This window comes from Mus caroli, unplaced genomic scaffold, assembly GCF_978045245.1.
Source record: "Mus caroli unplaced genomic scaffold, Mus_caroli_1 scaffold_8, whole genome shotgun sequence".
Classification (NCBI taxonomy): domain Eukaryota; kingdom Metazoa; phylum Chordata; class Mammalia; order Rodentia; family Muridae; genus Mus; species Mus caroli.
Window position 1 is genome coordinate 119,501,217 of NW_028227263.1, and position 72,089 is coordinate 119,573,305.

General features: G+C 42.7%; 1 protein-coding gene and 1 pseudogene across 1 annotated transcript; one reads left to right on the forward strand and one right to left on the reverse strand.

The window, feature by feature from the left end:
• The first annotated feature begins 5,067 nt into the window (after positions 1 to 5,067).
• On the forward strand, positions 5,068 to 5,164 carry LOC115031706 (U6 spliceosomal RNA; annotated as a pseudogene).
• Positions 5,165 to 9,496: 4,332 nt separating this feature from the next.
• Positions 9,497 to 56,816, reverse strand: LOC110298448 (cytochrome P450 2B9-like). The gene is made up of 9 exons (XM_021167702.2): positions 56,602 to 56,816; positions 28,243 to 28,405; positions 27,958 to 28,107; positions 27,179 to 27,339; positions 22,896 to 23,072; positions 22,300 to 22,441; positions 18,977 to 19,164; positions 18,680 to 18,821; positions 9,497 to 10,041 (listed from the first exon to the last, which is right to left on the reverse strand). Exons 1-9 carry the CDS (start codon positions 56,770 to 56,772, stop codon positions 9,860 to 9,862), a joined length of 1,476 nt encoding a protein of 491 aa, XP_021023361.2. The 5' UTR covers positions 56,773 to 56,816; the 3' UTR covers positions 9,497 to 9,859.
• Between the last annotated feature and the right edge of the window lie 15,273 nt (positions 56,817 to 72,089).

The following is a 72,089-nucleotide window of genomic DNA, read 5'->3' on the forward strand; positions in this document are numbered from 1 at the left end:
ACCATCAGAAACCAATCCTCTGACCAGAGCAAGTCCTGGATAAACCATCACATTGGAAAAGCAAGATTCAGATCTAAAATCACTTCTCATGACTATGATAGAGGACTATAAGAAAGACATAATTAACTCCCTTGAAATACAGAACACAGGTAAAAAGGTCCCATAAAGAGTCATACAAATATGGAGGCAGATACTCACAGCCAACCATTGGACTAAACATAGGGTGCCCAATAGAGGAATTAGAGAAAGGACTGAAGGAGTTGAAGGGATTTGCAACCCCATAGGAAGAACAACAATATCAATCAACCAGACACCACACATGCACATGCAGCTCCCAGAGACTAAGCCATCAACCACAGAGTACACATGGCTCCAACTGCATATGTAGCAGAGGATGGCTTTGTCAGGCATCATTGAGAGGAGAGGTTTTTGGTCCTATGAAGGCTTGATAGACGCCCCAGTATAGGAGAATTGGGGGTGGGGAGGTGGGAGTGGGTGGGTGGGTAGAGGAACACCCTCATAGTTGCAGAGGGGGAGGAAGGGATAGGGGGTCTCTGAGAGGGGAAAACGGGGAAAGGGGATAACATTTGACATGTAAATAAGGAAAATATCAATTTTTTAAAAGAAACAAAGTATAGAGCAATCTGTTGAGGATGTGGAGCAAAAGGAACATTTCTCCATTACTCGTGGGAGTACAAACTTGTACAACTACTTTGGAAATCAATCTGGCAGTTTCTCAGAATATTGGAAATAAGCCGATAATTGCTATAGGGTTCCTAGGTATATACTACAAATGAAGTTTCACCATACCTCAAGTACATGGACTCTGCAAAGTTCAAAACAGCTTTATGTGTAACAGCCAGGAACTGGAAATAACCAAGATGCCTCTCAATCAAAGAATGGACAAAGAAAACATGGTTCATTTATATAATGAGATACTATTCAACTATAAAAACAAGGACATCATAAATTCTGCAAGCAAATAGATGGAACTAGAAAATATCATTCTAAGTAAGGTAACCCAGACCCAAAAGGACATGCACTTAACACTTAAAAGTAGATATTAGAAACACAGTACAGGATACCCATGCTATACTCTATGGAACCAAAGAAGCTAAACAAGAAGGAAAGCCCAAGTAAGGATGGCCCAATCACACTTACACAGGAGAACAAAATAGTCACAGGAGGTAAATCAAGGGAGGGATCTGGGTGTAGGAGTGCATGGGGGAGTTATGAGGGTTATTCATTATTGGATGTGTGGAGAGATAGGAGAGAGGGAAGAGGACTAGGAGTATAAATGGAAGTCTGAACACAGCAGAGAAGGGAATGGGGGTATCTTGAGAACATGACAGAGACCTAGGATAGGGGAGGTACCCAAAAATCAATGGTATGACCATACTCACAGCAATAAGGATATGGAAATTGAAGAATCTACCTCCTAGCTGAGACAGAAGGAAGAACCATCCGGAGACTGCCCCACCCAGAGATCCATCCCATAAACAGCCACCAACCCCAGACACTATTGCATATGCCAGCAAGATTTTGCTGACAAGACCCTGATATAGCTGTCTCTTGTGAGGCTATGCCAATGCCTGGCAAATACAGAAGTGGTTGCTCACAGTCATGTATTGGATGGAACATAGGGTACCCAATGGAGGAGCTAGAGAAAATCCCCAAGGAGCTGAACGGGTCTGCAACCCTATAGGAGAAACAACAATATGAACTAACCAGTACCCCCAGAGCTCATGCCTCTAGCTGCATATGTAGCAGAAGATGGGCTAGTCGGCCATCATTGGGAGGAAAAGCCTTTGGTCTTGTGAAGATTATATGCCCCAGTACAGGGGAATGCCAGGACCAGGAAGCAGGAGTGGATGGGTTGGGGAGCAGAGCAGGGGGAGTATATAGGGGACTTTCGGGATACCATTTGAAATGTAAATGAAGGAAATATCTAATAAAAAAAAAGAATCTATCTCCTATAGTCAGGCCTAACCCACTACAAAGTGGAGAGATAAGGACACCAGCCCAACCACAAAACTTTTGACCCAAAACTTGTCCTGTCTACAAGAAATGCAGGGACAAAATAGAACAAAGGCTGAGGGAATTGCTAACCAATAACTGGACCAACTTGAGATCTATCCCAAGGGCAAGCATCAATCCCTGAAACTACTAATGATACTCTATTATGCTTGCAGTCAGGATCTTAACATGACTGTCTTCTGAGAGGCTTCACCCAGCAACTGCCTGAAACAGATGCAGAGACCCAAGGACAAACATTGGATGGAGCTCCGGGACACTAATAAAGGAGTTGGTGAAACAGCTGAGGACCCCAAAGTGATAAAGAACTCCACAGGAAGACCAACAGAGTCAACTAACCTGGACCCTGTGAGCTCTCAGAGATTGAACCACCAACCAAAGAGTATACACTGGCTTGACCTAGCCCCACCCCATGCACATATGTAACAGATCTACCTTGGTCTTCATGTAGGTCCTCTAATAAGTGAAGTTAGGGCTGTTTCAGTCTCTATTTCCTGACATTGGATCCTCATCCCCTACCTGGACTGCCTGGGTAGGCCTCAGTAAGAAAGGATGTACCTAGTCCTGCTGGGAACAGATGTCCCATGGTTAGGTGGTACCAGGCGGGGGTCGGGGGTCAATGGTGGCAGGGATTTGTAAGGGTGGGACTAGGAAGAAAGGAGGAAGAGGAGTTGTGACTGGGATATAAACGGATTTTAAAAAAAAGAAATTCTTTATCAACCAAAACTAATGAACAAGAATAGATGGGGTTACTGGGAAAATTGATGCTGGCTAGCTGGCTGGAGCTAAGGAATTCTAGGTGATTGAGAAGAGATGAGCATCACTGAGGTGAAATTTTTCTTGGAAGTGTTTTCTGAGACCACAAAAATGTTTTATTCTAGTTATAGACTTCATGTTGACAGCTGGACTGGGTAATGTGTAAGAATCTCCCAAGTGGTACTGGTTTTGAAGGCATGGTTTCACAGCATGCTTGCTATGAAATTTAACTTGCTTTGGAAACCCCAAGATGTTACAGAAAGCAGAGCTATGGTACACCTGCTAAGGAAAATTGCTAACAAGGAGTGGAACCAGCCAAAGAAGTTTGTTTCAGTCAACAAAGATGAAAGGAGTTGGATATCTGAAGAGGACCTTGACATCAGACATGGAGATGCAGAGTTTGGAGTTTGTCCAGCTGGTTTTCTGTCTTGCATTGGTTCAGTATTTCCTCGATATAATATTCTGGAAAGGTAATATATTTCCTGTAATATTGTATTTTATAGGGGATCACAGTTAAGTGATTGAATGAATCTCATACCACACTTTGAACTTTTATGATGGATGAGTCTGTGATAGACAAGGGGGACTTTTGAAGTTGGACTAAATGTATTTTTGCATTAGGCTGTGGCTACGTTTGGCCCCTATGCTGGTTTAAATATGCTTGGTCCAGAGAGTGGTACTATTAGGAGGTGTGGCCTTGTTGCAGGAAGTGTGTCAGTGTGGGGATGGGATTTGAGACCCTCCTCTTAGCCACCTAGAAGCCAGTCTCTCCTGGCTGCGGTTGGATCAAAATGCAGAAGTCTCAGCTCCTCCTACATCACCATATCAGTAGATCCTACCATCTTACTGACATGATGTTAATGAACTGAACTTTTGAACCTGTAAGCCAGCCCCAATAAACTATTGTCTTTTATAAGAGGTTCTATGGTCATGGTGTCTCTTCACAGCAATGAAACCCAAACTAAGACAGTCCCATAGACTTATGTGCATGAACAAGCCTATGGGAGCCAGGGAGTGGAATGTGATGGTGTGAATATGCTGGGACCATGGGAACTGGCACTACTAGGAGGTGTGGCCTTGTTGGATTAAGTGTGTCACTATGTACACAGACTTTGAAGGTATCCAATGCTTAAACTCTATCCAATATTGAGGAGAGCCTCCTCCTGGCTGCATTTGGAACACTAGGCTCTTCTGACATTATGTCTGCATATACACTGCCAGACTTCCTGCCATGATGATAATAGACTGAACTTCTGAACCTATAAACCAGCTCCAATTAAATGTTGTCCTTTATAAGAGTTGCCTTGGTCATGGTGTCTCTTCACAGCAATAGAAATCCTAAAACAAAGACATATATTAAGATATCAGGAAGTTCGGATGTCTAGGTATTGTGGTGGCTGCTCTTGTGGTGTGTGTTTTAACTTGACTGCACCTGGTATCAACTAAAACCCAAGCTGCTGGGCACTCTTGAGAGGGAGTCCTTGATCAGATTATATAAAGTAAGAAGACCCTCACTAAACCTGGGTCACACTTCCTGCTGACAGACACAGGAAAAAAGAAAATTGTGCTTTTTTTCTGCCTGTCCTCACTCTCCCTGGCAAGTTCATCTAATCTGTTGCTATGGCTGGTAATAAATCCAACTTCATCTGGATTGCACCAGAGATGGAAATACCAGCAACTCTCCAGACACCTTCCAGGACTGCAGCACTGCATGGGACAGAGGAAACTTAACAACCTCATGGTTCGATAACTATCCAATCCTTAGTCTTTCCATTATGGGACAATCATTGTTGTACTACTCAGACATAGACTGTTAGCAAATCTAATAAGTCCCATAGAGAGATGGATGATAGATAGATAGATAGATAGATAGATAGATAGATAGATAGATAGATAGATACATACATACATACATACATACATACATCATAGATACTTAATAGATGATACATACACATATACATAAATACACAGTGAATATATACATAATCAATAGATATATATAAACATATACACATATATGAGAGAGATATAAGAGAGAGGGCAGATCTATAGACAGACTGATTGATTGAGTGATTGATTGACTGATTGATTGCTTCTGTCAGTTCTGTTCCTTTACAGAACCCTTACTAATGAAGGCATTGGTGTGGTTCTTAGGAGATTTCAGGAGAAACATACAGGAATCTGAGGTCAGAAGCATTCAGCTCAGGGGCCATGGGCTGAACAGGCCTTGCGTAGACTGAAGATACAAGAAGAGTATGCTAAGAAAGAGCATGAATGTTCACTTCAGCAGCACATATACTAAAATTGGAACGATAGAGAGAAGATTAGCATGGTCCCTGCGAAAAGATGACGGCAACCATTCCATATTTTTTTCAACTCAAAGTTATCAAAAAAGACAAAGAGGGACACTTCATACTCATCAAAGGTAAAATCTACCAAAATGAACTCTCAATTCTGAATATCTATGTTCCAAATGCAAGAGCAGCCACATTCATTAAAGAAACATTACTAAGTTCAAAGCACACATTGCACCTCACACAATAATAGTGGGAGATTTCAGCAACCCACTCTTAACAATTGACAGATCCTGGAAACAGAAACTAAACACAGACATATGGACACTAACAGAAGTTATTAAACAAATGGATTTAATTGATATCTAAAGAAAATTTTATCCTAAAACAAAAGGATATACATTCTTCTCAGCACCACATGGTACCTCCTCTAAAATTGACCATATAATCCGCCACAAAACAGGTCTCAACAGATACAAAAGTATTGAAATTATGACATGCATCCTATCAGATCACCATGAACTAAGACTGATCTTCAATAACAGCATAAATAATAGAAAGTCAACATTCACATGGAAACTGAACATCACTCTACTCAATGATACCTTGGTCAAGGAAGAAATAAAAAAAAAAATTAAAGGCATTTTAGAGTTTAATGAAAATGAGCCCACAACATATCCAAATTAATGGGACACAATGAAGGCAGTCCTAAGAGGAAAACTTATAGCCCTGAGTGCCTCCAAAAAGAAACTAGAGAGAGCATACACTAGTAGCCTGACAGCACACCTAGAAGCTCTAGAACTAAAGGAAGCAAATTCAACCAAGAGGAATAGATGGCAGGAAATGATCAAACTCAGGGTTGAAATCAACCAAGTGGAAACAAAAAGAACTATTCTAAGAATCAACCAAACGAGGAGCTGGTTCTTTGAGAAAATCAACAAGATAGATAAACCCTTAGCCAGACTCAATAGAGGGCCAGGGACAGTATTCTTATTAACAAAATCAGAAATGAAAAGGGAGACATAACAACAGATCCTGAGAAAATCCAAAGAATCATCATACCCTACTACAAAAGGCTCAACAAAACTGGAAAACCTGGATGAAATGGACAACTTCATAGACAGATACCAAGTACCAAAGTTAAATCAGGATCAGATTAATGATATAAACAGTCCCATTTCCCCTAAAGAAATAGAAGCAGTCATCAATGGTCTCCCAACCAAAAAAAGGCAAGGACCAGATTTTTTTAGTGCAGAGTTCTAGCAGACCTGCAAAGAAGATGTAATTCCAACTCTCCTCAAACTATTCCACTAAATTGAAACAGAAGGTACTCTACCCAATTCATTCTATGAAGCCACAATTACTCTGATACCTAAACCAAACAAAAGTCCATCAAAGAAAAAATACTTCAGACCAATTTCTCTTATGAATATCAATGCAAAATTACTCAATAAAACCCTCGAAAACTGAATCAAAGGACACATCAAAACGAACATCCATCATGACCAAGTAGACGTCATCCCAGGGATGCAAGGATGGTTTAATATACAGAAATCCATTAACATAATTCACTATATAAACAAACTCAAAGACAAAAACCACATGATCACCTCGTTAGATGCGGAGAAAGCACTTGACAAAATCCAACACCCCTTCATGAAAAAGCCTTGGAATTATCAAAAATTCAAGGCCCATACCTAAACATAATAAAAGCAATCTACAGCAAACAACTAGCCAACATCAAACTAAATGGAAAGAAACTCAAAGCAATCCCACTAAAATCAGGGACTAGATGAGGCTGCCCACTTTCTCCCTACCTATTCAATATAGTACTTGAAGCCCTAGCCAGAGCAATTCGACAACAAAAGGAGATCAAGGGGATAAAAATTGGAAAGGAAGAAGTCAAAATATCACTTTTTGCAGATGATATGATAGTATATATGTGACCCTAAAAATTCCACCAGAGAACTCTTAAACCTGATAAACAGGTACAGTGCAGTAGCTGAATATAAAATTAATTCAAACAAGTCAATGGTCGTTCTCTACAGAAAGGATAAATAGGCTGAGAAAGAAATTAGGGAAACAACACCCTTCACAATAGTCACAAATAATATAAAATACCTTGGTGTGACTCTAAGGAAGTGAAAGATCTGTATGATAAGAACTTCAAGTCTCTGAAGAAAGAAATTAAAGAAGATCTTAGAAGATGGAAAGATCTTCCATGCTCATGGATTGGCAGGATTTATATAGTCAAAATGGTTATTCTTCTGAAAGCAATCTACAGATTCAATGCAATTCCCATCAAAATTCCAACTAAATACTTCACTGAGTTCAAAAGGGCAATTTGCAAATTCATCTGGAATAATAAAAAACCTAGGATAGCAAAAACTTTTCTCAAAAATAAAAGAAACACTGGTGGAATCACCATACCTGACCTAAAGCTGTACTACAGAGCAATTGAGATTAAAAAAAAAAAAAACTGCATGGTACTAGTACAGTGACAGACAGGTAGATCAATGGAATAGAATTGAAGACACAGAAATGAACCCACACACCTATGGTCACTTGATCTTTGACAAGGGAGCTAAAACCATCCCTTGTGGAAAAAAGACAGCATTTTCAACAAATGGTGCTGGCACAACTGGTGGTTATCATGTAGAAGACTGCAAATTGATCCATTCTTATCTCCTTGTACAAAGCTCAAGTCTCAGTGGATCAAAGAACTCCACATAAAACTAGAGACACTGAAATTTATGGAGGAGAAAGTGGGGGAAAGCCTCAAAGATATGGGCACGGGGGAAAAAATCCTAAACAGAACAGCAATGCCTTGTGCTGTAAGATCAAGAATTGACAAATGGGACCTCATAAAATTGTAAAGCTTCTGTAAGGCAAAATACACTGTCAATAAGACAAAAAGGCACCAACAAATTGGGAAAGGGTTTTTACCAATCCGAAAACTGATAGGGGACTAATATCCAATATATACAAAAAGCTCAAGAAGCTGGTCCCCAGAAATTCAAATAAACACGTTAAAAAATAGGGTACAGAGCTAAACAAATAATTCTCACCTGAGGAATACCGAATGGCTGAGAAGCACCTGAAAAAATGTTCAGCATCCTTAATCATCAGGGAAATGCAAATTAAAACAACCTTGAGATTCTATCTCACTCCAGTCAAAATGGCTAAGATCAAAAATTCAGGTGACAGCAGATGCTGGCGAGGATGTGGAGAAAGAGGAACACTCCTCCATTGCTGGTGGGATTGCAAGCTGGTACAACCACTCTGGAAATCAGATTGGTGGTTCCTTAGAAAATTGGACATAGTACTACTGGAATATCCAGCAATACCTCTCCTGAGCATATACCCAGAAGATGTTCCAACTTGTAATAAGGACACATGCTCCACTATGTTCATAGCAGCCTTATTTATAATAGCCAGAAGCTGGAAAGAACCCAGATGTCCCTCAACAGAGGATTGGATACAGAAAATGTGGTACATTTACACAATGGAGTACTATTCAGCTATTAAAAACAATGAATTTATGAAACTCTTGGGCAAATGAATGGATCTGGAGAATATCATCCTTAGTGAGGTAACCCAATCACAAAATAAGTCACTTCATATGCACTCACTGATAAGTGGATATTAGCCCAGAAACTTATAATACCCAAGATACAATTTGCAAAACACATGAAACTCAAGAAGAATGAAGACCAAAGTGTGGATACTATATTCCTCCTTAGAATAGGAAACAAAACCGCCATGGAAGGAGTTACAGAAAAAAAGTTTTTAGCTGAGATGAAAGGATGGACCACCCTGACACTACCCCACCCAGAGATCCATCCCATAATCAGATACCAAACCCAGACACTATTGCATATGCCAGCAAGATTTTGCCGAAAGGCCCCTGATATAGCAGTCTCTTGTGAGGCTATGCCAGTTCCTGGCAAATACTGAAGTGGAGGATCACAGTCATCTATAGGATGGAATACAGGGCCCCGAATGGAGGAGCTAGAGAAAGTACCCAAGGAGCTGAAAGGGTCTGCAACTCTATAGGTGGAAAAACAATATGAACTAACCAGTACCCCCAGAGCTCGTATCTCTAGCTGCATATGTAGCAGAAGACAGCTTAGTCGACCATCATTGGGAAGAGAGGCCCCTTGGTCTTGCAAACTTTATATACCCCAGCACAGAGGAATTCCAGGGCCAAGAAGTGGGAGTAGTGGGTAGGGGAGCAGGGCATTGGGGAGGTTATAGGGAACATTCAGGATACCATTTGAATTGTAAATAAAGAAAATATCTAATAAAAAAAGAGCATGAAAAAAACCCATGATGGTGTGTGGCTGTGGCCTGTAGAATATAGAATCCTAGATAATATTATGTGAAGTAAAGGCACGAGACACCAAACATCACACACTATATGATTCTGTTTACCTAAACCATACATACTAGGCAAGTCTGTAGACATATAATTCAGATGTTTCACAGGGTCCATTAGCACAAATCACAGAGTGTGCAGAGCTCATAAGTTGGGAGGAAGAGGGAAGTGAGATGTGGACTCCAGAAATCTCTGTTCACAAATCAAGAAAGATAGTTGATTGTTTTCTCCAGTGCCATTCACAGGGAAGAACAAACCTTCCAGCTGTGGAGAACCACAATAGGAGGAAAGATGTGAGCAGCAACCTGCATTCTGTTTTCTAGCAGCTCTCTCAGAGGCACAAAAATAGAGCCATTCTCAAAAGAAGTGGGGCCACCTGTGTGCCTCAGCCCAATCAGCGGGCCAAGAAGCAGATCTGGTACGTTGGAGGTATTTTTCCAATACCACTCTCCTTGGGAGTGAGGTCAATGTCCTTAGGAGCAACATGGCTTGCCACCGAGAAGTTCTGGAGGATGGACGTGAAGAAAAGGAACAACTCGTTGCGGGCAATGCTTTCACCAAGACAAATGCGCTTTCCTGTAGGAACAGAAAATGATCCATGTGAGCACCCATCCATTATATAGATTTTGGATTGTCACATCCCTAAACCCATTTAGACATCCGTGTCCAATGCACTAAACAACAAGGGCTTTGACCATCACCCTACAATTCAAATAGGAAAAATGTTAAAAGAATTTTGCAGGCAAATGGAACTAAAAAGTACCATCTGTGTGAGGTAATTCAAACCCAAAAACACATGCACAGTCTGTACTCAGTAATTAGTGGATATTAGCCAAAAAGTACAGTATACCAGTGATATACCACAAAGACTCAAAGAAGCTAAACAATTAGAAAGGCCCAAGTGAGGATGCTTGAAGCTCACTTAGAAGGGGGAATAAAATAGATAGGAGGCAGAAAGAGGGAGGGAACTGTGGGAGAGGGCATGTGGAGGGTAATGGGGGGACAGGATCAGGTGTGAAAAGAGACAGGAGAGAGGAACAGGAGAATGAATGGATTTTTTCAGTTGCCATGGCAGGGTGGGGGCTGGTCCAGATGGGGGAATCTCTAGGAAACCCCAGAGACCCAGGATGGGGGAGGCCCCCAGAGGCTATGGGCAGTGACGTTAGCTGAGATACATAGCTATGGGGATATGGAATCTGAAGAGCCAGGCAGGACCCCAGTGGATGGATAAGGACACTAACCCACCCACAGACTTTTGATCAAAAATTTGTCCTGTCTAAAAGAAATGAAAGAACAAAGATAGAGCCGAGTCTGTGGAAATGGCAAACAATAACCAGCCCCACCATCCAATGAGCAAACACCAATCCCTGACACTATTAATGATACTGTTGTGCTTGCAGACAAGAGCCTACCATAGCTGTCCTCTGAGAGGCTCCACCCAGCAGCTGACTGAAACAGATGCAGATATCCACAGACAAACATTGGACAGAACTCAGAAACTCTTATGGAAGAATTGAGGGCCCCAAAGAGGATAAGAATGCCACAAGAAGACCAACAGAGTCAACTAACCAGGACCCTTGGGGCCTCTTAGAGTCTGAACCACCAATCAAAGAGCATACAGAGACTAAACCTATCCACCCCCACCCCAATCCCTGCACATATGTAGCAGATATGCAGCTCAATCTTCATGTGGTCCTGAACAACTGGAGCGGGAACTATCCCTAAAGCTGTTGCCTCTCTGTGGGATATAGTCTTCTAACTGGGCCATCTTGTCCGGCCTCAGTGAGAGGATGAGCCTAACCCTACAGAGACTTGATGTGCCAGGGTTGGGGGATACCCACAGGGGTCCTCCACCCTCTCAGGAAAAAATGGAGGGAGGGAGTAGGGGGAGGCACTGAGATGGGGGGAGGGGGAAGATCAGGATTGGGGGTCAGTCATCCAGGATGTAAAGTTAATAATTTAAAAAAGAAAAAAGGAAAGCAAGAAACATGAGCACAAAGTTTCCATGATTCCATCCTATCCAGTCTGTTAAACTGACTGCAGCTTCTATATGTAACAAAATAACCAAACACTAGTCAACTAGACTACACTGTGACTTAAGATTATATTCTTCCAAAGAAGAACAAGTCTCAGTCACTCTTAAAGTTGACCAATCCTGTCCTGCCAAGTCCTCCTGCATGGCCAAGTAAGGCAGAAATGGAGCTGACATCAATCAAGCTGTGTGTGCAGGCCCGGCTACCTCTTTTGTCTATGAATACAGCCTGCTGACACTGACAGGTGCTGTAACTCTGAACTTACTCTGGGTCAGGAAAATGACTATCATGAATGGTTCTTTGGCTCAAATAAATGCTCATGAGTTTTATTTCTTTTACAACATAACGAGTTTTATTTCTTTTACAACATAACGAGCCAGAGTATGCTAACGGGGACAAGCATATCAAGACATGCCCCATCTCCCCAGTGCTCAGAGATGAATGACTCCCTGGCTCCAAGATTCTACCCAGCTCATGTTGGTTGTCCATGCTGTTGTTTCTTAAGAAAATGAATTTGCTCGGGTCTAGAGTGTTGGCTTACAGAGTGTTGCCCTAGGTTTCCCCCAGGTACCTAGCAATAGCTTACAGCAGCATCTGTGGCCATTTCCTGACAGGTGGGAACAAGATGTAGCAGTGGCAGCGTATAAAAAGGACAGCTCACTACCCCAGACCCCGACTCTCTCTTTCCTTCTGCTCTACCCCCACCCCTCTCTTTCCCTATGCCCCCACATGTTCCCAGCTGACTTCTCTTTCTGTCCTTCTTTCTGTCCTCAACCCTTCTCCAGATCCCCCCCCAAATAAACTGCCCTTATACTAGATCTGTCTCATGGTGTGATTTCTCTGGTGGACACCTTGGCAAGGGCTTGTCAGGTATCCCCTTAGCCCTGCCTGCCACTGAGTTATATTTCATAACATTGGTGCCAAGAGACTTGGGAGGCTCTTGAGGTGCTTGTGATTCGTGTGGGTCTAAGTCACACACCAGGACCCTACATCCAACACAATGCCACCTGCAACAACTACACTTTATGGCTGACAGATTGCTTGTCACCACATCCACCAACAATAATTACCTAAGCTTTCATTTTGGTCATTTTATTTTACTTTGGGGGGGGGCTTTTTTTAATTTTATTTTACTTGCAATTCATTTTTATACTCCATATTAAATTCCCACCCCCTCCAAATGCACCACATACCACACCTCCTCCCCACCACACTCTGTCTCCACATGAATGCTCCTATCCTCCACCCCATTTGGCCTCTAAACTCCCTGGGGCTTCCAGTCTCGAGTGTTAGGTTCATAATCTCTGAATGAATATAGACCTAAAAGTCCTCTACTGTATGTATATTGGGGGCATCATATCAGATGGTATGCTGTCTGTTTGGTGGTCCAGTGTTTGAAAGATCTTGAGGGTCCAGATTAATTTTTTTCTTTTTCTAATTTTTATTAAGTATTTTCTTCATTTACATTTCAAATGCTATCCTGAAAATCCCCTATACCCTCCCCCCAACCTGCTCCCCTACCCACCCACTCCGACTTCTTGGCCCTAGAGTTCCTCTGTACTAGGGTATATAAAGTTTGCAAGACCAAGTGGCCTCTCTTCCCAATGATGGCCAACTAGGCTGTCTTCTGCTACATATGCAGCTAGAGATACGAGCTCTGGGGGTACTGGTTAGTTCATACTGTTGTCCCACCTATAGGGTTGCAGACTCCTTTAGCTCCTTGGGTACTTTCTCTAGCTCCTCCTTGGGGGCCCTGTGTTCCATCCAATAGCTGACTGTGAGCATCCACTTCTGTATTTGCCAGGCACTGGCATAGCCTCACAAGAGACAGCTAATTTACTTATTCACTTTATATCCCACTCACTGACCCTCTCCTGATTACTCCCTCCCCTCCCCCCCTCCACCAGCTTCTCCTCTTTAACATCACCCAGAGGTGGAAGAAATGATCTTTCAATGCCTGGCATTCCTCTGATACTTCTCACCTATCCCGATCCCACCATCCTTGGAGCTGCAATCCTGCAGTTTTCTTAGGCCCTACTGGACTACTGCACCCTTTTCAGTAGATAAAAACCTCCACAAGAGCTCAGTTCATGTTCTTGCCTCCTGAGTTCCTCAAAAGTCCTGAAAACAGGCACCCAGTCTCTCCTCTGAGTTAGCTACTGACCTCCCTTGAGTTGTGATGATGACCCACTGAATGTCTTGGGCTTCATGTTGTCCTCCCAAATACCTAAAGACGCCCATGACTGCAGAGTGCAGTGACATTTCCCTTCCCTTCTTCTACTGGAAGGCTTTCCATACCTTCTCAACCCCTTGGGATGCCTCTTAGAAAACCTCCAGCCACTACACCAGTCCTACAAGCAATCAGGGAAAGCAACTGGATTCTATTTCTCTTTTGTGCAGGCTCTGTTTCTTCCTGACTGGTCCCCCTCTCTACATATACCCCATAGTCTGGAAGGGGTACACACCTGTTCCTGCCAATGGCTGCTCTCGTGCCTAGCCATGATTTCCTAAGTCTTATGGATTGTTTGTCTGAGAATTTATTCCAAACTCTACCTACTCATCCCCTGGCTCTGGCTCTTGGTATGCCCATGTGGACTCTTGCACCCCTCCCCTTGTGCAGCTGGCCTATACTAGGAGCATTCTGTCACCTTTCATGGACTCAGATTTTATTCCTAACTTCCAGATTCTCACTGACACAGTCAACTGATTCTCAAATATCTTATGTATATACTTGCTTTGCCCTACACTTAAAGTTCTACTTCCCCACTCTTAAAAATCTTTCATCTCTGGTTTCTTTACATTCTGCTCTCAAAATAAAAAATTATATAGTAAGGTTATGCTGTAAACTCTCATCTGAGTATTTATAAGTTGTTCACTGGGTAAGGATTAAAGGCTATATAATCTGCAACAATATTTGTCTTTATTCAGCTCTTGTTAAGGACATATATATGTTCTGCAAATTCAACTCTATATGTATGTAATTTGGATTTAACTCTGTGTCTATGCACATTTAATTTGGATACAATTCTCATTTAAGAAAAATATAAGAAATAGATCTACTAAAAACAATATTTTAAATATCTGTAGTCATGTCAGTCACATGGCTTTCAACCAGCCATGTGACTACCATCTTAAGATGACCACACAGGATGAAGCAAAAATTATAGAACTTCTGAGCCCTAATGAACTATTTATTATTGTGTCTCCTTTAAGGCTAAAAAAGCAACAAGTATCATATTTTAAGTTGGTATGGACAAATGTGAATGAATGTAGGTTTTTTTTCTCCTAACACCAGCCACCTATGGCTAATTCAACCCTTGGTTTACTGGCCATTGGATATAACAGGGATTCAGATGCTATTTAAATATGGATAATTTTGAAATGGTTTCAAACTGTTCCCCTGCTATTTTATGCTGTTTTACTTTATTGCTAGCTCTAAAAAAATACGTTATTGCTAACGCTTTTCGGACACAGGCATGTTTTTTAAATCCATGGTCAAAACAGGATTATCGACTTATTAGATGTGGCTAAAACTCATAACTTGGAGTTAGTAACTGAAATTCTATGCTTAGATAACCTTAAATCATGCAACATGATTCCATTTTGGGATATAACCAACACATGGCTAGTTGTCATCTTTACTAAGGGCTGGAGCAGATGAAGCTATAGCTTTACCACCATCTTAATTAAGGGCAGTCACACACCTGGCAGCCCTCTCTGTTATGGGAAGTCATAGCTTCACTGCCATCTTGATTAACAGCAGCAGGTGCCTTCAGCAGAACAGGGAAGCAGGTCTCCAATGGTACTTTAGAATTGCGATAAGACATTTGTATGATTTCTGTACTGTCCTAGACAAATGGTTTACAATATTACCCTAGGTCTTTACTCTTTCCATTGTAGTGTATTTTAATATTATTTGGGCAGTTTTACAACCTTAAAAAGGTTACAGATTACTGCCTTAAAAATATGCTTGTACGCCGGGCGTGGTGGCTCACGCCTTTAATCCCAGCACTTGGGAGGCAGAGGCAGGTGGATTTCTGAGTTCGAGGCCAGCCTGGTCTACCAAGTGAGTTCCAGGACAGCCAGGGCTACAGAGAAACCCTGTCTCGAAAAACCAAAAAAAAAAAAAAAAAATATGCTTGCCTCTCTTTTGGCTAATGTTATTAAGCTGTAATATAGCCTTAAGACTTTTATAAGCTATAGATTTTTATGATGATATACCATATAAAGATCAAAAAGTTTCCAGTCTCTTTATAGACTATGTTTATAGATTGAAGGGTATTGTTCTGATGCTAAAAGAATGTCAATTCAAAAGTCATGCTTTTTTTTAAGGCTCAAACCTAACAGGTTCTAGTCTCAAAAGCTACTATAACAGTTCTAGTGTCATAAAAACTACTATAATTAAATACAAATTGATAGTCGGTTATCTTATAAATGATCATATCCTTTAATGAGATCAAAATTATATTTAAAGGCATACTAAGAGCTGATGCAGTTAATTGCAATATTAAGCGTTATTTAGCATCCTGTTTTATGTTTGCTAGGTACAGTTTAGAGCAGATAACTAGAAATAAACATAAGTTGTTAAACCTAGATATACTTCATAGGTACTAGCCTTAAAGCCTGTCAGAGAGCAGATGAATGTGGCATTAAATGTTTAAACTTACTATGACAGACAGACAGAAACTCACAAATCCAAATGGTGACCCTCCCTCAAGGTCACTAAGAATATATAGACACGGTGATGAAGAACTCCATCTGGATTGTAATATCCCAACCATTAGGTAAGACTGCCCCAATGTCTTGCCCACTGTCAGGAACTGGCCTGAACTGTGGACAAACAGAAAGAGAACACCCAGAGAGTTGATTTTTTTTTCTCTCCCATGTTCCTCCTCCACAGGGAAAATTAAAAAGTCTCTCATCTTCTGGCCCTGACAGATTGACTGCCTTTGCTGTGTTGCAATGGAGACCATAGGAATCTGGGAAAGCCGTCTAGGTAGTGGACTATGAACTAATCTGTCATTTTAATTAATATAAGGCACCTAGATTATAATTTACCCTTCTCAGATCTCTGATCACATTGACAGCTAAGCTAACTGTATAGCTTGACAGTTAGAGGACAAATGGCAACTAGCTCTTTACCCAAAAGTAATCAACCAACACATTAGTTCATTAGTCAATTCATTAGCTAGTTAAAACTACCAGATCTGTTATTAGAAAGGTAACCAGGTCTGGCTTGCTCACAGGCTTCTGTTAAAAGATAACAGGTTTCAGATGTAGACTTTTGCTCTTCTCTTATCTAAAGGAACTCAATTTGCAGTGTCTGCTCCCAATGATCAACCACCTGAATCTCATGGTAAATAAGATAGGAAAAAGTGGTAAACTTTATACGAATCCGAGGATATGAAAGGCTTAGTTATGAGGATCTAAGAAACTGTTTTTAGAATCTAAGAAAATGTTTTGAGCTTGGTAAATTCAAGTTGTGACGCCTGGAGGATGTGAAAAACTTGGGTGGTGATATGAAAGTGGTTTAACATTCATAAAAGGGGCAAAAATTCTTCAGATTTCTTTCCCTCACTATGCTACTACTATATTAGGACTTCAAAAGTTCAGAGTTCTAACATTAATCAATGAAGTGCTAATAAATTATTAGTCTAACTCTGGTAAAACTCACCACAGTACCATTCTCTATCATACTCACAAGTTCAAGATGTTAAGCTTCCTTTGGTTGTCTTTTAACTATAAACTTAAAGGTGTTTCTCATTGTGCTAAATGTATATATATTCAGTGTTCTGAATAGAGGGGAAAAGTCCCTCTTGCCCTTTCTGCTCCATGGAAGGTTTCTGTATTCTCTGAGCTCACCTTAAAGACTATTCATGTTTTTCACAAATATTGTTTACCAGGCCTCTACTATAAAACACAATATGGTATTTGCTACCTTTTTCTACAATGTGAATTTTGTAAACTTAAAAAGACTCTTGTAAGCTTCAGGAAACATACTGTGATTCACCTCTTATGGGTCAAATGGACTCCATCTGGATAAGTACCTTTGTCAATCAACAGCCTAACTTCCCCACCTGTTGCCTATTCCAGAGGGTAGGATCCACCCCCTCCCCTGGTTCTGGGACTCCCCTTCCCCAACTATCAAGAACATGGGCCAAGAGGTTTTAAAGGTACACCTAAAAAAAAGTTTTCTCCCTAACATAACTTTATTTTCTTCCTCTACTAGGTAGAAGTGTTTCAGCATCCTGCCTCATCCACACGTTTACTCAAAATCTGCATCCAGAACACTTTGAGAGAAGCCACTCTCACGTGCTTCAGTCTACTCTCACGGGCTCTTCTCCTGGGCCTGCATTTTCCTAGCTGCAGATGGTCCCACAGATCCTGGATATCAGTGAAACATCCAACTTTCCCAGGACTTGTCCAGCATCCCAATTTTCCTTGGGTCCCAAAGACAGACAATTACCCCAAAGTTAACAGGAAGTAGTTTAAAGAACAGGACAACTACCCTCCTGCTCCACCACGACCCCTTCCTAGTTCCTCATTTTTATTAAACAAGAAGGGAGGAATGTTGGCCTACAGGCAATTCCACTAGACTTCTCCCAGGGACCTAGCAACAGCTTGCATCGTCATCATCTTCCACCACTGCCTGCCAGGTGCAAGCCAGATGCAGCATCAACAGCATATAAAAATGACTGCTCTCTACCCCCTTCTCTCTACTCTATTGCCCCATCTCTCACTCACTTTCTCTCTCTCTCCTTCTCTCTCTCATACACACACACATATCGTGTTCCTAGACAACTTCTCTTTCTGTCCTTTCTGCCCACATCTGTCCCCCTTATCTAAGTTCTCACTCTCCTTTCTTCCACAAATAAACATTATAACAGACTGGTCACATGATGTGTTTTACCAGGGGGTATCATGCGTGACATGTACCCCTGACCCAACCTGACACTGCATTAAATTTCTTAGCATTACCTTTAAACACTTCCAAAAAAAGCCTCCTAACCTGGAGGCATTTAGTTCAGGACTCCACTCAGGGGGCTGTAGCCAGGTTAAATGGGATTGTTCAGGAAAGGCAGCTAGGATATACACAGTAAACAGGGACCTATTGCTGTTTGTGTCTCAAAACTTGGGCCTGCCCTCTAGTGTCTGGGAAAGAAATCACAGGTCTGTCTCACCTGTGGAGAAGGGCAGAAAAGCTTCACTTTTCTTCAGTGCCCCATTGGCATCCAGAAAGTGCTCAGGATTGAAGCTGTCTGGTTGTTCAAAGTACTGTGGGTCATGGAGAACTGAACTCAGGATGGGGTACACCTCAGTGTTCTAGGAGACATTACAAGATACAAAGATATTACCAAACCCTGAATCCCATATGAAAAACAGTCAGTACCTAAGTAAAACAGAATGCAGGGAAAACACAGGGTGAGGTTTGTGAGGACACTCAGGGAGTATCGATGAGGAATCAAAGCTGATCTCACCTTGGGGAGCAGGTACCCTCGGAACATCGTATCTTTGGTCACTCTGTGTGGTGCTCCAGTAGGGACAATATCTGAAAATCTCTGAATCTCGTGGATGACTGCATCAGTGTATGGCATTTTGGTGCGATCATGAAGAGTTGGTAGCCGGTGTGAGCCGATCACCTGATCAATCTCCTTTTGGACTTTCTCTGCACAGAAAAGGGGAAAAATAGACCTGTGTTACTGGCTTTGTAGCAATGGTATTGTATTCTAACAGCCAACAACCCAGAAACAGTGTGCAGTAAGTAGACCCTGCTGGCAAACTGAGAAACTGTCCCATTGTTAAGTGCCTACCTCTCTGTGCCCATGTTTAAAACTATATTAAATCTCTCCTCTATGAGCTTCAACCTCATTTCAGCAGGATTTTACTAAAAAAAAGAAAAATAGACAGAAAAGGACTACTGCACAATGAGACTTCAGAGCAGTCATGATGAGACAAGAGTGGGATTAGGGGGAGAGAAGCAGGAGAAATTATCACCTTAGCAATGAATTGACTATACACACACACACATGCACATATGCACACACTCACACACACCACAACTTGACATGGAACTTTACATTAAGAACTTGAAGCTATGTCCTCAGAAATGTAACAGATAAGTTGTAGATTAGTAAATTAACCAATCAATAGACACATGTAAAAATGAATATATAAGAAAATCAATGGATAAATGAGTATATGGACAGATTCCTGAGTTAATGAACACACTAAGTACAGGATTGTGTATGCAACTTGTAAGTCAACAGATGATTCAACTAGTGGATGAGTGAGGGAATGGATAGACAAACAGAAGGGGATTTCAAAGGCCACTTAGTGAAAGTATTAGGAAATGGAACCTGTTAATAGAAGAAGAGGTGAGTGTATGAGTGAATCAATCGCCAATATTTTATTCTACTCTGCTGATCAAAGGAAAACACTTAAGTTGATTCATTGAAATAAATAAATGAGAGCATTGGGGTAGCTAGGGTGTAGAGTCGGCTGACACCTGCCAGCTAACCACAACACCCACCACGGGATCTTAAGACTTCTGGTGAGTGTAACACAGCGTCTGCACCAATCCAATCGTGCGGGACCTGAGACTGCATTAGTTAGGGAAGCAGAAAGCCCGGCCTGAGTACGGGCACACGCCTCTTCCGGTCCGACCAGCCCCCGGGTAGCTAGGGCGCAGAGTTGGCTGACACCCGCCAGCTACCCACAACACCCGCCACGGGATATTAAGAGTTCTGGTGAGTGGAACACAGCATCTGCTCCAATCCAATCGCACAGGTCTGAGACTGCATTAGTTAGGGAAGCAGAAAGCTCGGCCTGAGTAGGGGCACAAGCCCCTTCCGGTTCGACCAGCACTGGGGTAGCTAGGGCACAGAGTCGGCTGACACACGCCACCTACTCAAAACACCAGCCACGGGATCTTAAGAATTCAGGTGATCCGGCCACCCTTCCAGCCAGTGGACAGGTCTCTGCCCGGCCCGGGAGTCCTTTGCCTCAGGATCAGTGGTAGCCATCTTGGTTCCGGGACTCCACTGAACTTAGTCTGCACAGGTGAGAGTGTGCACCACAGAAGCTGACAGCTTCTGGAATAGGCGGGAGCCACAGAACCTCTGATGCAGCGCCCTTTTCGGGCTCCAGACATCTGGCCACCCTGCCAGCCAGAGGACAGGTGTCCACCCAGCCCAGGAGCCTTTTGCCTCAGGAGCGGTGGAAGCTATCTTGGTTCCGGGACTCCGCCGAACTTATGAACTTAGTCGGCACAGGTGAGAGTGTGCACCACAGAAGCTGACAGCTTCTGGGACGGGCGGGAGCCACAGAGCTATTGAGGCAGCACCCTTTTCGGGCCCCAGACATCCGGCCACCTTCCTGGCCAGAGGACAGGTGTCCACCTGGCCCGGGAGGCTTTTGCCACTAGATTGGTGGTAGCCATCTTGGTTCCGGGACTCCACCGAACATAGTCTGCACAGGTTAGAGTGTGCACCACACAGGCTGACAGCTTCTGTGACCCGCCAAAGCAACACAGCTTCTGGGAAAGGTCCTGTTTTGGGCCTTCATCTTCAGCCAAGAGGAGGTCCAAATGCCAGATATCTGTGCACCTTCCCTGTAAGTGGAGAGCTTGTCTGCAGAGAGTGCTCTGACCACTGGAACTCAGAGGAGAGAGCTTGTCTCCCAGGTCTGCTGATAGAGGCTAACAGAATCACTAGATGAACAATCTCTAACCAGAGACAACTATAAAAACTAACTCCAGAGATTACCAGATGGCGAAAGGTAAACGTAATAATCTTACTAACAGAAACCAACACCACACACCATCATCAGAACCTGCACTCCCACTTTGCCCAGTCCAGGGCACCCCAACACACCCGAAAAGCTAGACCAGGATCTAAAAGCATATCTCATGATGATGGTAGAGGACATCAAGAAGGAATTTAATAACACACTTAAAGAAATACAGGAGAACACTGCTAAACAGGTAGAAGACATTAAAGAGGAAGCACAAAAATCCCATTAAGAATTGCAGGAGAACACTGCTAAACAGGTAGAAGACATTAAAGAGGAAGGATTCAAGTTGTGCATGCGTGCGTGTGCGCACAAGCCTGTTCACACACACACGTGCCTGGTCTGTGTGTGTGCACATGGACACACTCATGCAAGTGCCTTCATACATCTGTACGTGCATGTGAGTATTTGTGAATAAATGTTTGGCAAGAAGATAAAAGGATGAGTGAATAAATAGGCCTTTAGATAGGTTGGTGCTTAGTTGTGTGAGAATGACTGAAGAGAGAGACCAATGACAGGTTCATTAATGGGTGTACAAATAAGTGGGTGAATGAACATATTAAATAGATGAATGGAGAAGTGGATTTATAGAAAGATGAATAATAGATTAATGTAAAGATTGAAGGAAGGTGGAAGGAAGAGATAGAGGGAGGAAAGGAAGGATACATGGATGGATGGATGGATGGATGGATGGATGGATGGATGGATGGCATACAGGTGCATGGGGATGTATGGATGAATAGATTGATAGATGGAAAGAAAAATGGATAAATGGATGAGTGGGTGGATGGATGTATAGATGATTGGATAAAACTTTTAGTGATAGGAGAAAATAACAGAAAACTGGTCAGCTGAGTGTTTATTCACACACCACACACCACTGCATTAGTATAGATGTAGAACAAAGCCTTCAGAGTTCCAGATGTAAGTGGTCCATGTCTCATTCATCCACACAAATCCCTGCATGCAAAAGGGAGCTAGAAAATCCCCCAACAGTCCACATGTGGCACACCTGCAATATGGGGGTACTTGAGCATGAGCAGGAAGCCAGAGCGGAGGGTGGTGCTGGTAGTCTCAGTTCCAGCAAAGAAGAGATCGAGCACAGACATAATGAGGTTCTGGTGATGGAACTCCGTGTTGTGGTTTGACTTCTCCTGGTTCCAGATGGGAAAGAGAAGAGATGGTCAAGATTGGCTTGCAAGGAGATGAACACATTTATGAGCACTGTCTTTCTGTTTGTGAGTCTCACACTATTTGTACTGCTTGGTATTTGTCAGCTTTAACACTCTCCGTTGGTTTCTTCTGTCTTCTCTTTCTCTCTACTTCACTTTTTTATAATTTATTGTCTTTTATCTCCCAGGCTCATTCTTCTGTGGTCTTTCTGTTCCTTGCCCTTTGTCTTGTGTTTCTTTCCCAGACATATGCCTTCTCTCCTCCCTATGTCATTTACCCTCCTTTTCTCTGTTCTTTCTTTTTCAGATATTCTACATCTCCTCCACTCTGTTTCTTCTTCTCCTCACCATCCTCTGTCCCCTCCCATCTTTTTCTCTGACCACATCCCCATTTTTCTCTCTCATCCATCCCCTCTCTCATCCACGCAGGATTAACCTTCTCCATCCTCAGAAGGTAAGTATCGATGAAGTCTCGTAGAGCACTGGGGTCCAAGGTGGCCCTGTGCTTTTCCACATGATGGGCAATGAAGTCGAGGATTTCCTGCTGGTGTTTGGCAATTTGTCTGTGTACACCAGGAAAGTACTTCAAGAAACCAGAGAAGAGCTCAAACATCTGCAAGAAAGAAGGGCCCAGAGTTCACCTGGAGCTATCAGGTCCCGAAAAGTCGACAGTGCTCTATCTTAGTCACTGATTTAATATGTTGGGAGATACCATGACCAAGGCAACTCTTACAAAAGAGAGATTTAATTGAGAGTTTACCTATGGTTTCAGGTTATTTCATTAACATTATGGTAGGAAGCACCCATGTAGACATGGAGCTTAAGGCTTACACCCTGATACACAGGCAGGCAGGAAGAACAAAGGGGAACACTGGGCCTTACATGGGTTCTGAAACCTCAAAGAACACCCCAGCAACACACTTCCTCCAACAAGGACACACCTGTCTATTCCTCAGAGTAAAATCTCCTCTCTCTTTTTCCTTAGTTCAGGACTCCCATTTCTTAAGTACAGGACTTAAAAGACTTAAAAGATTCAAATACACATCCAAGATATTTTTTTTAATCCCTAACCTCCTCAACTTTACTTCCATTCCTAGTCTAGCTGTCCCAACAACTTGAAACCAATTCACAGACTGATCCAGGATTTTCCTTGGCATCTTCTCCCTGGTCCAACCTCACAGACAGTACTTCCATAACCCCAGATATCCTAGCAGAACCTTAATAACAAATAAACAGACTGTTCTTCCTAATCTTAACCAACATTCTCCTTTCTTTGGGTTCCAAAGACGATGAGCCAGTGTCAGCAGGAAGCACCCAGAGAGAATGACACTCACTTACCTAACATGTATAGGAATCTTAATGTCTGAGAAGCAATTAAAGAAATGTTCAAAGTCCTTAGTCATCAAGGAAATGCAAATCAAAACAACTCTGAGATTCTATCTCACACCTGTCAGAATGACTAAATTAAAAAACTCAAGTGATAGCACATGCTGAGGATAATGTAGAGCCAATACCACTTCATTGTTGGGAATGAAAAGTTGTACAACCACTTTGGAAAACTATTTGGTGATTTCTTAGAACACTACCTCAAGAAGCAGCTAAAGCACTGCTAGGCATATATCCAAAAGATGTATAAACATCCCACAAAGACACTTGCTCAACAATGTTCATAGGAGCTTTATTCATAATAGCCAGAAACTGAAAACAACCTAAATGTCCTCAACTGAAGAATGGATAAAAAAAAATGCAGGACATCTACACAACGGAATACTTATTCAGCTATGAAAAATCAAGACCTCATGGATTTTGCAGGCAAGTGGGTGGAACCTCAGAATATCATCATGGGTGAGGTAACACAGTCTCAAAAGAACATGGGTGGTATGTACTCATGTATAAGTAGATATTAATCATAAAATACAGGTACCACAGATATTACAGTCCACAGACCCAAAGAAGCTAAAAAGGAGGAAAGCCCAAGTGAGGAAGCTTGAATCTCACTTAAAAGGGAGAATAAAAATAGTCATAAAAAGCAGATGGAAGGGGGGACTAGGAGGGAGGGAGGATGGAGAAGGGAGTGAGGGATTCAGGATCAGATGTGGGAAAGGACAGGAGATGGCTAGATGGCCATGAAAATGAATGGAAATCTAAATGATGGAAGTGAGGAGGTGGGCGGGGGGTGGGGAGCAGAATCTCCAGGATGCGACCTGAGATAAAGGAGGCACCCAAGAATCAATGGGGGTGAACTTAGCTGTTACTCACTACACTGGAGATATAGAACCTGAAGGACCCAACCCCTGTAGCCAGACAGAAACCCCAGTGGAACAATAGGTACAACAACCCACCCACAAAACTTTAGACCCAAAATTTCTCCTGTCTCCAAGTAATGCAAACACACACTGGGGATGGAGGAGAGTGAAAGTGAATGGCCAACCAATAACCAGCCCAAACTGAAACGCACCCAGTGGGCAAGCACCAGTCCCTAATACTATTAACGATATTCTGTTATGCTTGCAGACAGATTGCCCTTTGAAAGGTTCCACCCAGCAGCTGACTCAGCCAAATACAGACACCCATGGCCAAACAGTGGATGAAGCTTGAGGATTTTATGGAACAACAGAAGGAAGGATTGCAGTGCCCAAAGGGTCTAGGAATGCCACAGGAAGACTAACAGAGTCGTTAGAACTCTCAGAGGCTGAATCACCAAACAAAGAACATACACAGGTTGGACCTAGGCCTCTCTGCTCACATGTAACAGATGTGCAAGTTGGTCTTCATGTGCTTCCTAAACAATTTGTACAGGGCTATCCCACAAGCTGCAGCCTGTATGTGGGATATGTTCTTCTAGCTGGGTTCCCTTCTCCAACCTCAGTGGGAGAGGATGTGCCTAACCTCAGAGAGACTTGAAATGCCAAGGTAGAGGGAAACCCAGAGGCCCACCACTCAGAAAAGAAGGGGAGAGGGGGATGGAAGAAGGATCGTGGAAGGGGATAACCAGGAAAGATATACAGTGAATGGGATGTCAAGTGAATAAGTAAAAAAAGCCTATAGGAGGAACATCAATATGAACTAACCGGTACTCCCAGAGCTCCTTAGAACTATACCACCAATCAAAGAAAACACATGGTGGAACTTGTGGCTCTAGCTATATATGTAGCAGAGAATGGCCTTGTTGGTAATCAATGGGAGAAGAGGCCCTTAGTCCTGTGAAAGTTCTATGCCCCAGTATAGGGGAATGCCAGGACCAGGAATGGGAGTGGGTGGTTGGGGGACAGGGGGAGGGGGAAAGAGATAGGGAATTTTCGAATGGAAAACTAGGAAAGGAGATAGCATTTGAAATGTAAATAAAGAAAATACCTAATTAAAAAAAGTAAAATAAAATTTAAAAATAAAAAGGAAAGGAAAGGAAAAGGAAAGGAAAAGGAAAGGAAAAAGAAAGGAAAAGGAAGGGAAGGGAAGGGAAGGGAAGGGAAGGGAAGGGAAGGGAAGGGAAGGGAAGGGAAGGGAAGGGAAGGGAAGGGAAGGGAAGGGAAGGGAAGGGAAGGGAAGGGAAGGGAAGGGAAGGGAAGGGAAGGGAAGGGGAGAAAGAGAAAGAGAAAAGAAAAGAAAAGAAAAGAAAAGAAAAGAAAAGAAAAGAAAAGAAAAGAAAAGAAAAGAAAAGAAAAAAAAACGAGCTCTGGCAGGCCCAAGGATGGCAAGCATGGCAGACATGATATCAGTAAGATTTGTCTTTGACCCTTCTCCCCTTGCTAAACCATTAGATTGTATTTCTACAACCAGTTCATAAGGTCCATGCCCTCATTTGGCCACTGACTCATTCCTGACACAAAACACCAAGGTCCAACAATCAAAATTCATTATTTGGGTAACGTTCAGTCAGGATTTAAGAACTCACCCTAGACAGACTCCAACATTCCCCTTTAAAAATGCCAGCCTGCAAAAAGACCTCCTTGCTGATGCTTTTTTTGCCTTTGAAGCCTCACCTCCTACTTGTTTCTCCAGGGGGATAAATCTCATTTGTGCCAAGAGCTTGGGGTCTGAGTGTGTCCTGTATTAACTCCAAGGAACCACCATCCCTAACACTAGGCCCACAAATTTGATGAAAAAAAAAAACACACAAGGCATATTCTCTCTCTCTCTCTCTCTCTCTCTCTCTCTCTCATCATATATGTACATTATACACAACATGTGTATGCTTTTGAACTTCTGAATCTAACTCTAATCTTTGTCTTTCATTCTCTGTATCTCCCATTTCCATTCCTCTGCTCTCTCACATTCTGCTTTGCTTAGTTGTCTTTGTTTATTCTAATTTCAGGGTTTTTTGTTTATGTGCACAGGGTCTCATGCAAGCAAGACTTGCCAAGGATCACTGTGAATTTCTCATCTCCCTACCTCCATGTGCTGGAACTGCCCATGTCGTATACTACCTTACCCAGGATATAAAGAGGCAGGACTCATGCATGAAAATCAAGTCTTCCACTGTCTGACTATACCCACATCAACCACTTTATCATTGCATATGTATGTGTATGGCTCTGTATTTCCACATTCAGGTCTCTCCATCTTGCTCACCATCACTCCCTCCCTGCCTCAGGTTGCAGCCTCCTTGTCGCTCTATGATGTCCATGCCTTTGTTCCAGCCCTAAAACACTCCCTCTTTCACCCACAAATCAGCTTCTTCATAACAATGCCATGGGTGCTCCTCTATTTCCAAGCACTTACCTGGCAGGAGAATGAGCTTAAGAGTGAATATATCTGACACATCAGATTCAGCAGATGCAGGAACTGTTCATCTGTGTAGTCAAAGCGCTCTCCAAAGACAATGGAGCAGATGATGTTGGCTGTGATGCACTGGAACAAAAAGGTGGGATCCAGGGGGGCTCCTAGAGGATAAGGAGGCAGAATAGGAGACATGGAGTCAAAGACAAGGAGAAGATTTGGCATCAGCCTCACCTCTGTGAGGCTGCCCATTTCACTTCTCAAAGAATAGAAACACTTGCTACCACATTGGCACATATCATGGGCAAGCCCCTATGCTCAGTGATGCATGTACCATTTTATTTAATTTCCCTTAGTGGTATAAAAAAAGATGTGATGATATTCATACACACAGGCAGGGAGGCTAACTTCAATAGTGGAATTAAACTAATCACAACTGGGATGAGGATTCTGGGACTCAGAGGTAGAATGTGTGTAGATAGTATCCATACTGCACCTTCTCCCTGGTCACCATTCTGAGTCTGAACTGATATTTAACACCTAGTGTCATGAAAGGAAAAAGAAAGGTTCAGGGATTGCCTGTGTGGATTCACAAGCCCTGCACAGTCCACTCCCATCTGCCAATCTTCCTCCATCACTTCTCAGACTTCTAGGCTCTGGTGTTACAGAAGCCATCAGGACCTGCTGCTGGCTGCCTTTGTACTCCAGATAGAGTAATAGACCCTGGTAGTTAGAGGGCTGCCATTGGTCAAAAAGAATTGGACCCTTGCTCTGAGACTCACCCTGGTATTTCTTCAGTTCCTCCACCAAACATTGGGCCTCCTCCTTTATCCTCTCCTCCACACTCCGCTTTCCCATCCCAAACTCTTTCATGGTGGCCAGAGAGAATTGCCGAAGGGTCTTCCAGCGTTCCCCACTGGAAGAAAATATACCTAAGAAGGATGGAGGAACATAGGTGGGTAGGTGAAGTTCAGAGAATCCTCAGTCATTCCCCAGAGCTTGAGCCTCACCTTTCAAGCTCAGTTTCCTGGGTCACATCGTCCACTCTACCCTCTCCAATATCTCACCATAGTCCTGCATAACGAGCTGAACTGCAGCAATGGTCCCCCGGCCAGAAAAAGCCTCAGCGTGGTCCACCAGAGCCTCCCTTATCGTCTGTGTCCCACACAACACAACCACGGGCCTCGGTCCCAAGTGCACTGTGAACACATCTCCATGTTTTTCTTGAAGCTGCCAAGCATAAGTGTAACAGAGTTGTAATTAACCTGCACAAAAGTTCTTGTCAAACTGTTAAAAAAAAAAACTTACTAACAGATTGGTAAATAGCCCCTCCTCCCCTGGCCACCCTTACCCATCTGAGGACCTAAGATTTGAAGGGTTATTGCATCACTGAGTCTGTAATGATTGATAAAATGTCCTAATCAGTGCACCAGTGCTGTAGAGTAGGGGAGCAAGGACAACACATGCCTATAATCCTGGCACTGGGGAAGGAGAACCAGTAAACATACTTGGCAACATATCCAGTTGGAGGCCAGCCTGGATTCCTAAGGCCCTCTCTCTCAACACACTACACACACATATATATGTACGTGTGTGTGTGTGTGTGTGTGTGTGTGTGTGTGTGTGTGTGTGTGTGTATTGCATCCATGCCAATGTCCTTCAATCTGGCCAGATGTCCCTGGTACCTCATCTAAGAACCATCCTTCCTGTGGCCCAGCTTCAACCTGATCAAAGCCTCTGACAATATGTAGGCAAAACAAACGACCCATTCCCATTCACTGGGTAATGGAAATGGGAAATGGATGACCTCTGGGCATGGTGCTGACTGTCATTCACATCTGTAGTACAGACCATTGAGACTCTCCCTGGCAGTACAATCATTTCTGGGCATATCCAGGGAATTGGTTCCTGGAATATCAAAACCTTCCAGTTGTCACGTCTGCTCTCGACCAGCAAGAACAACACGACCACTAGTCCTTCTAACAGCAGTTTATTCAGTCCTGTTTCTTCTTGTTTATATCTCGCCTCGAGCCTCTCACTCTTAAATACTCTCAGTTCTCATCCACGCACAGCAGGCCATGCCACCTCACCAGGCACGCAGCTTCAGCTAATCAAGGCAGCAGGGGCATATCTCCATCAGAATGGATTTACCGGTATCCTGGTACACCTGCGCAGCTCTCACGATGGTTGTGGCTTATATATGTATGAGGAAGTAAGGTGCAAGTCATAAGACTTAGCTGCAGTCCCTGGCACCTTCTTGGGACTGCTGCCACACCTGCTCCCCACATTCCCCCCTTTTTTCTTTTTTGGCAGAGAGAATGTCTGTTTTAGATTGCCCCCTGCAGCAATGTCCCTTACCCGTCCTTGGGAGACAAACAGCATTGGTTTGATCCCTGTCTTAGGTTGGTGACATGCCCAGGGAGTCTTATCACTGACTACCTCTCTATAATGCCAAGCCACACCTGGGGAGATTGTGTTTTGCTTGTGGCAGGTGCATCAAAAGGCCAGGATGTTGATTAATCTATGGCCAGATCTTAATTGCTGCAAGCAAGCCTCATGGGTGAAGGTAGAGGTCTGATCCCCAGTGTGCAAGCATAGGAGCCCTACACAAAACCATCCCTGGGCTCATCACCCACAGAGGTCTTGGCCAGCTCCCCTGTCGTTTTTCCTGGGGGAAGGGAACTAGGACACTGAACCTTCATGCAATCAGACGTGCCTTCCACAGGATGCCAACAGCAAGCTATCCTCTGTGCAGTGCTTACCCTCGCACCCCACGGCATAACACAGCATAATTACTTTTAGAGCGGCAAACCGAATCTGAGGAGATTGTCCCGCCTCCACTGCAGCAAAAGCCTACGCTACCATGGCTAAAGTGCGGGCCTGCACACACTGCACCTGACACGTGTCAAACACACAACACACACACACTATAACAAGCATACATCCCAGGGCTCTCATCCCCGCTCATCTTCCCTGAAGCAAGGGATAGATAGCCAGAGGGGCTATCTCTTTAAGGGGAATTCGGGGATCAAAAAGGCGTGGAAAAATTTGAACGTCATGTCGAGCTGATATCAGCTTCTGGAACACCGAAAGGATCTCCCATCTCAGCTCCATCGTTTGTGCTTGTGGGACCATCCACCACATCCACAGGGGCAACTGGATCAGGAGCCTCATTCTTGCAGCGTCTCACCAATCTCTCTGGCACCCAAAGAGGTTCCATCTGGTCCTGTGGAAACACACAAACAGACCCTCTCGCCCACGTCAACACCGGATCTGGTCCTTTCCATGTGCCTGTAAGCACATCTTTCCACCTGGCATATCCTTGCAGGCCAGGCACTCTTTGAACATGTCTATCTGCTGCTGTGTGGCCATCTTTATTCAAATTTAAAATTTTTAAAGTATAAAGAACTAAAGAAAGTCTCATCTTAGGGGTACGGCTATAGCCTATTCCCCCCTTTTGTTTGTATAACATCTCTTTGATGGTTCTATGGGTTCTTTCAATAATAAATATTTCCCTAACTCATAGGAAGGGTGCCACCTCATATCCTGCATCAGATGTCGAGAAGTAGGTGAAGAATCATTGGTAAGTCTCAAGCCTAAATATTTTAATAGATCTGTTCCCCATAAAGAAATGGGGAGTTCCAGCACATAAGGCTGAATTTCCCCTGAATGGCCCTCAGCATCTTTCCATTTCAGACTCTGTGCACTCATATCCGGACCTTTTGCATACCCTAGGCCTCGCAGCATCTGATTAGAATTTTGCACTGGCCATCCCTGGGGCCAATCCTTCTGTGCTATGATGCTGTGATCAGCTCCAGTATCTAGGAGCCCTAGGATGGCTTTGCCATCCACCTTCAACTCCAGAACTGGACGCTAGTCCATCTGGAGAGAGAGACATGTCAGGTCTACACCCGAGGCACCAAACCCTCCTTTTCCTCTTTGTTTACCAGCGGAGGGGAAGAGCCCATGAAGGCTAGGTAAAAGTACAATTTGAGCTACTCGATCCCCAGGGGAGATGGACACAATACCTCGTGGTGATGAGACCATAACCTTAACTACCCCTTGATAATCAGGGTCAATAACTCCTGGATGGACAATGAGCCTGCGTAAAGCAGACGAGGAGCGGCCAAATAACAATCCTACCGTGTCTTTTTGTAGAGGACCTTTAAAATCTGTCTCAATCACCTGTGTGCCCATCTGGGGAGTTAATACGAGTCTGGTGGTGGAATGGAGGTCCAATCCTGCTGAACCTTCAGTGGCTCTCCGAGGTTGTGGGGATGTCTCAATGTTGGCCAGGTCTCCTCTTCCCCCTGGAAATTGTCCACTGCCCCACATATTTGCAGGCCCTGGAAGCGAGGGCCCCGCTACCCGTTTTTTGACCACACACTTTCATTTCCAGGAGTAAGAGGCTGGCCATGGATGTTTCTGACTGATCTGCATTCACTAACCCAGTGTTTCCCTTTCCTACACTTTGGACACAAAGGGACTCCAGGGGGGGTCGGGGGGCAAGTCCCGCTTCCCCTGGAGCCACTTCCTTTTCCAGGACAATTCTTCCTCAAGTGTCCCTGCTTGCCACACCTAAACCAAGCTCCGAGAGGCACATCCCCCTTTCTCTTTTGCAACTGCATGACAGCTGCAGCAAGACCAGCATTGGTCAATGGCCCACCAAGCTCTCGGCACACCTTCATCCATGCCTCGATACCCTTGCTTTTAAAGGGCGTAATGGCAGTCTTACACTCTTGGGTACATTGTTCATAAACCAACTGCCTTATCAGGGGCATAGCAGTATCAGGGTCACCAAAGATTCTTCCTGCTGCCTCAACCATCCTAGCTACAAAGTCTGAGAACGGCTCAGTGGGACCTTGGATGATCTTAGTTAAGTTTCCACTAACTTCCCCTCTGTTGGGCAATGATTTCCATGCCCTTATGGCAATCTGATTCACCTGCTCAAATACCTGCAGTGGATATCCTGTTTGTTGTTGTGCAAATCGACCTTGACCAATCAGCATATCCCTATCCCATGCTGGATTTCCTGCAACAGCGTTAGCAGCTGCCTGTTCATTTGCAAATTCAATAAGGAAGGCTTTCCAATCTAAAAACTGCCCAGGTGAAAGGCATGCCTTCACCAAGCCTGCCCAATCGGACGGTGTCATGCAGTGTCTATTCAAGGCCTCCACCTGAACCACAGTATAGGAAGCACTCAGGCCGTATGTCCGCATGGACTCAGCCAAATTCTTAATTACCTTGAAGTCCAGAGGCTCATGATATCTCTGCCCTGTTTGGTCAGTGAAAACAGGACATCCCAGCAAGGAGAACCTAACTTCTTTCCAGACCTCTGGACAGAAGGTCTGCTTATAGGCAGCTGCTGAGGAGGCATAGGGAGGGGGCGCAGAAGCTAATTCGCCTTCCTCCTCTGCCTCGGCTCTTTTGTTTTGTCCTTTCTGTCCACCTGATAACACTGTGTCTCCTTTCTTTTTCCTTTTTCTTTTTAAGCACTTTTCCTCTTCCAACATACTCTCTTGTTGCTCTATAAGGATTTTCTGACCTGTCTTGACTGCCTGACAATTCAAACAGTAACAGAGTCCACATATCAGAACAAACAAGACCAAAATTATCAGACCTACCCACAAAAGGTCAATGGGAGAAAAAAGCATAACTACACAGCGAGGATCTATTGATCACTACACTGAGGTTATCATAGTTCCTTAACTTGTCTCAAAACCGTGAACCTTAACTTGTCCCAAAGCCGGGAACCTTAACTTGTCCCAAAACCCGGAACCTTAACTTGTCCCAAAACCGTGAACCTTAACTTGTCCCAAAGCCGGGAACCTTAACTTGTCCCAAAGCCGGGAACCTTAACTTGTCCCAAAGCCGGGAACCTTAACTTGTCCCAAAACCGGGAACCTTAACTTGTCCCAAAATCCTGGGGTCGTAAGTTTCACTCACCGTGAACTTACCCTGCCGGCAACCACTGACTGCTGAAAGTTCTGAACTCGGTGGGGGAGTCGGTTCCCCATACGGGCCACCAATTGTCGCGTCCGCTCTCGACCAGCAAGAACGACATGACCACCAGTCCTTCTAACAGCAGTTTATTCAGTCCTGTTTCTTCTTGTTTATATCCCCCCCCCCCCCCCCGAGCCCTGGGCCTCTCACTCTTAAATACTCTCAGTTCTCATCCATGCACAGCAGGCCACGCCACCTCACCAGGCACGCAGCTTCAGCTAATCAGGGCAGCAGGGGCATATCTCCATCAGAATGGATTTACCGGTATCCTGGTACACCTGCGCAGCTCTCACGATGGTTGTGGCTTATATATGTATGAGGAAGTCAGGTGCAAGTCATAAGACTTAGCTTCAGTCCCTGGCGCCTTCTTGGGACTGCTGCCACACCTGCTCCCCACATCCAGTGATGAAAGCCTTTGGTTAGAGTGGTGCATGTTTGCAAATTACCCACCCTCATCCTCTTGTGACCTTTAGCTTACTCTAGATTTCCATGCAGCTAAGAGAAATTACATGCTATGGAAATGGTCAGTATCCCATGTTCTTTAAGGAATAATACACATGTTGGATTTAGATATATGTATGGTTTTAGATGGATCACTCCATTCAAACATATGCAATGCATGAATGAATATGAATGAATGAATGATATGAATGAAACTTGCTAACTATTTATTAACACAGAAGCAGGTTTGTTTACATCTGCTGCATGTCACTGATGTTCATACACAGATACAGTCACTGCACTTTTGGACTGGTGAGAATGTAGTGACTACAAGGGAGTAAGACAAAACTGGTCTTGATGATAACTGATCTGTGCCTGGATGATAAGCTTGTGTTCATTCTGAAGATTCACTGAGATGTGCTTTTTTAGGTGATGACATACTGCAACAATGTCTTCCCACAAAATTACAGTTGGAGATGGAGAGATGGCTCAGTGGCTAGCGGTACTTCTGGCATTGCAGGACTACTGAACTTAGTCTGCCTCCCATGTAACATAGCAAATGACTGCTTGTAATGCCAACTTTGTGAGATTTAAGGTTCTCTTTTGGCTTCTTCAGAAACCAGGTGTGCATTTGTGCACTTATACACAAACACAAAAACATACACACACAATTATGATGGGATATGAGAGAAGGGGGAGAGAGGGCGATATGATAGATAGATGAATGGATAAATACATAGATGATAGACAGAGAAATTAAAATACTTGACAGAGATGTAGATATATGCATAAATAGATAGATAAATGACAGATGAATGGATGGGTAAATACATAGATGACAGGAAAATAGAGAGATAATAAATAGATGATAGAAGGTAGATAGATGATGGATATATAATTGACACAGGCAGATTAGCAGTACATGGTAGATAGATAGATAGATAGATAGATAGATAGATAGATAGATAGATAGATAGATGATAGATAAAACAGATCATTTTAAAAATTATAGTTGGTGATGGCAGCTATGAGAACTTGCTGCACAGTGATGATAACCAGATTTTGGATCTCAGCACCTATGTAACAAGTCATCGGGTTCATATGTGCCTCTGACCCCAGATTCAGTATTGGAGGGTGAACATAGAAGATTTCTGAGACTTGCTGACTTTCTGATCCAGATTCAGGGAGGGACCTTGCTTCCAAGGACTAGGCAAAGAGACAAAAGAGGACACATGGGGCCCTCTGTCCTTTGTCTCATTAACAAGGTGTGCACACAACTTGAAATATGTTCACACATATATGCACACATACATATCACATATATACACAATACTCATAAAAAAGCATATTTAAAAAGTTATAGTTAAGGTTACTTTAGGGACTAAAATCCAATATATATAAAGAACTCAAGAAGGTGGACTCCAGAAAATCAAATTACCCCATTAAAAAATGGGGCTCAGAGCTGAACAAAGAATTCTCAGCTGAGGAATGCCAAATGGCTGAGAAGCACCTGAAAAAAAGTTCAACAACCTTAATCATCAGGGAAATGCAAATCAAAATAACCCTGAGATTCCACTTCACTCCAGTCAGAATGGCTAAGATCAAAAACTCAGGTGACAGCAGATGTTGGCGAGGATGTGGAGAAAGAGGAACACTCCTCCATTGTTGGTGGGATTGCAAGCTTGTACAACCACTCTGGAAATCAGTCTGGCGGTTCCTCAGAAAATTGGGCATAGTACTACCAGAGGATCCCGCAATACCTCTCCTGGGCATATATCCAGAAGATGTCCCAACCGGTAAGAAGGACACATGCTCCACTATGTTCATAGCAGCCTTATTTATAATAGCCAGAAGCTGGAAAGAACCCAGATGTCCCTCAACAGAGGAATGGATACAGAAAATGTGGTACATTTACACAATGGAGTACTACTCAGGTATTTTAAAAAAAGAATTTATGAAATTCCTAGGAAAATGGATGGACCTGGAGGGCATCATCCTGAGTGAGGTAACCCAATCACAAAGGAACTCGCACAATATGTACTCACTGATAAGTGGATATTAGCCCAGAAACTTAGGATACCCAAGATATATGATACAATTTGCTAAACGCATGAAATTCAAGAAGAATGAAGACCAAAGTGTGGACACTTTGCCCCTTCTTAGAAATGGGAACAAAACACCCATGGAAGGAGTTACAGAGACAAAATTTGGAGCTGTGATGAAAGGATGGAACATCTAGTGATTGCCATATGCAGGGATCCATCCCATAATCAGCTTCCAAACGCTGACACCATTGCATACACTAGCAAGATTTTGCTGAAAGGACCCAGATATAGCTGTCTCTTGTGAGACTAGGCCGGGGCCTAGCAAACACAGAAGTGGATGCTCACAGTCAGCTATTGGATGGATCACACGGCCCCCAATGGAGGAGCTAGAGAAATTACCCAAGGAGCTAAAGGGAACTGCAACCCTATAGGTGGAACAACAATATGAACTAACCAGTACCCCGGAGCTCTTGTCTCTAGCTGCATATGTATCAAAAGATGGCCTAGTCGGCCATCACTGCAAAGAGAGGCCCATTGGACTTGCAAACTTTATATGCCCCAGTACAGGGGAACCCCAGGGCCAAAAAGGGGGAGTGGGTGGGTAGGGGATTAGGGGGGTGGGTATGGGGGACTTTTGGGATAGCATTGAAAATGTAAATGAGGAAAATACCTAATAAAAAAATAAATTAAAATAAAAAGGTTACTTTAAAATGGTATACACCTTCCTCTACAAGCTTGTTGTTTTACCTACTTCATTTCTAACATCTGTAAGAACAGTTTTACCATGACCCAAGTCAGAGCATTCACTGGAACCCATATTACTCAGTACTGCTAACCTTCCCTAAGCTCTTCTGTGTATGCTTGTTTACAAAACTAAAATCAAAGACCACCTTTCCTGCACAGCACTACCTGACCTGACCTGACACCATCAGTCTTCCTGCCACTCCATTTCTCACTTGTTCCTTATTTGTACAAGCCCCATATTGCTCCCAGTTCCTATTCTTCTTCATGACTGTCAGCAACCTTGCTAGTTAGCATCCTGAAAATTCTGTCTGGGTCAGATGCCCTTTTCTTCTTGCCTGGTCTATGTACTATGCCTTCAACATGGTGTCCTCCATGGATTCACATGCCAGAAGCTTGGTCCGTGAATGGTTGTATTGAGAAGTGGTCCAGCTCTCAAGTACTAGAGCCTAATGAGAGGCATTCGTTCCCCAAGGCATATCCACAGAATAGCTTAATATGGGTCCAGCAGAGAAGGCTGGATTCTTGGAAACTTTATAATTATAAATGAAAGTCATCAAACATGGTGAGCTGCAGGACATGGGGAACCATGCCTCCAGACAGGCATAAGAATTGTAAGGTTGAGGGAGCTCAAACCCCAGGGATCTCAGAGTTCTGAGGAAACCAAGAATAAAGCTGCTTCCTACTTGTCTCTGTACCTGCTCTGGAAAAGGTAACCAGGACACACACCCAAAAGGACCAAAGGCAGTCAGTCCTGTAACATAAAATCTGGAGTTCTTCTCCATGCTAAGAAGGGATCTAGATAGCCTCAGATCCAGCCAATACTTGAAGCCAATACCTCTTGGGTATTGTCATGCCATTCCCCCAAGAGATATATAAATTCCCATTTCATCCCAATAAAGTGTATGTACTCATACTCTGCCCCCAATAAAGCAATATTAACAAGCAAAGATATCTCAGACAGCTGCTTCATTAAAGATTGCCTAAAAGAGCCATGACTAAGACTACTGAAGAAGGACTTTCTCTTTTCCCAGCCCTCTGTTACTCAGCAATCATTCCCAATTGGACCACACCCTATTCAGCCTAGTCTCAGATTCCCCTTTCCTGGCTGGCATGCAGATGCACCAAGGATAAACATAGACCATGGACCCCTGATCCTGATTTCCTCTCCAGACAGTACACTGGTGGTACCTGGATACCCAGAGAGGAGGACCAGGAAGCACAGCATTTGTCTCAGAGCCCACTGTTCACCATCTGGTCTGGTGTTTTGAGATGTCCTACAACCTAAAGAGAAACAGACAGTGGACTCCCTGTTCCATCCATTGCTATGTCTCCTCTGGGCCAGCATGCCAGCTGCATCCAGACATCCCAACAGAGGTACAACAGTTAGCCTCTTTTGCATGGGAAAGATTTTCATTTTCTCTGATGTTTTCTGACATATTGGAGGGGTCCTCACCAGAAACTGGAAAAAATGTACTGTTTGAACTTAGAATGCCAAACTCCCTACAGGGAAAAGACACAACAAGTCACACGGTAGTGACAGAGATTTATCAGCCCTCACTGTGAGTCTTGTGCACAGTGAGATTACTTGGGGAGGATTCAACTTTCTTCAGTGGTGCAGCCGCTCATAGGTCGCTCATGTTCCAATAAATAGTCCTCACATACACACTGATTGAAGCAACCATAATTGTTTCCAAGTAGGAAGGGCTTCAGAGAGAAACATGAGAAAGAGAAATGAAGAAATTCGATTTTCAGAGAATATTTTTAAAAATAACAAATTAAATAGGATGTCAACTTCACGTTCCCAACATGTGGAAAGCACATTTTTTTAAAACACTTATGGCAAAATGTACCACACGTACTGTTGTTCCAGCACATGATATATTTTGTCAGGTGAATCCTTAGCCTAGGTATAGATAGGGTGACATTTTCCCAAAACCGAATTTTAAAAACATAAAAGTGAATACAGCATTGATACAGGTGGAAATAATACAAAAAAGTGGAAAACAAAACTAAATGGAGAGAAACTTGAAGCAATACCACTAAAATCACAAACTAGACAAGGCTGCCCACTTTCTCCCTTCCTATTCAATAAAGTACTTGAAGTCCTAGCCAGAACAATTAGACAACAAAAGGAGATCAAGGGGATACAAATTGGAAAGGAAGAAATCAAAATATCACTAATTGCAGATGATATGATAGTATATATAAGTGACCCTAAAATTTCCACCAGGGATCTCTTAAGCCTGATTGATAAACAGCTTCAGTGAAGTAGCTGTATATAAAATTAACTCCAACACAGCTGGGCGTGGTGGTGCACGCCTTTAATCCCAGCACTCAGGAAGCAGAGGCAGAAGGATTTCTGAGTTGGAGGCCAGCCTGGTCTACAAAGTGAGTTCCAGGACAGACAGAGCTATACAGAGAAACCCTGTTTCAAAAAAAAAAAAAAACACAAAAAACAAAAAACAAAAGAAAACAAAAATTAACTTTAAAAAAATCAGTGGCCTTTCTTTACACAAAGGATGAATAGGCTGAAAAAGAAATTAGGGAAACAACATCCTTTACAATAATCACAACTAATATAAAATATCTTGGTGTGACTCTACCTAAAGTAGTGAAAGATCTGTATTTTAAGAACTTCAAGTCTATGAAGAAAGAAATCTAAGAAGATCTCAGAGGATGGAAATATCTCCTATGCTCATGTATTGGCAGGATGAACACAGTCAAAATGCTGAAAGCAATCTACATATTCAGTGCAATCCCCATCAAAATCCCAACTCAATTATTGAACGAGTTAGAAAGGGCAATTTGCAAATGCATCTGAAATAACAGAAAACCTAGGATAACAAAAACTATTCTCAACAATAAAAGAACCTCTGGTGGAATCACCATGCCTGACCTCAAGCTGTACTACAGAGCAATTGTGATTTAAAAAAAAAAAAAAACTGCATGGTACTAGTACAGTGACAGACAGGTAGATCAATGGAATAGAATTGAAGACACAGAAATGAACCCACACATCTATGGTCACTTGATCTTTGACAAGGGAGCTAAAACCATCCAGTGGAAAAATGACAGCATTTTCAACAAATGGTGCTGGCACAACTGGTGGTTATCATGTAGAAGAAGGCGAATCGATCCATTCTTATCACGTTGGACAAAGCTCAAGTCAAAGTGGATCAAAGAATTCCAAATAAAACCAGAGAACTGGAATTTATAGAGGAGAAAGTGGGGGAAAGCCTTGAGGATATGGGCACAGGAGAAAAAATCTTAAACAGAACAGCAATGTAAAATGGAGAATTGAAAAATAGGACCTCATAAAATTTCAAAGCTTCTGTAAGGCAAAAGGCCACCAACAGATTGGAAAAGGATCTTTATGAATCCTAAATCAGATAGGGGAATAAAATCCAATATATATAAAGAACTCAAGAATATAGGCTCCAGAAAATCAAATAATCCTATTTTTAAAAAGCGGTACAGAGCTAAACAAAGATTTCTCAACTGAGGAATAGCGAATGCCTAAGAAGCACCTGAAAAAATGTTAAACATCCCTAATATCAGGGAAATGCAAATCAAAACAACCCTGAGATTCCACATCACACCAGTCAGAATGGCTAAGATCAAAAATTCAGGTGACAGCAGATGCTGGCAAAGATGTGGAGAAAGAGGAACACTCCTCCATTGCTGGTGGGATTGCAAGCTTGTACAACCACTCTGGAAATCAGTCTGGTGGTTCCTTAGAAAATTGGACATAGTACTACTGGAAGATCCAGTAATACCTCTCCTGAGCATATACCCAGAAGATGTTCCAACTTGTAATAAGGACACATGCTCCACTATGTTCATAGCAGCCTTATTTATAATAGCCAGAAGCTGGAAAGAACCCAAATGTCCCCCAACAGAGGAATGGATACAGAAAATGTGGTACATTTACACAATGGAGTACTACTCAGCAATTGAAAACAATGAATTTATGAAATTCTTAGGCAAATGGATGGGTCTGGAGAATACCTGATATAGGTAACCCAATCACAAAAGAACACACATAATATGCACTCACTGATAAGTGGATATTAGCCCAGAAACTTAGACTATCCAAAATACAATTTGCAAAACACATGAAACTCAAGAAGAACGAAGACCAAAGTGTGGATACTTTGTTCCTTCTTAGAATGGGGAACAAAATACCCATGAAAGGAGTTATAGAGACAAAGTTTGAAATTGAAATGGAAGAAAGGACCATCCAGACACTGCCCCACCCAGGGATCCATCCCATATGCTACCACCAAACCCAGACACTATTGCATATGCCAGCAAGATTTTGCTGACATGACCCTGATATAGCTATCTCTTGTGAGGCTATGCCAGTGCCTGACAAATATAGAAGTGGATCCTCACGGTCATCTATTGGATGGAACACAAGGCTCCTAAAGAAGGAGCTAGAGAAAGTACCCAAGGAGCTAAAGGGGTCAGCATCCCTATAGGAGGATCAAAAATATGAACTAACCAGTACCCCCACAGAACTGTGTTTCTAGTTGCATATGTAGCAGAGGATGGCCTAGTCAGTCATCAATGAGAGGAGAGGCCCTTGGTCTTTTGAAGATATTATGCCCCAGTACAGGGGATTACCAGGGCCAGGAAGCAGGAGTGGGTGGGTTGGGGAGCAGGGCGGGGGGAGGGTATAGAGGAATTTTGGGATAGCATTTGAAATGTAAATGAAGAAAATATCTAATAAAAATGAAAAAAAAAGAAATCAATGTATCAGTCAAAGAAAATACAATACCAAAAAACTTCATGACACAAAACAACCAGTAAACTTGGGACACTATGAAAAGACCAAACCTAACAAGAATAGGAATAGAAGAAGGAGAAAATACACAGCTCAAAGGTCCAAAAGACATTTTCAGCAAAATCATAGAAGAAAATTTCCCTAACCTAAAGAAAGACATGCCTATAAATATAAAAGAAGCTACAGAACACCATGTATATTGGACCAAAAAAGAACTTCCTGCCACACAAATATCAAAACACTAAATATATAGAAAAAAAGAATATTAAAAGCAGTAAGGGAAAATGACAAATAAAATATGAAGACAGACTGATCATAATTATACCTGATTTCTCAACTGAGACTCTAAAAGATAGAAGGACCTGGCGATATGTCTTGCAGGCCCTAAGAGAATAAAGATATCAGCCCAGACTACTATACTCAGCAAAACTTTCTATCACCATAGATGAAGATGAAGGTGCAACATATTCAAACTTATGGAACACAATGAAAGCAGTGCTAGGAGGAAAACTCATAGCCCTGAGTGCCTCAATAAAGAAATTGGAGGGAGCATACACTAGCAGCTTAACAGCATATCTAAAAGCTCTAGAACAAAAAGAAGCAAATAGACCCAAGAGGAGCAGACGGCAAGAAATAATCAAACTCAGGGCTGAAATCAACCAAGTAGAAACAAAAAGAACTATACAAAGAATTAACAAAACTATATAGCATGAAATATTTAAAAAGTAATCCACACTATCACAAGCAAGGCACTGGCCTGTTCTCATATTGTGGAGACTCTCTAACCTGGAGCTCTGAAATTTCTTCACCTGGCTTGCTAAGTTCCCATTGGCAGGTCAGTTTGCTGCTAGGCCAGCTCCAAACTTCTAAATTCCTGCAGCTGGCTAGGGTGCCTTGCCACCATACCTTTTCTCTCTGGAACACAGTTGAGTTGCTGCTTGAAGGAAAACACCACACAAACTTAGTTCAGAATCAACAGGGAACTCACTCTCAGGGTGCAACAACTAGCATCCTAATATTGTAAGCCATATTAAATATAAATCCTCCAGTGGCTAATCCTGGCAGATTCACCATCTAAACCAGGGGCCACTTGTTAACTGCATATTGTCCTCCAAGCAGTCCCTGTTCAAAAAAAGGCTGTATCTCTCTCCTGCTCCCTCCCCTTCCTCTCCCTGACCCAGAAGTACCACCTACTCCTTGCCCAGTGATTGGTCCCCTGAAATCTTTGTTCATAACAGGAAGGTTCTGCCACAAAACTAGGAACTGGTTCTTTGAGAAAATGAACAAGATTGAAAAACCCTTAGTCAAACTAACTAGAGGGAACAGAGACAGTATCCAAATAAACAAAATCAGAAACTGAGACAATTATTTAACATAAACAATTATTATGTTTATTAATCCAAATAAACATAACAGAAACTGAGAAAATTCAAAATGTAATCAGATCCTACTACAACGGTCTATATTCAACAAAACAGGAAAATCTAGATGAGACGGATGATTTTCTAGACAGATATCAGGTGCCAAAGTTAAATCAGGATCAGACAAACCATCTAAACAGCCCCATAATCCAGCAAAGAAACAGACACAGTCATCAGAAGTCTCCCAACCAGGCAGTGGTGGCGCACTCCTTTAATCCCAGCACTTGGGAGGCAGAGGCAGGTGAATTTCTGAGTTTGAGGCCAGCCTGGTCTACAGAGTGAGTTCCAGGACAGTCAGGGCTACACAGAGAAACCCTGTCTCAAAAAAAAAAAAAAAACCAAGATAGATAGATAGATAGATAGATAGATAGATAGATAGATAGATAGACAGATAATTAAAAATCTAAGTCTCAAGTCTCCCAACCAAAAAAGGTCAGGGCCAGATGGTTTTAGTGTAGATAGAATTCTATCAGACCTTCAAAGAAGACCTAATACCAATACTTCTCAAACTATTGCATAAAATAGAAACAGAAGGAACACTATCAAGACATCACTATTTGCAGATGATATTATAGTATACATGAGCAAGCCCAAATATTCTACCAGAAGGCTCCTACAACTGATAAACAACTTTAGCAAAGTGGCTGGGTATAAAATTAACTCTAACAAATCAGGATCCATCCTCTACTCAAAGGATAGATGGGCAGAGAAAGAAATTAGGGAGGTGAAACCTTTCACAATAGTCACAATAAAATAAAATACCTTGGTGTGACTCTAAGCAAGCAAGTGAAAGATCTGTACAACAAAAACTTCAAGTCTCTGAAGAAAGAAAGCAAAAATCTCAGAAGATGGAATATTCTTCCATGCTCTTGGATTGGCAGGATTACTATAATAAAAATGGCCATCTTGTCAAAATCCACTCCTGAGCATATACCCAGAAGACGCTTCAACGTGTAATGAGGACACATGCTCCACTATGTGCATAGTAGCCTTATTCATAACAGTCAGAGGCTGGAAACAATCCATATGTCCCTAAACAGAAGAATGAATGCAGAAAATGTGATCCATTTATACAATGGAGTACTCAATTATTAAAAACAACGACTATGTGAAATTCGCAGGCAAATGGATGGAACTTGAAAATATCATCCTGAGTGAGGTAACCCAGTCATAAAAGAATACTCATTGATAAGTGGATATTAGCCAAAAAGTTCAGAATACCCAAGATTCAATTAACAAACCATATGAGGCCTAAAAACAAGGAAGACCAAAGTGTGGATGCTTCAGAGCTGCTGCTTCTTATTATTATTATTATTATTATTATTATTATTATTATTGTTATTATTATTATTATTCTTTTTTTGATTTTTAATATTTTTATTACATATTTTCCTCAATTACATTTCCAATGCTATCCCAAAAGTCCCCCATAGCGCCCCCCACTTCCCTACCCACCCATTCCCATTCTTTTGGCCCTGGCATTAACCTATATTGGGGCATATAAAGTTTGCAAGTCCAATGGGCCTCTATTTCCAGTGATGGCCAACTAGGCCACCTTTCGATACATATGCAGCTAGAGACAAGAGCTCCGGGGTTCTGGTTAGTACATCATGTTGTTCCAACAATAGGGTTGCAGATCCCTTTAGCTCCTTGGGTACTTTCTCTGGCTTCTCCATTGGGAGCCCTGTGATACATCCAATAGCTGACTGTGAACATCCACTCCTGTGTTTTCTAGGCCCCGGCATCGTCTCACAAGAGACAGCTATATTTGGGTTCTTTCAGCAAAATCTTGCTAGTGTATGCAATGGTGTCAGCATTTAGAAGCTGATTATGGGACGGATCCCTGGATACAGCAGTCTCTAAATGGTCCATCCTTTCATCACAGCTACGAACTTTGTCTCTGTAACTCCTTCCCTGGGTGTTTTGTTCCCAATTCTAAGAAGGTGCACAGTGTCCACACTTTGGTCTTCATTCTTCTTGAGTTTCATGCGTTTAGCAAATTGTATCTTATATCTTGGGTATCCTAAGTTTTGGGCTAATATCCACTTATCAATGAATACATATTGTGTGAGTTCTTTTGTGATTGTGTTACTTCACTCAAGATGATGCCCTCCAGGTCCATCCATTTGGCTAGGAATTTCATAAATTCATTCTTTTTTATAGCTGAATAGTACTCCATTGTATAAATGTACCATAATTTCTGTATCCATTCCTCTGTTGAGGGACATCTGGGTTCTTTCCAGCTTCTGGCTATTATAAATAGGGCTGCTATGAACATAGTGGAGCATGTGTCCTTTTTACCGGTTGGGACATCTTCTGGATATATGCCCAGGAGAGGTATTGCTGGATCCTCCGGTAGTACTATGTCCAATTTTCTGAGGAACCGCCAGACTGATTTTCAGAGTGGTTGTACAAGCTTGCAATCCCACCAACAATGGAGGAGTGTTCCTCTTTCTCCACATCCTCGCCAGCATCTGCTGTCACCTGAATTTTTGATCTTAGCCATTCTGACTGGTGTGAGGTGGAATCTCAGGGTTGTTTTGATTTGCATTTCCCTGATGATTAAGAATGTTGAACATTTTTTCAGGTGTTTCTCTGCCATTCGGTATTGCTCAGGTGAGAATTCTTTGTTCAGTTCTGAGCCCCATTTTTAATGGGGTTATTTGACTTTCTGGAGTCCACCTTCTTGAGTTCTTTATATATATTGGATATTAGTCCCTTATCTGATTTAGGATAGGTGAAGATCCTTTCCCAATCTGTTGGTGGTTTTTTTGTCTTATTGATGGTGTCTTTAGCCTTGCAGAAGCTTTGTAGTTTCATGAGGTCCCACTTGTCAATTCTCGATCTTACAGCACAAGCCATTAATGTTCTATTCAGGAATTTTTCCCCTGTGCCCATATCTTCAAGGCTTTTCCCCACTTTCTCCTCTATAAGTTTCAGTGTCTCTGGTTTTATGTGAAGTTCCTTGATCCACTTAGACTTGACCTTAGTACAAGGAGATAGGAATGGATCGATTCGCATTCTTCTACATGTTAACAACCAGTTGTGCCAGCACCATTTGTTGAAAATGCTGTCTTTCTTCCACTGGATGTTTTTAGCTCCCTTGTCGAAGATCAAGTGACCGTAGGTGTGTGGATTCATTTCTGGGTCTTCAATTCTATTCCATTGGTCTATTTGTCTGTCACTATACCAGTACCATGCAGTTTTTATCACAATTGCTCTGTAGTAGAGCTTTAGGTCCGGCATGGTGATTCCACCAGAGGTTCTTTTATCCTTGAGAAAAGTTTTTGCTATCCTAGGTTTTTTGTTATTCCAGATGAATTTGCAGATTGCACTTTCTAATTAGTTGAAGAATTGATTTGGAATTCTACATTGAATCTGTAGATTGCTTTTGGCAAGATAGCCATTTTTACAATGTTGATCCTGCCAATCCATGAGCATGGGAGATCTTTCCATCTTCTGAGATCTTCTATAATTTCTTTCTTCAGAGACTTGAAGTTTTTATTATACAGATCTTTCACTTCCTTAGTTAGAGTCACGCCAAGATATTTTATATTTTTTGTGACTATTGAGAAGGGTGTTGTTTCCCTAATTTCTTTCTCAGCCTGTTTATTCTTTGTGTAGAGAAAGGCCATTGATTTGTTTGAGTTAATTTTATATCCAGCTACTTCACCGAAGCTGTTTATCAGGCTTAGGAGTTCTCTGGTGGAATTTTTAGGGTCACTTATATATACTATCATATCATCTGCAAAAAGTGATATTTTGACTTCATCTTTTCCAATTTGTATCCCTTTGATCTCCTTTTGTTGTCGAATTGCTCTGGCTAGGACTTCAAGTACAATGTTGAATAGGTATGGAGAAAGTGGACAGCCTTGTCTAGTCCCTGATTTTAGAGGGATTGCTTCAAGCTTCTGACCATTTATTTTGATGTTGGCTACTGGTTTGCTGTTGATTGCTTTTATCATGTTTAGGTATGGGCCTTGAATTCCTGATCTTTCCAAGACTTTTATCATGAATGGGTGTTGGATCTTGTCAAATGCTTTTTCCGCATCTAACGAGATGACCATGTGGTTTTTGTCTTTGAGTTTGTTTATATACTGGATTACGTTGATGGATTTCCGTATATTGAACCATCCCTGCATCCCTGGGATGAAACCTACTTGGTCAGGATGGATGATTGTTTTGATGTGCTCTTGGATTCGGTTAGCAAGAACTTTATTGAGGATTTTTGCATCAATATTCATAAGGGATATTGGTCTGAAGTTTTCTATCTTTGTTGGGTCTTTTTGTGGTTTAGGTATCAGAGTAATTGTGGCTTCATAGAATGAGTTGGGTAGAGTACCTTCTGTTTCTATTTTGTGGAATAGTTTGTGAAGAACTGGGATTAGATCTTCTTTGAAGGTCTGATAGAACTCTGCACTAAACCCATCTGGTCCTGGGCTTTTTTTAGTTGGGAGACTATTAATGACTGCTTCTATTTCTTTGGGGGACATAGGGCTGTTTAGATCATTAACCTGATCTTGATTCAACTTTGGTACCTGGTATCTGTCTAGGAACTTCTCCATTTCATCCAGGTTCTCCAGTTTTGTTGAGTATAGCCTTTGGTAGAAGGATCTGATGGTGTTTTGGATGTCTTCAGGATCTGTTGTTATGTCTCCTTTTTCATTTCTGATTTTGTTAATTAGGATGCTTTCCCTGTGCCCTCTAGTGAGTCTGGCTAAGGGTTTATCTATCTTGTTGATTTTCTCAAAGAACCAGCTCCTTGATTGGTTGATTCTTTGAATAGTTTTTCTTGTTTCCACTTGGTTGATTTCACCCCTGAGTTTGATTATTTCCTGCCGTCTACTCCTCTTGGGTGAATTTGCTTCCTTTTGTTCTAGTGCTTTTAGGTGTGTTGTCAAGCTGCTAATGTGTGCTCTCTCTAGTTTCCTTTTGGAGGCACTCAGAGCTATGAGTTTTCCTCTTAGAAATGCTTTCATTGCGTCCCATAAGTTTGGGTATGTTGTGGCTTCATTTTCATTGAACTCTAAAAAGTCCTTAATTTCTTTCTTTATTCCTTCCTTGACCAAGGTATCATTGAGAAGAGTGTTGTTCAGTTTCCACGTGAAGGTTGGCTTTCTATTATTTATTTTGTTATTGAAGATCAGCCTTAGTCCATGGTGATCTGATAGGATGCATGGGACAATTTCAATATTTTTGTATCTGTTGAGGCCTGTTTTGTGACCAATTATGTGGTCAATTTTGGAGAAGGTACCATGAGATGCTGAGAAGAAGGTATATCCTTTTGTTTTAGGATAGAATGTTCTGTAGATATCTGCCAGATCCATTTGATTCATAATTTCTGTTATTTTCACTGTGTCCCTGTTTAGTTTCTGTTTCCATGATCTGTCCATTGGTGAAAGTGGTGTGTTGAAGTCTCCCACTATTATTGTATGAGGTGCAATGTGTGCTTTGAGATTTACTAAAGTTTCTTTAATGAATGTGGCTGCCTTTGTATTTGGAGCATAGATATTCAGGATTGATAGTTCCTCTTGGAGGATTTTACCTTTGATGAGTATGAAGTGTCCCTCCCTGTCTTTTTTAATGACTTTGGGTTGGAAGTCAATCTTATCAGATATTAGAATGGCTACTCCAGCTTGTTTCTTCATGCCATTTGCTTGGAAAATTGTTTTCCAGCCTTTCATTCTGAGGTAGTGTCTATCCTTTTCTCTGAGATGAGTTTCCTGTAAGCAGCAAAATGTTGGGTCTTGTTTGTGTAGCCAGTTTGTTAGTCTATGTCTTTTTATCGGGGAGTTGAGTCCATTGATATTAAGAGATATTAAGGAAAAGTAATTGTTGTTTCCTGTTATTTTTGTTGTTAAAGTTGGCATTCTGTTCTTGTGGCTGTCTTCTTTTAGGTTTGTTGAGGGATTACCTTCTTGTTGTTTCTAGGGCGTGGTTCCTGTCCTTGTATTGGTTTTTTTCTGTTATTATCCTTTGAAGGGCTGGATTCGTGGAGAGATAATGTGTGAATTTGGTTTTGTCGTGGAATACTTTGGTTTCTCCATCTATGTTAATTGAGAGTTTGGCTGGGTATAGTAGCCTGGGCTGGAATTTGTGTTCTTTTAGTGTCTGTATAACATCCGTCCAGGATCTTCTGGCTTTCATAGTCTCTGGTGAAAAATCTGGTGTAATTCTGATAGGCTTGCCTTTATATGTTACTTGGCCTTTTTCTCTTACTGCTTTTAGTATTCTATCTTTATTTAGAGCATTTGTTGTTCTGATTATTATGTGTCGGGAGGTATTTCTTTTCTGGTCCAGTCTATTTGGAGTTCTGTAGGCTTCTTGTATGTTCATGGGCATCTCTTTCTTTAGATTTGGGAAGTTTTCTTCTATAATTTTGTTGAAGATGTTTGCTGGTCCTTTGAGTTGAAAATCTTCATTCTCATCCACTCCTATTATCCGTAGGTTTGGTCTTCTCATTGTGTCCTGTATTTCTTGGATGTTTTGAGTTAGGATCTTTTTGCATTTTACATTTTCCTTGATTGTTGTGCCGATCTTCTCTATGGAATCTTCTGCACCTGAGATTCTCTCTTCCATCTCTTGTATTCTGTTGCTGATGCTCGTATCTATGGTTCCAGATTTCTTTCCTAGGGTTTCTATCTCCAGTGTTGCCTCATTTTGGGTTTTCTTTATTGTGTCTACTTCCCTTTTTAGGTCTAGTATGGTTTTGTTCATTTCCATCATCTGTTTGGATGTGTTTTCCTGTTTTTCTGTAAGGACTTCTACCTGTTTGATTATGTTATCCTGTTTTTCTTTAAGGATTTGTAACTCTTTAGCAGTGTTCTCCTGCAATTCTTTAAGGGATTTTTGTGCTTCCTCTTTAGTGTCTTCTGCCTGTTTAGCATTGTTCTCCTGTATTTCTTTAAGTGTGTTATTAAAGTCCTTCTTGAAGTCCTCTACCATCATCAGGAGATATGCTTTTAGATCCGTGTCTAGCTTTTCCGGTGTGTTGGGGTGCCCTGGACTGGGCGAAGTGGGGGTGCTGGGTTCTGATGATGGTGAATGGTCTTGGTTTCTGTTAGTAAGATTATTACGTTTACCTTTCGCCATCTGGTAATCTCTGGGGTTAGTTGTTACCGTTGTCACTGTTTAAAGATTGGAGCAGAAGCTGTGTTCCACTCACCAGCAGTCTCTAAATCCTGCGGCGGGGGTCGTGGGTAGCTTACGGTACCCTGGTGCTGGTCCAGCCGGAAGAGGCCTGTGGTCCTACTCAGGCCGGTTTTCTGCTTCCCTAACTAATGCAGTCTCTGGTCCCGCGTGCAATTGGATTGGAGCAGAAGCTGTGTTCTACTCTCCAGAAGTCTTAAGATCCTGTGGCGGGTGTTGTGGGTAGCTGGCGAGTGTCAGCCGACCCTGCGCCCCAGCTGCCCAGGTGCTTTTCTGACCGGAAGAGGCTTGTGACCCTATGTAGGCCGGGTTTCTCTCTCCCCAACCAGAGCAGTCTCAGGTCCCGCGTGATTGGACTGGAGCAGAAGCTGTGTTCCACTCACCAGCAGTCTCTAAATCCTGCGGCGGGGGTTGTGGGTAGCTTACGGTACCCTGGTGCTGGTCCAGCCAGAAGAGGCCTGTGGTCCTACTCAGGCCGGTTTTCTGCTTCCCTAACTAATGCAGTCTCAGGTCCCGCGCGCAATTGGATTGGAGCAGAAGCTGTGCTCCACTCACCAGAAGTCTTAAGATCCTCTGGCGGGTGTTGTGGGTAGCTGGCGAGTGTCAGCCGACCCTGCGCCCCAGCTGCCCCGGTGCTTTTCTCCTTCTTCTTCTTCTTCTTCTTCTTCTTCTTCTTCTTCTTCTTCTTCTTCTTCTTCTTCTTCTTCTTCTTCTTCTTCTTCTTCTTCTTCTTCTTCCTCTTCCTCTTCCTCTTCCTCTTCCTCTTCCTCTTCCTCTTCCTCTTCTTCTTCTTCTTCTCCTTCTTTTTTACTGTGCATGGCTTTTATTTTGTAGAACTTAACTAAAAAGATGAGGATCCACATGGAACAGTCACTAAAGCCTGTGCATGACTTCAGCCCTGGATTCTAACTCTCATGACACGGTATACCCTCCTGGCCCTGACTGCTGCTCAACAAACATTACAAGTAAAGTTGTAATAGTGGAAAGGCATGCTGTTCAATAAACAATTGACATTCCAGATGCTGTTTTGTTTCCTTCTGCAGTCTAGGCCTCCAAGTCATCATCAACTGATTCCCTTTGGTTCTCTGTGTGTTTACACAGCACCTGCTCTTTGGTGAATGGAAATGGGCATAATGCATCCAAGTAGAAGACATGTTTATGATATTCCCTTGAATTCTAAAAGAAGGGACTCATAATCTTTGATTCATTTCTTTATATTCCCTGGCTTATTCCCTTACATGCAAATTGGCAAGTCTGAATTTATAGAAAGTATAGAGGAGTATAAATAATCCATAAAACCTATGCCATCTGTTGACATACAGATGCTTTGTGTATGGTTCCCATAATGAATGCTGTAGTCAGAAACCATCAAATTAAAACACAGCATATCCACTTTTGTCAAATGCAAGGAGAACTACAATAATTTAAATCAAGATGTAGACATCTACATGAAATAGGAGTGGATGGGAAAGTGCTGCAATACTATCCCTGGTAGTATGGACTTGCTTCTTTTAGACACAAACGGGTTTTTTCCACTATATAGTCAATTTCCTAGTTTTGGGTGAAAAGATTACATTTTCATTATCTGACTGATTGTCCACAGGTTATCAATATAACCAAAATATCCCATATTTCCTCTTGTGGTATTGGTAGCCATGTGCGCTCTATTTCTGAATCCCTTATTTTTCATTCGCAGTGATTTCACATCCTTTAAGCCTAAGAATTGATGTGTTTGCAGAAAATTTTCTTGTAGTTTAGAAGGCATACCTTTCAATCAGTAAGTAAAAATTGTGCTCCTCTACAGAGTGTGTTGAATCTGTGGACACTCCACAATCTTATAGTCACTGGAACATCTCCTGCAGCTAAGCCAAAATTCAGAAGTCACAGGGAGTAAACAATCAAAGTCTCTGCATTTGAAGGTGTCAGGACATCCTCCGCACAGAACCCTAGGCCGGCATCCTAAGTTAATTGGTTTCCCATGTTCCCTAAGAGCTTATGTTGGGGGAAAAAGACTTAAAAGGATAGCAGTGGAAACAAAAGAAAAAAAAGAGGGAATATCCATATACTCTTCTCCCATTCTGGCTATAGTTCTGTTTTTTTAATTAGCTATTTTCTTTATTTACATTTCAAATGCCATCCCCAAAGTTCCCTATACCCTCCCCCTGCCCTGCTCCCCTACCCACCCACTCCCACTTCTTGGCCTGGCATTCCCCTATACTGGGGCATAAAAAGTTTGCAAGACCAAGGGGCCTCTCTTCCCAATGATGGCCAACTAGGCCATCTTCCGCTACATATGCAGCTAGAGACATGAGCTCTGGGGGAACTGGTTAGTTCATATTGTTGTTCTACCTATAGGTTTGCAGACCCCTTCAGCTTCAGAGCTTCTTAGAAGGGGAACAAAATACTCACAAGAGGAAATATGAAGATAAAGGATGGAGCAGAGACTGAAGGAAAGGTCATCTAGAGACTGCCCCACATGGGGATCCATCCCATATTCAGTTGCCAAACCTGAAGGCTATTGCAGATGCCGGAAAGTGTTGCTGACAGGAGCCTGATATGGTTGTCTCCTGGGAGTATTTGCCAGAGCCTGACAAATACAAAGGAAGATGCTCACAGCCAACCATTGGACTGAGCATGGGGTCCCAGATGAAGGAGTTGGAAAAGGAACAGGAGCTGAGGGGGTTTGCAGTCTTATGGGGGTAGCAACAGTGTCAACAGGCCAGATCACCTAGAGCTCCTGGGGACTGGACCACCAACCAAAGAGTTGTTCCAGCCGCATGTGTGGTAGAGGATGGCCTTCTTGGACATCACTGGGAGAAGAGGCCCTTGGGCTTGAGGGAGTTTGATGCCCCAGTCTAGAGGAATGCCAGGGCAAGAACGCAGGAGTGCATGGATGAGTAGGGGAGTACCCTCATAGAGGCAGGGAGAGGGGGAATGGGATAGGAGGTTCCAGCAGAGAGACCTGGAAAGGGGATAACCTTTCAAATGTAAATTTTAAAAATATCCCATAAAAAACAATAAATTAGATAGTGTTATATGATTATTACACTGTAAAATAGAATATGTGCACATATTCATAGAAGCTGGCAGTATCAATGATGTTACTTTATAGACATCTTGGGAAAAAAACTAATTATTGAAAAACTACCCATCAAAAACTCAACCCATGCTGGACAGTGGTGGCATACGCCCTTAAACCCAGCACTCGGGAGACAGAGGCAGGCAGATTTCTAAATTTGAGGCCAGCCTGGTCTACAGAATGAGTTCCAGGATAGCCAGAGCTACACAGAGGAACCCTGTCTCAAAAAAAAAAAAAAAAAAAAAAAAAAAAAAAAAAAAACCCTCCACCCAGAGAAGTCTGCTGTCCTTGGTTCAAAAAACATAAATGCAGTTGATCTCATATTATTGAGGTGTGGCAGTGCATATAAGATCATCAGAGGCAGTAAGCTAGGGGCAGTAGGGAAGAGAAAACCTGCTGTTTCAACTTGAACCTGGGCTCATAGAGCTGAAAGCAGACAAGATAACACAGGAACAAACAAACCCTAACCTTTTCAAACCCACTGGGCACATTTTCCATGTTTAAATTCAAACTTTGTTAAACACGTATTTTAGTGCAGAGTCAGAAACAGTCCTGCTCCAGTTGTTAGGGACCTACATGAACGCCAAGTGTCACACCTGCTACAAATGTGTTATAGTCTGAGGTCCAGCCCATGCATACTCTTTAGTTGGTGATTCAGTCTCTGTGAGCCTCCGTGGGCTTAATTGACTCTGTAGGTCTTCTCCTTGACCTCTCCAGCACCCTCAATCCTATCCACAGACTCTTCCACAAGACTCTCTGAACACATCCTAGTGTTTGGCTGTGGTTCTTTGCATTTGTTTCCACCAAAGGCTGGATGAAGCCTATCAGGATTCAGTTATGCCAGGCTCCTGTCTTCAAGCATAGCAGAGTATCATTAATAGTGTCCAGGATTGGTTCTTGCTTATGGAAAGGGCTTCAAGTTCATTGGCCAGGGAAATGGAAATCAAAGCAAACCTAAGCCTCTACCTTACACCCATCAGAATGGCTAAGATGAAAAAGCCAAGAGAGGGCACATGCTGGAGAGGTTGTGAAGCAAGGGGAACTCTTCCACTTCTGGTGGGAGCACAAATTTCAACAACCATTCTGGATATCAATTTGACAGTTTCTTGGAAAACTGGGAATGGTTCAACTTCAAGACACAGCTATACCACTCCTGAACATATACACAGAAGATGTCCCTCGACCCCACAAGGACGCTTGCTCAATTATGTTCATAGCAGCCTTATTCGCAAGATAAAGAAACAGGAAACAACCCATATGTCCCTCAACTAAAGAATGAAGAAAATATGGTTTATTTACACAAGGGAATACTACTCAGTCATTAAAAACAAGAACACCATAAATTTCTAAGACAAATGCAGTCACTCAGACCAAAAATGACAGGCATTATACACATGTATAAGTGGATATTGTCCATAACATACATGATAAGAACACTATAATCAACAGACCCAAAGAAGCCAAAAAACAAGGAGGGCCCAAAGAGGATGCTTGAATTTTTCTCAGAGAAGGGGAAACAGAATAAATATCAGAGGCTGATGGAAGGACTGATCTGGGTGGCTGAGATTGGGGGGAAATAGAGTGAGGGTGATAGAACCTAGTGGGGAAACCCCCACCCAATTTCTGATTCGGCGTGCACCCAAAAAATCACGAAGGACCATCTCTTGATGTAATTACATGAGGACGTTTAATTACAGAGCTCTGGACCACCATGCATCCCACACAGCAGATAACGGATGTCGGCCCCGAGGCTAGAAAGCTAGGGGTTTTTATGGGGTAAGGGGCTTAGGGGTGTGGAATTCAGCATAGCGACACACTATTGGCTTATTTAAACATTAACAGAAAGATTACAGGGCATCAGGACTTTGTTCCTGTCGGCTGGGGGCTTATCTTTGTTCACATAGCAACCAGTTGATGTATGACTTTACCCAGCGTCAAGGGGCAGTAGACAGAGGGGAGGTTCTGGCCAGGTGGTGTTGACTCAGATAATATAGCCCTGCTGGTCCTTGCATACCTTTTCATCTTTACAGTCAAGATGTTCTTAGGAATGTTCTTAGGGCTTAACAACAGCCCTGCCCTGGCATACCTGGGGACTTTTCTGCTTTGTTCTCAGTCCCAGGCCAGGGCCGTGGGCTCCTAAACAACTCACAAGTTACAATATTTCATCTTCCTTCAAGTGGATCAGATGTAGGAAGAGCACGAGAGAGAATAGGAAAATTGGCAGTGGGAGGCAACAATCTCTGAGACTTGCCAGATACCTAGTATAGGGGTGTCCCCACAGGGTTTATGGAGACAACTCTAGTTGATATTCCTAGCAGTGAGGGATATGAATCCAGAACTCACCACTTCCTTTAGACAGGAAGGACTCCCAGTAGAGGGTTAAGGACAACAACCTGCCCACAAAACCTTTGATCCAAAAATGTGTCCTGCCTACAAGATGTGCAGGGACAAAGATACAGCAGAGATAGAAGAAATGACTGCTCCAAATTGAGACTTATCCCATAAATAAGAACCAATCCCCAACACTATTAATGATACTCTGTTATGCTTGCAGACAAAAACCTAGCATAACCTACCCCTGAGAGGCTCTACCAAAGGAAACAGATGCAGAGACGCACAGCCAAACATTAGATAGAGATTCGGGAGTCTTATCAAAGAGTTAGGAGAATGATTTAGGGACCAGAAGACGACAGGTAGTCCACAGGAAGAAGAACAGCACATTCAACTAAACTGATCCTTGGGGCCTCCCAGTGACTGAATCACCAACCTATACTGGAATTAAACAGGCAAGCATGGGCTGGACTTAGGCCCCCTGACACATACTTACCAAATGAGCAGTTTGGTCCCCAACAACAAGAGCAGGGGATCACCCTGAGTTTTTGCCTGCCTGTAGATCCTAGTCCCCTAACTGAGATGCCTTTTCTGCTCTTGGAGAATATATGCCTAGTGCTGCAGTGACAAAATGTTTAAGGGATGGCTACAGGAGGTAGGTGATACCTACAGAAGGATCCCTCTTCTCAAAGGAAAAGAGAAGGGGGGATGGGGGAGGGCTTATGTGAGGAGATACTGGGAGTAGATTGGGACTGATATTAGGATGCAAAGTGAATAAATAAACAAATAAAAGGAGAAAATAAAGAGAAGAAACATAGTAAAAAAGAGATTAAAAAAAAACAAGTTGGGATTATTGACACTACATCAGCTATCTTAATGGAAACTAGAGCCATGAATATTAATTGATTATTGATGAATAAGTAGCAAATAAATATGGAATCCCACTTGTAAAGACTGGTAAAGATGGTGCCAGGATCAAATGCTAGGATGTTGCATAGTGTTTATAACTGATTAGCCTTAACCACCTATCTAAATACCCACCTTACCTACTGCCCTAACTCTACTCCACTTAGTTCTGGAACACCTCAGGCTGATCTCTTTTGTTAGCAAAAAGCAAACCTTAATGATGATGCCTCTGATATCTTCTTTCTCTGCAATAAACAAGCCGCAAGGAATGAAATTCTACACGCTTACACCTCTACACATCTAAATCTCAATACTTCTATTCCTCTGAAAAAAATACCCCCACAGAATTCCAATAAAAGAAGACTCACCTGTCAACTTGAAGAGGAGTCTGCATCCATCACCAGTCAGTATCTCACCCTCCCTTTAGCAATCTTCCCACCTAAACTTGCAGCTCCTCCCAATGAGTAACCTTCAAAACAAAGCAGGGGGAAGCCCATACTAAGACTCCATATAGTTCTCACCTGAATGAAACACTTAAGAAGACCTCCTCTGTCCATCTGCAAGAGGTTCCCCAAGAGGGGTAGGGGACGGGGTCCTGGTGGAAGATTACCATGGACCTTTGCATGGCCCCTGACCAGGAGTAGAAATAAGCTCAGGAGGACAGCAAGGAGGAGTAGAACATTGGGCTCCATGGTCCTGGTCTAACAAGAGTCTGCTTCAGTGCACAGTCCAGCAGGACTTTTGATGCTTACGCCACCTCCCCACTAGGTTATGCAACTCCAGCGGTTCCCACCTCCTGTCTCACACTGTCCAGGAATCTGAGCACCATAGTTCCTGCTTAAGCTGCTGGTGGCCTGCTCATTCGCTATTCCATTACAGCCACCCTAGACTTTGGCAAAGATACCATGAACCAGATATATGGGACAATAGGGCATTTGAAGAGAAGGCTGTTGATATCTGAGGGTGGGTGTGCACTTTTCAGCTCAATTTTATCTATTTATTTACTGAAGCATGAATCTGTGTGTGTGTGCTGCTTTTGTGAAGGACATTTCTTACATGAATATGATTGTGTGTTCTTCTGTGTTCTGCTACATGTAGGTGTGTGTGTGTGTGTGTGTGTGTGTGTGTGTGTGTGTGTGTGTGTGTATGTGTGTTTATGTGTCTGTACTAGGCTCTGAGTACTGGAAATACACAGGCATACCACCGCATCTGGCACATTTCATGCATTTAACTACATGTTTGGAAGCCAGCTACTGTTTTCCACAACATAGTTCAAATCTACTTTGTGACTGTAGTTAATTTTCTCAACCACTCTGTATTTCTGTATACCAATGGGGGAAGGCAACAGACCTCCCCAAAGTATGAACACTATGCCAGGTACTGCACAGAACCCACCAGAAATCCTGGGCCAAAATAATGACCTAAGTTTAAAGCCAGATTACCCAGCTCTGCAGGAGCAAGATCCTGGTGTCAGTTAAGCCCTTGATGGCACTGTGTCAAGATCAGGAAAGTGCTGGTATGGTGACTGAAAATCACCATGTCTTTTTTTCCTTCCTCCTTGGTAACCAGATTATAATCCTGATGTTGAGGTTATGTCCTGGATAAGACAGGCATTGGCTGAATTTTGCAAGAAGGGTGCTACTTCCACTTTTAGACATAGTGTTTTGTACATTTTATAAAGTTTATGTTAGGTTATTCAAATGCTGGTTTCTCTGCCTTCATGTCTTGTTCTAATGTGGACACAGCATTGTAATGTTTATACCAAGAATCTCCTAGTTCAAGCTTGTGTAACCAGTTTGTACCATAAATTCTCTGCCTTCTGAATAAATGCTGATTGCCCAGTGGCTGAGCAGAATAGAGAATAAGGTGGGTAGTGCTTTGTTCCCTGGAATGTCCACCATCTGACCCTACCTGCCCTTGGGGGTTAGAGATGAGGTGGAACACAATCAACAGTTCAGACTCTAGGAGAAGGTGAAAAAGCCACAAAAAACCTCTTAAAAACTCCACTACAAGTTCATTCAATAATCCTCAGGAGGGTGGGGGGCATGATTTATATCCTCCACCCATGTCCCATTGGTCCCAAGTAGGCATCTCTTTCAAGTAGCAGTTCCCAATTGGCTGGCATTGTCTGAGTCAACAATCTTTAGGCTCTTGATTGATCTTCAATTAGGTCCTCATGCAGGAGTTGCCTCCAAGGCTGCACAGCCTCCAATGTTTAGGTGTAAGCAGCCACTGCCCTTCCTCCTACATTTCTACCCTTTTGTTTTCAAATTTTGACAGCCTACTGGGAGCCAGGGTGTCATTGCACCCACCTCAGAGGATTCCCAGTATACTGGACTGTACTTGTTTTAGGTTGTTTTGTCTTCCAGGATCTTACCCTTCATTGACTACCAGCCCTCAAAGAGACATTACTCCAGAGGCATGTCACACAAGCAGGAGATGAGGGACAGCCTACATGGTAGTCTAATAGATCTCTGCCATCCAGGCTTTGATCACTTCCTTGGGGGGGAGGGGGCACAATCAGGATTATCAAGAGCTATCAGCACCTGGAAGGTTGCCTTATTTATGGAGTGCTACCTAGGAATATTATGTGCAAGACACAGAATAATTTTTAGTATAACAATTCCTCGCATCATAGAATAAGTGGCTATCCATGAGGTGTCAAACAACCTCTTAATATTTTTCTACATTTTCCCAAGAACCTGGCATCCAGGGAGAGCACAGATTCCCTTGTCACACTGAGGATGGCTATATTCTCCCTTGCCATCACAGAATAGGTCAGGAATTTGTCTGACTGGGTACCTTTAAGATATTGAGTCAACTGTTGTCATGCTCAGTGACATTTTGTACCTGGTAAAGGTTTAAGCAGAGTTAGTGAAACCTCAGGTGTCAGGCCAATAAAGATATGTCTCTACGAAGGGTCAACTCTTCTGCCAGTAAGTCAATCTGCTATTGTAAAATGTAGATGGCTTGATAAAGATGTTGATTTAGTATCTCCTGGACCTGTAGCACCTCAACTGACTCAAAGATTACAGCCTTGACAGTCTCCACCATCCTGGCTGTCTGGGTCAAGGCTATAGTATCTGTTGTCACCCAGGTAATGTCTGCAAAGAAGGCCAGAACAGTGGTAGCCATAATACCAAATCCCTCTTTTCTCCAGTGTGGGCTTGTAAATGAGTCTGGGCCATCAGAAAGACAGCATGGAAGTGAGTGGTATTTACCACAGACATCAAAATGGGGCTGATTTCCTCATCAGGATGGCCATTGTTGAACACCCCAACTAATATGCAGTCATGAGAAGACACTTTTCATTAAAGCAGTTAAGACAGTCTCTGATAATGGAGCTATTGGTTACCAGACAGAAAAAGGGAAGTCAGAAACAGACTGGGGTGGCTTTCCAGCCAATCTGGCTGCCAATGCTCAAATTTACAGGGGTTGTCAGCACACATTTTAACTGATCACTTTATATGGAAATATGTCCCATTAAAGAGACTGCTACCTTTTAGGAGAGTGAGAGGGTATAAATCAAGACAAGTAGAGGGGCACATAAATCCAATTGCTCATGATGGGTTATATCAGAATCAAATGGGATTCCTGATAACATAGGGAGTAATATTGAAAGCATCAATAAAATACACACAATAAAGCTTGTGGTAATCCTCCACAAGCCAAGTGTGAGGTTAGATGACAATAGTGGGTAATCCCTGGAGAATCTTACACCCAGTGCAGGCTGGCAGTACCTATTCCCAGGGATCAGAAGTCCCACAAAAGTGGGCATTTGAGAGTCCCTTGGACAGTGAGAAAGGGGTGGACATGATATGCTTGGAGGATTTTGGGGGATTTGTAATCAGTAAAGGGAATGTGAAGTTCCATGCCTAACATGGTGCCAAGTCCCCTGCTGTCATATTGTGTAGTTGGATACAAGGGCCAGTGGAGGAGACATTGGTGGTAATCAGAGAATTTCCTTCATTGGTCACATGCCTTCTTATCATGGTATAGTAGTGACTAAGTCCATGAAGGGCAAACCCAAACTCTCAGTGGAAAAGAAAATGGTAGGCTGCAGAGTAACTGCCACAGACAAAAGAATGGAGGACATGGGTACCAAAGCCCAGAGTTTATTGGACCTCCCAGGCCAAAGAAAGATTAATAAACACAGTGTGTTCATTAAATCTCCCTCCCTTGGTCCTCTCCTGACTCCTCCATTACCCTCTCGTCCATGGCTGGGTGAACATCGCTCAAGGGCATCCATATTGGAGTGGTTGCATCCTGGGTTGAAACACAAACAAAAGCTCATCCTCTTATCAGAAGCAGAGATATGGCTGCCATTGAAAATTTATTCAGTCTTTCCATCTGATCAATGGGAGGAGAGTATCTCTCAGCAAAAATGCCCAATGTTTGTGAGCAGGACTCAGCCCTTTCTCATCAAATGAGAGAAAGCTGACCTGAAATATGACTTACAACAATGCTAGGTGTTGATCTCTTTTGGAATCCAGGGAGCAGCCCAAAGGAGTGACTGATCCTGAGTGAGAATAAGAAGGTTATGAACTGCTGAGATGAGTAAGCAAGTCCACTGTCAGTCTTGAGTGCCCAAGGCACTCCCATTGCCACCATTGCTGATTTCATGGCCTTAGTAGCATCAGGGGTCTTTTCACCTGCCATGGCCACTGAGTATACAAAGGCTGAGCAAATATCTACCACAACATATTCATGCCTAGATTACCAAAGGCTGGGTGAACATTCATTTGCCAGATTCCATTGAATAGCAGACCTCTGGGGTTAATTCGTGATCTGCCAAGGGGCCCTAATGGCGCAAGAGGTTTGCACATTGCACAAGAGCTTGCAAGATGTTTATATTACAGTACAGGTAATCCAGGCTGGAGCTTACATAAATTCTGAGGGGAAAGGTGATATTGCTGGTGTAACATTCTGGCTTGCTCTAACAATTCCATGTCTACATACACAGGGCATCAGTTTTCTCATTTCCTTCTGCTAATATGCCAGGCAACTGAAAATGTGATCTTATTGTAAAATGAACCAGCGATGTTCCTTATTCTCAAGATCCTTCTGGATAGATCATATGCATACATGTACAGGGCTGTTTTGCTTTTTATTATAGAAGAAGGACAGGGTATGGACAGCCAGTACTGCATATTGACTAACTTAGAAAATATTAACTGGCCCCTGTTGACAACACTCATAAGTTTTCAGGACTCCAATTAATTCACCTAGTTGCACTGAGCCAGGATGAGGGAGAAGATTAATTGTGTCCTTTCCCCCTGGTCTTTATATAAGAGCCCTATATCTGGATATATTAACATCAGAAAAGGTCATAGTTGCCTTGGGAATAGGGTGAGAGTTAGGTATGCTATGTAGTTTAACTGTAATTGGCAGCTGGGAGACAGCAGTAAAATGCTTGTCTGGTGGCAGGTGATTATCCAATGAGCCTGTGAAAGTTAATGGAATCTGTCCATAATGATTGAAATTATCATATGGAGAATGGTGGAATTATTTTGCATGGTTCCCTGTTATGAGTTCTCCTTGCTAAGCCTCTTACCTTAAGTGCAAGGCAGAACTTAATCTCAAATTTTGAGGCAACCTTAATTAAATCACAGTAGGCCTGGTACAACCACATGAGAGGCCCATTCTGCCATAACATTCCTAAGACTTCTTCAAGGCACCACAAAATTATGAACAGGAGGAGTTTCCGTGGATCATGCTTTTCCATAGTTGATAAAGAAAAGAGTGTCATAACTTTCGATAATAGGTTGTTAGTCTCATATGTTAGTTTAACCCTAGAGAAGGGGCTGTTAAGATAGAAAAGAGGTGCCTCATCTCCTGGTCCAGAATAGGCAGGAAAGGTTTGAGCCAGTTAATGGCTGCATACAATCACTGTAACTTCACAAGAGAGGATATTTTTATCATAATGGAGAAGTCCAGGAGCTGAATCCTCTCAGAAATAGAAAAGCCCAGGAAGGCATACAGGGGAACTCTCTGAATCTTTTTGGGAGTAAGCTTTAACCTAACTTTTTCTAAGTTAAGTAACAACTGAGAGGAAACCCTTTCAAGATTAGGCAGGATAAGGTATGCAAGAATAATATAATCCACGTAATGAACTACAAAGACATCCCTGAAGACTCCATGTTGGCTCTAGCCACATAGCTGACAAATGGTCAAGCCCTGAGGCAGGACAGTCCACTGATTTCGATTTCTTTGGGGGGGTGTTGTATTTTTGTTTTTGTTTTGTTTTGTTTTGTTTTGTTTTGATTTGATTTGTTTTGAGACAGGGTTTCTCTGTATAGCCCTGGCTGTCCTGGAACTCACTTTGTGACCCAGGATGGCCACGAACTCAGAAATCTGCCTGCCTCTGCCTCCCAAGTGCTGGGATTAAAGGCATGTGCCACCACTGCCTGGCAGTCCACTGACTTCTTTTGGCTGGTTATTCATATTAGGCTCCCATACTGTAAAGGCAAAATGCTATCCATCCTGGGCAGCCAGAGGGATCTGAAAAAAAACAATCCTTAATATCTAGGATCATCACAAAGTACTCGGGCGGAATAGCACTAGGATGAGGCAGTCCCACTTGAGTGGCCCCCATTTTTTCCATATGTTCATCAATGGTTCTCTGCCCTGACCTGCAGGGATAATCAGTGGGGACCTAGTGCAAGGGAGTGAGAGAGTGGGAGGGAAAGAGACATGAAGAATGAGAGCAAGTCAATCATACTGATCAAGCTCTAAAAACTTTATTCAAGAGTGGCAATATAAGCATAAGCAAGATGAGGCTACAAGAGAGGGGGAAAGAGCCCAGGGGCTCTCTGAAGGTCAGGTGGCAATCTTCAGCTCCTGGAACCAATGGTCATAGTGTCCTCTTTACCCATAAACATTCTTACTGTTATGGCCATGAATGTTCTCTCAGGATTGTTTATGTGAATTAGAAAATATCCACAAGGTCATGGCTGAGGCCATGGCTCCCAGCAGTTCTCAGGTCCTTAGTAGCCTATATTTCCCTGACTTGTTTTCAATGACAAAAATTGGAGTATTATGTTTGCTGGTCATAGGTTCCAAATGACCCAAAGCTAATTGTTCCAAGACCAGTCCTTTGAGAGCAGAAAGCTTAAGTTCCAAAATGGGCCACTGGTCCACCCATATATCAGCTTCAGACAGCCAGGTATAGGGTCAGGTACCTTATATCAAATGGTGTTGGGTGGGCAGTAGCTGTTAGAATAACTTCAGGACCTGTAAGGTCTAGTTGGTCATGTTGTATAACATCATAAAAGGTGCTATCATCCGTAGTAAGGATGACACTCATATCTTCTAGAATATCTCTTTCCCAGAGGTTGTGGGTAACATCAGCCACAAGTATAAAAGATCCCTGACTGCTGTCCAAAAGTCCTGACAACAGACAGGTCAAATAGTCATTTTGGTAGTCTGTTAACGTCCAACTCTCATAATGGAGGGGCAAAGTCAGAATCTCCAATGGGGTAACCTCAATGATTCAAATTTGTTATTGTATTGACATCTGCCCCTGTGTCCACCAAACCATTAACAGGTATACCATCTAAATGTACAGTCATAATCATGGAATAAGGAAACACAGGCAAGGACCAAAAGACTCCTGGCTGAGCAGGGTTCCCTCTTACTGGAAGGACTGAGGGGTGCCCCTTTTGGAGTTTAAATTGAATTCCTACTTTTGTGAATGAAAATTCTTAGTCCAATGGAAACCTTTGTTACAACAAGGACATCTGGTCTTGGGCCTAGCTGAGGGGCGCATCTGAGGTAAACATGCTTGCCATAGCCCCAACAGGTACAATCAGGGGACCCTTCAGGAAGACAGCACATCCTCTGTAACACTGCATGACCAAGGCATCAATGGAGGCAGTCAGGGCTGCAATGTGGCCTGCACCAGGGTCCATATCATGAGTAGCAACAGCCTATTTATGGATATCATCATTCCTTATGGCTATCACAACATTGTGAATGGGGACATTGAGGCCTTCCCACGTGAGCCGCTTAATTAGCATATGTCTGGTAGGGCCAGTATTGTCCTGTCTTTCCACTGCCTCAGTCAAACAGGACAGGAAGTCCATGAAGGACTCCTCAGGCTGCTGGACAAGGGTAAGAATGTAAGCAGAGGGGACTTAAGGGTTGCAGGTCTTAAGGGCCTTAAGGGCCTTAAAGGCAAGATCAACCACTTGGTTTAAGTAAGCATGCAATCTAATAGTGGCCAAAGTGACAGGGTTAATGTATGCCCTGTGACCAGTAAGCATGTCAAGAGTAACATTAAGTTTGTACTCCAGGTTAATTCTAGCCTGATTCTCAGACAAGTCATGATATTCTGACCCCAAAAAAGAAACAAGGTGGGGCCGAACACTGCCTTAAGGAGATTATATGAATTGTAATAGGTCTGCAGATGTGTGGCCTATTACTTCAGTACTTGTTCAAAATATGGAGAATCTTGGCCAGAGCATTGACAGATTTTCTGTTTAGTGCCAAGTCTGCCAGAAGAGTGAGAATCCAGGGTCTGGTCTCTTCTGTATCAAGGCCAAGTTTGACAGGGCCCCATGATATACCTGAGGAGGATGAAGCCTGTCGGGGAGAGGCAATCCAGCATGAGGGACAGGCATCATAGGAGTGCCAGCTGAAAGACAAAGATCATGCCACCATGCCAGGGGTAAGCTGGGAGTACTGTTAATGGTGTAACAACAGAAGGGCTTTTGAGTGAGGGACCTGGGACAGCAATGCTAGATGACTGCTTGGAGCCTGAGAGCTGGGGACAGGCTGAAGCAGAGGTGTCCTTGTCCTCATCACTGAGATCATCCATTTTACCCAAGAAAGCAAGGCGGGATCAGTAATAGAAAGATTCATATTACTCTGATCTTCACAGTGTTTGTTATGGGCAGCCATGACTTCCTCTAAGGAAGAATTCTTATTTTTTCTTTCTTATTTTTTATTAGGTATTTTCTTTATTTACATTTCCAATGCTATCCCAGAAGTCCCCCCATACCCTCCCCCCTCACTCCCTCCCCTCCCCACTTCCACTTCTCGGCCCTAGCATTTCCCCTGTACTGAGGCATATAAAGTTTGCAAGACCGATGGGCCTCTCTTTCCAATGATGGCTGACTAGGCCATCTTCTGATACATATGCAGCTAGAAACATTACCTCTTGGGGGGGAGGGGGGTACAGGTTAGTTCATATTGTTGTTCCACCTATAGGGTTGCAGACCCCTTTAGAGATTGGGTACTTTCTCTAGCTACTCCATTGGGGACCCTGTGATCCATCCAATAGCTGACTGTGAGCATCCACTTCTGTTTGCTAGGCCCCGGCATAGCCTCACAACAGACAGCTATATCTGGGTTCTTTCAGCAAAATCTTGCTAGTGTATGCAATGGTGTCAGCGTTTGGAGGCTGATTATGGGATGGATCCCTGGATATGGCAGTCTTTAGATGGTCCATCCTTTTGTCTCAGCTCCAAACTTTGTCTCTGTAACTCCTTCCATGGGTGTTTTGTTCCCAATTCTAAGAAGGGGCAAAGTGTCCACACTTTGGTCTTTGTTCTTCTTGAGTTTCATATGTTTTGCAGATTGTATCTTTTATCTTGGGTATTCTAAGATTCTGGGCTAATATCCACTTATCAGTGAGTACATATCATGTGAGTTCTTTTGTGATTGGGTTACCTCACTCAGGATGATGCCCTCCAGGTCCATCCATTTGCCTAGGAATTACATAAATTCATTCTTTTTAATAGCTGAATAGTACTCCATTGTGTAAATGTACCACATTTTCTGTATCCATTCCTCTGTTGAGGGACATCTGGGTTCTTTCAGCTTCTGGCTATTATAAATAAGGCTGCTATGAATATAGTGGAGCATGTGTCCTTCTTACCACTTGGAACATCTTCTGGATATATGCCCAGGACAGGTATTGCTGGATCCTCCGGTAGTACTATGTCCAATTTTCTGAGGAACCGCCAGACTGATTTGCAGTGACTGCAAGGAGATTGGGGACAAAGAATAAGGAAGGGGTAATCCCAGACTGTGCCCAGTGCTTCCAGGCAAGGAAGAGAACATGCATCCAGAAATCAGGGTTCCAGAGCTATCCAGAGGGCCAAAATAGCAGCCTCCTCCCAAAATTGGTCCAGATCATGCGTTTTAACCTGGAGACCTCATGTCACCAGAACAATTTTCAGTGCCCTAATCTGAGATTCCTTGTGGATGAGGAAAGGGAACCCAAAACAGCAAGCACAATGGAAACAAATGATGAACAGACAGATATGACAGCATGGTGTCAAAAGTGCCCTACTAAGCAGGCGACTCTCTCAGGTGTTACTTCAAGGCCATATAGGCCATATGTCTGCATGCTTCCTGAAAGGGAAAAGGCATTCAGGATCTGATCCCAGTCCTATAGCCTGGGAGACCAGTCCCTGTGCCCTGTGAAAGGAACCAGGACAAATCCAAACAAAAAGAACAGGGCCTATAAGAGGAATTACTTAAATTATTAAATCAAAAGAACGTTCATGCTAATAATATCATAATTACAACATAAGGAAAAATAAAATTACGGAAGCAAATCTTTAAAAAAAAAGATATAAGAACTTATGTAACAGAATGAACAACAGGGAGAGAAATTTAAGGTGTGGCAACAAGGTCTAGAGGAAATAGTAGAACAAAAGCTACAGAATTTTAAAATTCATGATAAACAACATAGAGAGAAAAATGAAGGTTGGTGGTTGGGCTTGGAAGACACCCTAGAACAAAATGTGCAGAATTTTACAGATGAGACTGAATAACAGAAAGTTTTAAAAATTGGAGACAGAGCCTGGAGGATAATTTACTAATATTAATCAATTAAAATAAAGTACATACTAAAATAACAGAATTGCCCTATAAAGAAAACAATAAAATTTGGAATCATAGGTTAGAACAAAAGATACAAGAACTTAGAACAGAATTAACAACAAAAATTTAAAAATTAGGCATACAGTGCCTGGCAAACACAGAAGTGTTTGCAGGAGCTAGAAAAAGTACCCAAGAAACTGAAGGGGTCTACAACCCTATAGGTGGAACAACAATATGAACTAACCAGTACCCCCAGAGCTCGTGTCTCTAGCTGCATTTGTAGCAGAAGATGGCCTAGTTGGCCATCATTGGGAAGAGAGGCCCCTTGGTCTTGCAAACTTTATATGCCCCAGTACAAGGGAAACACCGGGGTCAAGAAGTGGGAGTGGGTGGGTAGGGAAGTGCAGGGGGAAGGGTATAGGGACTTTCAGGATAGCATTTGAAATGTAAATGAAGTAAATAACTAATAAAAAATTGGAGGAAAAAAAAGAAAAAATAAAGAATTTAAAATAGAAAAAAAATGAAGCGTGGAGACAAGATGTGGAAGAGAGCCTACAAAACACTGTAACTCAGGTTGAACAAAGTGCTAGGATGGCAGACATACAAGCACTAGAGACGTATGAGAAAAGGAGGTAGAACTTAAGAGAGGGACGGAAAATATTAATTAGGGAAAATACTCAAATACACACAGAAGGGAAAAATAAAGAAAGCCAGCCCAATATAGTTAAAAAACAAACTTTAGTTTATTCAACAAAGACCAGCAGATGATAATCATCCGCAAAATTTTCATTAATTTGGATGGCAACCTGGATATGTTAGAACTGAGAAATTCTAAAGGAAGTATCACTAATTTTGCATTCCCCATTTGTAAAACAAATCCTGACTTCTTGGGTAGTCAAAAATAGAATAATCCTCCAAGACTGGAAAGGCGTGGCCAGACCAATATCAAAACATGACCCCTATTTAGATGGGGTTTCTTGGTGGAGAGGAGAGGCTAAGAAGATAGCACGAGAAAATAAATTCAGAAGCATCAGTATTCCTAGGGATCATCTGCTTGGTGAGGTCATTGTCCTAAAGTAGATGTACAGGCTGAATATGATGAAGAAACCTTGACATTATGTCAAGTGGCAGCCTTAAATGCCTGGGACTGGGTTGAGGAAACAGGAAAAAGTCTTAAACCATTGTTCAGGTTTAGGGAAGTCTAAAGAAAAAAAAAATATTCGATGACTTCTACAAAGATAGATTTCAACTGTAGAGAGACATATATCAGATCCATTAGCAAGAAAGGCACTAATTGAATCTCTAGCTTTAGAAAATGCCAATGAACCGGGCGTGGTGGCGCACGCCTTTAATCCCAGCACTCGGGAGGCAGAGGCAGGTGGATTTCTGAGTTCAAGGCCAGCCTGGTCTACAAAGTGAGTTCCAGGACAGCCAGGGCTATACAAAGAAACCCTGTCTCGAAAAACCGAAAAAAAAAATGCCAATGATGAATGCAAAGAAGTAACAGACCATTAAGGGCAAGGACAGCATCAATCAATGAATGGACTAGGAATCCAGTTGATATTAGATACATTCACCTAATATGGTCTTAATATGGTTATCATTAAGGGCTTTGAAACAATCCAAACACACACATGTGTTAATTGTGGTGAGCAAGAAAATTTCAAAAGGAATTGCAAAGACCAAAGTAACTCCAAAAGGAAGCCTGGGCCTCCAGGAACATGACAAAAAGGCTGACATTGGAGTAGTGAATTTAAATCAACAACAGACAAGTGGGGTAACCCCTTATCAAAAAATCCTAGAGGGGGGATGTAGGGTTAATGGGGTCCTGTGTCTGCTCCACCACAGGGCTCCAGACTCTCGGGGAGTTTGGACTGCATTTAGCACACGCCAGCACCGGGCAGGTATCAGGCTATGGAAAGCCATGGGACACTGCTCCTGGGGTGGTGTCTGAGGTCCCCGGGAAGGCCGGAGCTTCTCAGGGGTCCCAGGCATGCAGGGAAGCCAGGGCCATCTGTTTTTCAGGCTCTTGGGCACACAGGCATCACTGGAAGCTGGGGAAGAGCTGAGAACAGAGAAGAGGCCATGGGCTGGATCTAGCCTGGGACCAAGGGGTAAAAGAAGGGAGCTCAGGCTGGATCCCTCTGGTAGGAGTCCTTGGCTTGTTGGCAGGCAGCTACCTTGGCTTGGTGGTCGTGGCTGGGAGCACAGAGAGGCCTTGTACAGGAGATTAGATGAGGTTCTATAGCTGAATGCCTTCTCTATACTCCCCATGGCAGATCCCAGTGAAAAGTGACAGCCCATGGTTTTAAGGCACCCAACAACAACAACAACAAAAAAAAAGTAACCAAGAAGCAAGCTGGAGAAGCCATTGTAATATCTAATAAAATAGGCATTCAACAAAAAAATATTCAAAAGATATGTGAAAGGACACTTCATACCCATCAAAGGGAAAATCCACCAAAATGATATCTCAATTCCAAATATCTATGGCCCAAATGCAAGGGCACCAAATTTATAAAAGAAATATTGCTAAAGATTATATCATACATAGAACCCCACTCACTAATAGTGGGAGGCTTTAATACTCAACTCTCATCAAAGATAGGTCATCCAGAAAAAAAAGTAACAGAGAAATAATGAAATTAACTGACGTTATGAATCAAATGGACCAAACAGATATCTGCAGAACATTTCAGCCAAACACAAAAGAATATCTCTTCTTGGCACCTCACAGAAACTTTCTCTAAAACTGACCATATAGTCAGTCACAAAGCAAGCCACAACACATATAAGAAAATTGAAATAACACCTTGCGTCTTATCAGACCACCATGGATTAAAGCTGGAGTTTAACAGCAACATAAACAACAGAAAGCCTACAAACTCATGGAAAATGAACCACTCAATCTACTCATTGATCTCTCGGTCACAGGAGATATAAAGAAAAAAATAAAAGACTTTCTAGATGAGCAGGGTGTAAAGTGAACAAGTAAAATTAATAATAAGAATAATAATAACAGCCGGAGGACAGTGATCTGCCCTGCAGGGAGCGCCATTTTGGCTCCGGGACTCCACCAAACTTAGTCTGCAGAGGTGAGAGTGAGGACCACAGAGGCAGACAGCTTCTGGGACAGGCGGGAGCCACAGAGCCGCTGAGGCAGCACCCTTTTGGGACTGCAGACATCCGGCACCCTCCCAGCTGGAGGACAGTGATCTGCCCTGCAGGGAGCACCATCTTGGCTCCGGGGCTCCGCCGAACTTAGTCTGCAGAGGTGAGAGTGAGGACCACAGAGGCAGACAGCTTCTGGGACAGGTGGGAGCCACAGAGCCGCTGAGGCAGCACCCTTTTGGGGCTGCAGACATCCGGCACCCTCCTAGCTGGAAGACTGTATTCTGCCCTGCACAGGAGCCCTCTGCCTCAGGAGCAGGGAGCACATCTTGGATCCAGGACTCCTCTGAACTTAGGAACGTAGTCTGCACAGCTGAGAGTGTGCACCACAGAAGCTGACAGCTTCTGTGACCTGCCAAAGCAACACAGCATCTGGGAAAGGTCCTGTTTTCGGCCTTCTTCTTCGGCCAGGAGAAGGTCCAAACGCCAGATATCTGTACACCTTCCCTTTAAGAGGAAAGCTTATCAGCAGGGAGTGCTCTAACCACTGAAACTCAGAGGAGAGAGCCTGTCTCCCAGGTCTGCTGACAGACGATACTCAGAATCACCAGAAGAACAACCTCTGAACAGAGACAACTATAACAACTCCAGAGATTACCAGATGGCGAGAGGTAAACGTAAGAATCTTACTAACAGAAACCAAGACCACTCACCATCATCAGGACCCAGCACTCCCACTTCGCCCAGTCCAGGGCACCCCAACACACCTAAAAAGCTAGACCTGGATTTAAAAGCATATCTCATGATGATGATAGAGGACATCAAGAAGGACTTTAAAGAACTACAGGAGAACATGGCTAAAGAGTTACAAGTCCTTAAAGAAAAACAGGAAAACACAACCAAACTGGTAGAAGTCCTTAAAGAGAAACAGGAAAACACATCCAATCAGATGATGGAAATGAACAAAACCATACTAGACCTAAAAAGGGAAGTAGACACAATAAAGAAAACCCAAAATGAGGCAACACTGGAGATATAAACCCTAGGAAAGATATCTGGAACCATAGATACCAGCATCAGCAACAGAATACAAGAGATGGAAGAAAGAATCTCAGGTGCAGAAGATTCCATAGAGAACATCGGCACAACAATCAAGGAAAATGTAAAATGCAAAAAGATCCTAACTCAAAACATCCAAGAAATACAGGACACAATGAGAAGACCAAACCTACGGATAATAGGAGTGGATGAGAATGAAGATTTTCAACTCAAAGGACCAGCAAACATCTTCAACAAAATTATAGAAGAAAACTTCCCAAATCTAAAGAAAGAGATGCCCATGAACATACAAGAAGCCTACAGAACTCCAAATAGACTGGACCAGAAAAGAAATACCTCCCGACACATAATAATCAGAACAACAAATGCTCTAAATAAAGATAGAATACTAAAAGCAGTAAGAGAAAAAGGCCAAGTAACATATAAAGGCAAGCCTATCAGAATTACACCAGATTTTTCACCACAGACTATGAAAGCCAGAAGATCCTGGACAGATGTTATTCAGACACTAAAAGAACACAAATTCCAGCCCAGGCTACTATACCCAGCCAAACTCTCAATTAACATAGATGGAGAAACCAAAGTATTCCACGACAAAACCAAATTCACACATTATCTCTCCACGAATCCAGCCCTTCAAAGGATAATAACAGAAAAAAAAACAATACAAGGACAGGAACCACGCCCTAGAAACAACAAGAAGGTAATCCCTCAACAAACCTAAAAGAAGAAAGCCACAAGAACAGAATGCCAACTTTAACAACAAAAATAACAGGAAACAACAATTACTTTTCCTTAATATCTCTTAATATCAAAGGACTCAACTCCCCGATAAAAAGACATAGACTAACAAACTGGCTACACAAACAAGACCCAACATTTTGCTGCTTACAGGAAACTCATCTCAGAGAAAAGGATAGACACTACCTCAGAATGAAAGGCTGGAAAACAATTTCCAAGCAAATGGCATGAAGAAACAAGCTGGAGTAGCCATTCTAATATCTGA

Bases quoted from the DNA above. Each gene is read 5' to 3' on its own strand.
- LOC110298448 (XM_021167702.2), bottom strand. From the start codon at position 56,772: ATGGAGCCCAATGTTCTACTCCTCCTTGCTGTCCTCCTGAGCTTATTT. The intron at 18,822-18,976 runs GTGAGATCAGCT...AATGTCTCCTAG, and splicing joins GAGGGTACCTGCTCCCCAAG to AACACTGAGGTGTACCCCAT. The intron at 10,042-18,679 runs GTGAGACAGACC...CTGTTCCTACAG, and splicing joins TTTTCTGCCCTTCTCCACAG to GAAAGCGCATTTGTCTTGGT.